This window comes from Sabethes cyaneus, chromosome 1 (assembly GCF_943734655.1).
Source record: "Sabethes cyaneus chromosome 1, idSabCyanKW18_F2, whole genome shotgun sequence".
Taxonomy (NCBI): domain Eukaryota; kingdom Metazoa; phylum Arthropoda; class Insecta; order Diptera; family Culicidae; genus Sabethes; species Sabethes cyaneus.
The window spans coordinates 50,596,910-50,668,998 of record NC_071353.1 but is presented as its reverse complement, the minus strand read 5'-3'; the positions used below and the strand labels follow the sequence as shown (position 1 = coordinate 50,668,998).

The following is a 72,089-nucleotide window of genomic DNA, read 5'->3' as shown; positions in this document are numbered from 1 at the left end:
TCGAATAAGACTTTAAATAAGATCTAGATTCTTCGAAGTAAGGTTTTGTTTACTTGCGAAAAAACTAAAGTGATATTGGTATAACTTATGAACTGGCTTTTCCACTCAGATAGACGGAATTGAGTTCGAAACACTATTACTAGTTAATATGTGTTTCTAAGTTATCTGCTATGAGCCTCAGTATGTTATTTAATTAAAAACAACCGTTTTTTTACACATTGTCCATTTCACCCCAGTGGGTGTCCATATCACCCCAAACAAAATTTTGCTGCCAAAAGACATTATTTTTATTTTATCCTATTTTAGCAAAACTAAGCTAGATACAATTGTTAAACTCCGCTGGTAAACAGAAAACAAGTAAATCTCAGTATACGATTCAACTTTTTTGAACCCCTTCATCCCGGTTTTTAAAGTACATGAGCGGTAGAGCTTATTGCTCCCGCTAAAATGGAAAACCTCAACGTCGCGATGTTCATCGACGTTGGAACGGATGAGGAGGAAATAGATGAGCTAGATATCTCACCGCTTAGTTCACCTCTTTTGAACTTACCGCTCAGTCCTCCAGTCCCGTCTGGTCCCCCAGCCCCGTCCGGCCTCCCAGCCTTGGACCTACAGATTGCTCAACAAATTAAGGCTTATCCGGATGACTCGAACGGGCCGTTTATTGTTTTCTTCCGGCCCAAAACGAAACCTTTGAACATTTTACAAATTGGCAAAGACCTGGCAAAACAGTTTTCGGACGTAACCGAGATAACAAAGGTGAGACCGAATAAACTGCGAGTTGCCGTGAAAAGCTTGAAGCAAGCAAACGCAATTGCTAGCTGCGAGCTTTTTACGAGGGAGTATCGCGTGTACCTCCCTGCCAAGGATGTAGAGATTGACGGTGTAGTTACCGATGGGAACCTCACCGTCGAATACATTTTGGAGCATGGCGATGGCTGTTTCAAGAACCCTATGCTGCAAAAGGTAAAGGTACTGGACTGCAAGCAATTGCATTCAGCATCGATCGAAAACGGGAAGAAAATATTCTACCCTTCGGAATCCTTTCGGGTAACTTTCGCCGGATTGGGTCATACAGCCTCCTACTGTTGCAAAAAGGCACGCTGTAGCAAATGTGGCGGCAATCATGTGGAGAACACTGGACACTGAGAAGTGTCCTTACTGCGAGGGATCTCCACATGATCTCGCGGCATGTCCCACGTACAAATAGCGCGAGGAAAAAATTAAACGCTCCCTTAGGGAACGTAGCAAGCGCTCTTTTGCAGAAATGCTCAAGAAAGCCGAGCCATTGACCGACGAAAATATCTATTCCTTTTTGCCAACCGATGAGGGTACTTCTGACGAACCCCTCGAAGGATGTTCTTATGCCATGCAAGAAAGCTCTAGGAAGAGGAAAACAATTAACTCTGCTCGACTTACTCGCAAAGGACTTAAGATATCCCCGAGCGGAATGGAAAATACATCAAACTCGAAGAAAAGCGGTGAAAAAAATCCGAAGCAGGTACCTCCAGGGTTGCAAAATTTGAGATCAAACCAAGAGTACCCACCGCTTTCTGGTGCACTAAAAATCCCTGGCACATCCAACTTTCATTCAGAGATCAAATCGGGAAAGGGAGTTTTGAAGTTCTCTGACATTGTGGATATTTGAAACCTTCAACATCTCGGATTCACTCAAAAGCTTTCTACTTGCCTTTCTTCCCACAGTTAAGACATTTTTGAAGCAACTAACAGCACAATGGCCTCTCCTCTCAGCCATCGTATCCTTCGATGACTAATACGTCGAACAATGCTGAGAACTCTATCGCTGTGTTACAGTGGAATTGCAGAAGTATCATCCCCAAATTCGACCTTTTCAAACAATTATTAAATATTTCTAACTGTGACGTATTCGCGCTCTGTGAAACTTTTCTCAATTTAAGTAATGATCTCAACTTCCACGATTTTAACGTCATCCGACGAGACCGAGGATCACATGGTGGAAAAGTACTTCTAGGGATCAAGAAGTGCTATTCGTTCTTCCGAATAGACCTCCCCTCGTTCTCGAATATTGAAGTCGTTGCCATTCATGCTAGATTAAAAGGAAAAGACCTTTGTATCGCTTCGATATATATCCCTCCATCGGTACGGATTGAGCAGAAGCAACTTTCTGATATTGCAGAAATGCTTCCCGCACCCTTACTAATTCTGGGAGATTTCAATTCCCATTGCACTCAATGGGGGTCGTTATACGACGACAACCGATCCTCCCTAATTAATAACCTGATTGACGACTTCGATATGGCACTTCTAAACAATGGGGAAGCGACACGTATACCTAATTCTCCAGCCCGCGCCAGCGTACTGGATCTATCTCTCTGTTCAACATCACTAGCGTTAGATTGCAAGTGGAAGGTAATCAATGATCCCCACGGTAGTGATCATCTGCCAATCCTTATATCAATTACTAATGGCTACCCGCCCGTGCATTCAATCAATGTTACATATGACCTCACACGCAATATCGATTGGAAACGCTACGCGGCCGTAATCTCAGAAAACATCGAATTGCGCGATGAACTTCCTCCGCAGGAAGTTATTACTGGCTTGATCCTCGACGACGCGACTCAAGCTCAGACGAAACCGATACCCGGGAAAACGTTCAACCGGCGGTCTTCAACCATTTGGTGGGATAAAGAGTGCTAGGAACTGTACGCGCAAAAGTCCTTGGCGTATAAGGACTTTCGAAAACACGGTTCGATAGATCTGCTTAGGAAGTACGAGGTACTTGAGAGACAGATGAAGAGCTTGATGAAAGGGAAAAACCGCGGATATTGGCACCGGTTCGTGAGCGGTTTGTCGAGAGAAACAGCGATGAGCACTCTTTGGAGCACCGCTCGACGCATGCGGAACCGTAACGTTACAAACGAAAGTGCGGAGTACTCTAACCGATGGATTCTCGACTTTGCCAAGAAGGTCTGTCCGGACTCTGTCCCGGCTCAGAGATCTTTTCGCGACGCGTCCCCTTCGATTGCAACGTTTACAATGGTAGAATTTTCTATAGCTCTTCTTTCTTGCGACAATACTGCTCCAGACAGAATCAAATTCAACTTGTTGAAGAATCTGCCTGACCCTGCCAAAAGACGCTTGTTGAACCTGTTCAATAAGTTTCTCGAGCTGAATATTGTTCCGCAATACTGGAGGTAGGTAAAAGTAATCGCCATTCAGAAACCCGGGAAACCAGCCTCCGATCATAATTCTTATAGGCCGATTGCGATGCTTTCCTGTATCCGAAAGTTAATGGAGAAAATGATCCTCCTTCGCCTAGATAAATGGGTCGAAGAGAATGGCTTACTTTCAAATACCCAATTTGGCTTCCGCAGGGGCAAAGGAACAAACGATTGCTTAGCGTTGCTGTCTACTGAGATTCAACTCGCCTACGCTCAGAAGGAGCAAATGGCATCCGTGTTTTTGGACATTAAAGGGGCCTTTGATTCTGTCTCCGTAGAAGTTTTGACCGAGAAACTTCACTTGCAGGGTCTCTCGCCGGTTTTGAATAATTTTTTGCTCAATCTGTTGTCGGAAAAACGCCTGAGTTTTACACATGATGATTGGACAACATCTCGAATTAGCTACATGGGTCTTCCCCAGGGCTCATGTCTAAGTCCACTTCTGTATAACTTTTATGTTAACGACATAGATGGTTGTCTCGAAGAGTCATGCACGTTAAAGCAACTTGCAGATGATAGCGTTGTTTCCATTACAGGATCCACGGCTAACGACTTGCAAGGACCCTTGCAAGATACTTTGGACAATTTGTCCGATTGGGCGTTAAAGCTGGGTATCGAATTCTCACCGGAAAAATCAGAGTTGGTCGTTTTTTCTAGGAAGCATGATCCAGCACAACTTCAGCTTCTACTTATGGGTAAAATGATCGCTCAGGTACTAGTTTACAAATATCTCGGTATCTGGTTCGATTCCAAATGCACTTGGGCATGCCACTTTAGGTATCTGGTTCAAAAATGCCAACAGAGGATAAACTTTCTTCGTACAATTACCGGAACTTGGTGGGGAGCGCACCCAGGAGACCTTACAAGGCTGTACCAAACCACGATATTATCTGTACTTGAATATGGGTGTTTCTGCTTCCGATCCGCACGCATATTATCAAGCTAGAAAGAATACAATATCGTTGTCTGCGTATAGCCTTAGGCTGCATGCAATCGACTCATACGATGAGTATTGAAGTGCTGGTGGGAATTCTACCGTTGAAGAATCGCTTTTGGGAATTGTCCTATCATCTACTCATTCGATGTGAGATTATGAATCCATTAGTAATTGGTAATTTCGCTAGTCGGACTTGAATTTCAGTCTAGATTTATGACCTTATATCTTGACTACATGGCTCAAGATATCAACCCTTCTCAGTACACTCCCATAAATGTCGCATCACTAGATACTCCTAAGTCTGCTCTATTTTTCGATACTGCCATGAAAGAAGAAACTTTCGGTATCCCGGATCAACTGCGATCGCAAGAGATTCCCAAAATTTTCTTCAATACATTTAAAAGTGTTAGTTGCGATAAGATGTTCTATACTGACGGATCCTACCTCGACGAGTCCACTGGCTTCGGTGTCTTCAACCAAAACTTTACTGTCTCCTACAAACTCGATGCTCCTGCTTCCGTGTATGTCGCAGAACTTGCTGCAATTCAATACTCCCTTGGGATCATCGAAACTATGCCCGCAGACCACTACTTCATCTTCACAGATAGCCTCAGTGCCATTGAGGCTCTGCGATCGATGAAGATGGTAAATTTCCTGGGGAAAATACGGGAGCTTTTGAATGCTTTAACTGATAAAAAAATTAAGGTTACCTTAACCTGGGTCCCTTCTCATTGCTCAATACCGGGCAATGAGAAGGCTGATTTTTTAGCTAAGGTGGGTGCAATTGATGGCATTATTTACGATAGACCAATTGCTTATAATGAATTTTATAGTGCCCTTCGTCAGAGGTCGCTCATTAGTTGGCAAACATCATGGAATATAGATGAGTTGGGACGATGGCTATATTCCATCATTCCTAAGGTATTGGTTCAAGGGATTGAATGTAAGTAGAGATTTCATTCGCGTGATGTCTAGACTTATGTCCAATCACTACACGTTAAACACGCATCTCTTTCGTATTGGGCTTGTAGAGAGTAACCATTTTTTTTGTGGCGATGGCTTCCACGGCATCGAGCATGTTGTTTGGTCGTGTGCCGAATTCTGTGATGCTAGGTCAAAGCTAACTGATTCCCTTCGGGCCCGATGAAGACAACCCAGCGTCCTTGTACGCGATATTCTGGCTAGCCGAGATCTTCAGTATATGAGCCTCATTACGAGTTCCTGAAAAATGCTAACATAATTATTTAAAAAGCTCTGTTTAATTCTCAGATCACTCGTCCCACACCCCACTGTAAAAATATCATGTACTGGTGAGAGCAGACATGGTCCGAAGGCAGTAAGATGCTATCCAGCACCAAAGAACAACAATATGACTGCTATAGGATACCACAGACTGCCAAGGTATCTGCACTATCGCCACTGATACAAATACAATGAAACCCTTATTCCACCTTTCCTAGCCCCCCTCTATATTAAAAAAACTGTAAATACCTGTTAACCCCAGTAAATCGGGTGTATCGATCATACCTCCTAACATAGATGTAAGGAGTGCTCCTCGTGTACTATTTTTATAAAAGCCATACGGCTCCTCTAAGCTACCGCAAACGAGCAAAATAAAATAAACGATATAAAAAAAAACAAGTTATAACTATTAAAAATAAATAATTTTTCAAGTTATTGCCAAACCAAAAATCTTCAGTACCAATTTGCAACCTACTGTCAGTTACCAAGATGTTCATATCATTTTGGTCAAGCCGATACCCAGTTTAGTCCGCTACTACGTCGAAGCAGTCCCGACGAGGCCATTCCCGCTGTAATCAGCAAGCAAAGCACAAGTCCAATTTTCAACCGATTTTGAGACTTATAAGTGCATCCAGCAGAATAAATATATATAGAACGCCAGCGTCGCTGTTGTTCTACAGGACTCATTGTGGTAAACATGATTCTAACAATATGTATCAAGTCTGTGAATCGGGAACTTCATTGTCAAAGTTGCTCATTGTTTTGCCTTTCTACTATATAAATATATAGTATAAAGGTATAGAAATCACTTGGAAAACCGAAAATGGAAAGAAGGTCCTGCGGGCCGAATGTTATATACCATTCGACTCAGTTTCGAAAACTGAGCATTTTCTGTGTGTGTGTATGTATGTGTGTGTGTGTGTGTGTGTGTGTGTGTGTGTGTGTGTGTGTGTGTGTGTGTGTGTGTGTGTGTGTGTGTGTGTGTGTGTGTGTGTGTGTGTGTGTGTGTGTGTGTGTGTGTGTGTGTGTGTGTGTGTGTGTGTGTGTGTGTGTGATCGGACTTTTAGTTCAAAAGTTATGTATAAAAATACGAAAAATATGGGACTTCATTATCTCATAGATCCCTTAACCGATTTGAACAAAATTGATTGCATATGAAAGAGGAGCCTTACAAACCCTTAACTTCCAAATTTCATGATGATTGGACTTGTAGTTTGAAAGTTACATAAAGAAATGTGAGAAAATAGTATTTTAAACATATTTTTGTAACATTTAAGAATTAATTCAATGAAAAACATCACACATTTTATTATTATTTGAAAATTACTGCTGAGATCTATCAAACGAAACCGAGTTATTTAAAATCGGACGGTTCATTCAAAAGTTATTCAAACTTTAACACTTAAGCACCGTATATTAAACCGTTAAAACGTGTGAAATCAAAACGTATCAATCCAATGTTGATTGTATTCAATGTGTACGATGTATGTATGTATGTATGTATGTATGTATGTATGTATGTATGTACACTCAAGTCTTTTTTTACACGGGGGATACGTGCCGTGTAAAAAAAAACCGTTTAAAAAAAAACCGCGTTAATTCAAAAATTGTTGTAAAAAAAAACCGTGTTAAATCGAAAATTGTTGTAAAAAAAACCGTGTTAATTCAAAAATTGTTGTAAAAAAAACCGTGTTAATTCCAAAATCGTCGTAAAAATGTAAAATCTTGTATCAGTACCATGAAGCATAAAATGTACGAATTCCTTTCGTTGTTTTCTACCACGAAACAGTTTCGTACAGTCTTAAATGAATTTACGTGTAATTAGATTCGAAGTTTTGTGTTCGTACTAGCAAAAAAGTGGTAGTAGGAACACAAAACTGTGTTATTTGTCACAGTTGCATAATGCATTATTCAATTATTGGTAGCAAATAACCCGCTACTACCCCAAGTCGCTGGTCGAACCACTGGGGACTTCCGGGGTGGATACTCACGATCTCTTTTCTCTTGGCTAGCTCGATCTAGAGGGAGAGAGACTCCTTTTCGAGTTCGGCTTTCTGACACCGATTAGGGACACACGGCAGCTTAGAAAGAACTTTCAATTTAGATGATGATTTTTATTTAACCTAACTTACAATGTGTGAGTATATCGGGGCCGGCCGGCTGCTGCTACTGGATCTGTGGAGGGGAAATCACTCGATCTACGAGCGGCTGCTACTGGAGCTGGCTGATGCTTTCGGGGAACGCTGGCTGCCTTCGGCGTTGGCTGCTTCGTTCGGCTTGAGCTACTGTTGGCGGGGAACGCTACCGCTCTCGGGGGAGCGACTGGTACTAGTCGAGCAGATATGCTATAGCTCATGTGCGCGTCGAGCTTTTCGGGTAGTAGGTTGCTTTTCCTTTCCGTAATCGACGAAAGGGCCCTGGTGGGACGCTTAACCGTGTGATTAAAATTGATAGTTTTTTGTTGATTGAACACTATTTTTTATTATTAATAATGTGAGTGTGTTTTAGGGGGTTCGTAATATCAGAGGTGGGCACCGCTAACCGAAATTTTAGCTTCGCTAACAGCTAATTCGCTAAATCAAAACGTTAGCTTCGATAACCGCTAACCGCTAAATCAATCAACAATTTAGCGGAAGCTAACGCTAACCGCTAACAGCTAAATTTGTAAGCACTGTAGAATCAACATTACTTAAGCGAAAAGCGCTGATTTCAGCAATAAAAGATAATTTTTGTTTTAAAGGTAGTAATAAAATTTCAAGTTTTTAGTAAAAATACAATGAAATCAGAATAAAGGGAATTAGCAGGTAGAAAATTTGTAAAAACATATTTTGTTGATAATAATTGTCCTTGGTTGTTGTGAAAACTTTATTGCGTTGATACTTGGCCCAACACTTATGAATTTATTAAACTAGTGATGTTCGAGAAAATTGAAAAATCTCCCTTGATGTTTTCAGTGAATGTAGGAGGCCTCGATTTTTTTTAAATATCGACTTATTTGAGCCCGCGTACAAAAGTAGTCCTCTACGGACTTGAGACAGCAACTTTGTTTACGGAAGTGCTCTTGCCGTATTTGAACGAAAGGTATTGCGAACTATTTTTTGCGGAGTACAAACGGATAGCGGAGAGTGGCATAGGCGTATGCACCATGAGTTGTAGTCACTATTTGGAAAAAGTTGGGAGACTACTGTGGGCCGGTCACATCGCAAGGATACCGAACGATTGTGCAGTAAAATCTGTTCTCTACAAGAGCCCCACTGGCACCAGGAATAGAGGGGCCAAACGAGTTAGATGGCTTGACCAGGTTGAAGCCGACTTGCATGTGCCGAGACGCGTAACGATTTGGAAACGAGTAGCCCAGGACCCAGGGGTGACATTGCGATTCTCGTTTCGAGTGATTTTGGTTCGTTTCGACCACGTTAAACGAATGGGCGAAACGAACCAAAATCACTCGAAACGAGAATCGCAATGTCACCCCAGAAGTACAATGGAGAGGAATTCTTGATACGGTAAGAGCCACCCCGGCTCTTGGCTGGTAAAGTACGTACAAAAGTTTGGAATTTGGAACCCTTCAACCGAAGCCTGTGTGATATTTCTCACAAATTTTCCTTCTGCCAAAAAAAAGTTAGCGGTTTATTTAGCGGTACATAAATTTAGCGGAAGCTAACAAAAACGCTAACGGTTATAAAAATTAGCGAAAACGCTAACCGCTAACCAAAATGTTAGCTGAGCTAATTAGCTGTTAGCGGATTAGCGGAATTGTGCCCACCTCTGCGTAATATCCATTCCCTCTGACCTACGTTGTTCTGCGCTATTCTATTCTGGGAATGTACGTATTAGACGTAGCATGTCTTGGTGCTTCATATACTGGCTTTTTTTAGAAAATTTCCGAACAATATACAAACTTTATAATTTAAAAACCATCGAAAAAATACTGTGTAAATTCAGAAAACATAAATATCGCGCTGAAAAACCGTGTTAATTCAAAAAATCGTTTAAAAAAACCGTGTTAATTCAAAAAACCGTTCAAAAAAAAACCGCGTTAATTCAAAAAATATCATAAAAAAAACCGTGTTAATTCAAAAATCGTAAAAAAAAACCGTGTAAAAAGAGACTTGAGTGTATGTATGTATGTATGTATGTATGAATGTATGTATGTATGTATGTATGTATGTATGTATGCATGTATGTATGTATGTATGTATGTATGTATCTATGTATGTATGTATGTATGTATGTATGTATGTATGTATGTATGTATGTATGTATGTATGTATAAATGTATGTATGTATGTATGTGTATGTGATGACAATTTGCAATGAAATTCAAGAAAAGTGAGAAACATGTCAATAGTCAGAAGTTTTTGAAGCCTCTTAGTGGAATACGAACTCTGAAATAAAAGAAAAAAAAAATTTTACCGACTAAATTCCACTATTTAATATTTATTCGCGAGAGATACGTATACGCTTTGAAATAAGACACTGATGAAGCCTGCACGTCGTAGGCGAACTACGTATCTGTCGCAAATAAATATTAAATAGCGGGATTCAATTGCAAAGTTTTTTCTGTTCTTTGATTTTAGATTTCAATTGTCATTTTCTTCACTTGCTGTTACTCACAATTGTACACGAAAAGCAAAAAGCGGAGAAAAGCAGTTAATTTAAGTATATAAGTATAGTGGTGTATAGGATCAAAATACTAGTGAGTTGATTTTCCCAAATAAATTTATACAAATTTCAAACAAATTTTGCGCATCAATATATGCTCTTTTCAATCCATAGATACTAGAGCTTAGAAATGTTATATGAAAAATAGGAAGTAAACGTTGCACGGTAGTAACTTTGTAAGATTTGTTTTCGTTAGTGACATTTTAAAGGACAGATGTCTTATGTCATGTATCATGTTTTAATAAATAAATCAAAAATAACAAGCACTGGAAATCATATCGATCATATTTCTCATTCTCTCATTCTCAAGCATGTTTATGGCTCAGTTTTTGCACTATTTTTCGACCTCATCTTGTTTTCCTAACCCTCTAACATTGTAAAAACGATACGATCAAGCTAATGACTATCTTTTCATAAAAGTACATTCAAAAGAAGCTCAAGCTTTGATTTCCATGCAAAAATAATTATCTGAAGGAGCGCCAGCTAAGAAAAAGTTCAATTTCTCTTTTTCATATCTAATGCTCTATTCAGTTATTTTTTCTGATTCAGATATATTGCACAATTGAAGCCAAGCAAACTAATAGTAAAATTTTGAGATTAATCATTTTGTTGTCGAAATCCTTTTTCTTCAAAAGTGAAGTATATAATAATTTTTCTGAACTCTTGTTTTTCAAAGATGCTAACTTTTGAACGCATGGTATTAATATCAAAATATCAAAAAAAAATCTACCCTTTGGGCTAAAACCACTCAAAAAAAAATATCAAAAAATCTACTATGAACATATATTTCATATTGTCAATTCAAAACAAGTTTCGTATGTGGCTCTGAAACCCAAAAGTTAAGGCCGACCGATTATAAAACTAAATAAGGTGTTCATCAAATAACATAAATGACGCTTACAAGTATTTACGCACCCAAGGAAAGAAAATATAATTATTCTACGCAATACGTTGTGAATTTTACTGGCAAATTAGGATTTTGAGGAATACGGAATGGATAATTAAAAATATAGTCAAGTTAATTATAGATGTTCCTGAGAAATTAAATAATGATTATTGTGGCAGTAGAAAGGCTAGGTCACGCCGCTAGGTGGATTAATTCGGGTTTTTTTATCTGTTCTTTATCTGTGCGCTGGTTGGTGCTGTCATCAGTGCGCTCATCGCTGTGTTGTCATGCCAGTAAAATGTTTTTAAACGTTCTTTTTCTTTTCGTTCTAGGGATGGGAACTATCGTTAAAAATCGTTACTGATAACTATCAGTAGTTTCAGTACGTTACTGATAACTATCAGTAGTTTCAGTACGTTACTGATAACTATCAGTAAATATCAGTAATTTTACCCATCACGGCATTGTAGCAAAAAAATAGGCAATTGTAATAACTGCATTATTCATTGTAATTTTACATTGTAATTTATCAGGTGGACTTCATGGGGGCTCGCGCAACTACCGACCAGATTTTTTCCATCCGACAGATCTTGCAGAAATGTTGAGGATACATCGTGTCCTCGGATCACATCTTTATTGATTTCAAAGCAACATACGATACAGCCCATCGCGACCGGCTATGGTACATAATGCACGAAACCGGTTTGCCGGATAAACTGACCCGACTACTTACTTTACTTTTTACTTTTTCGGCGACAATCCGCTTATCGAATCAATGCCGAATTCAGGAGCCGTCTCCACATTATTCGGTCTTGGGCTGCCACTCTCCAGTCGCCCCAAACACCCGCTGTTCTAGCATCCTCGTCAACAGCGCTCATCCAGCGGGTACGGGGTCTGCCTCGAAGTCGTCGGCCTCTGTCGGGTTCTCTGCTAAATATTGTTTTCGCTGGTCTCTCATCCGGCATCCTTGCTACGTGGCCAGCCCACTGTAGCCTGCCGTATTTTAGTCGCTTCACAATATCCGCATCTTTGTACACTTGGTATATTTCATGATTCATGCGCCTGCGCCACACTCCTTCGTCTAATATGCCGCCAAGAATTGATCGCAGGATCTTACGCTCGAAAACGCCAAGAGCTCGTCGGTCGCTCTCTTTCAACGTCCACGCTTCGTGGCCGTAGAGTACCACCGGGAGAATTAGCGTCTTATAGAGCGCGAGTTTTGTACGGAGTTGTAGGCTACGGGACCTCAGCTGGCTACGTAATCCGTAGAAGGCCCTGTTGGCAGCCGCTATTCGCCTTTTTACTTCACGGCTCACATCGTTGTCACATGTCACTAACGTACCAAGGTAAACAAATTCGTCGACCACTTCAAAAGTATCTCCATCTATCACCACCGCAGTTCCAACATCCGAAGGGCTACCACGCTCTCTACCAGCCACCATATACTTTGTTTTGGTAGAATTTATGATAAGCCCTATCCTCGCAGCTTCCTCTTTAAGATGCGTGTACGCTTCTTCCACAGCTCTACGGTTAACACCAATGATATCGATGTCGTCCACGAACCCTAGGAGCATATGAGATTTCGTGATGATGGTACCGCTTCTCTGCACGCCGGCCCTTCGAATAGCACCTTCCAATGCAATGTTGAACAGCAAGTTCGATAGTCCGTCACCTTGCTTCAAACCATCTAACGTCACAAACGAGTCCGAAGTCTCGCCCGCTATCCTGACGCTTGATTTTGAACCATCAAGGGTAGCACGTATCAGCCTAATCAGTTTTGTTGGAAAACCATGTTCAAGCATAATCTGCCACAGCTCGTTTCGTTTAACTGAATCGTACGCCGCCTTGAAGTCTATAAACAGATGATGAGTCTGCAAGTTGAATTCCCGGAATTTATCGAGGATCTGTCGCAAAGTGAACATTTGGTCCGTCGTGGAGCGTCCCTCTCGAAAACCGCACTGGTATTCGCCAACAAAGGTTTCCTGTAACGGCCTCAGTCTGAGAAACAGGATGCGGGAGAGAATTTTGTATGCAGAATTGAGGAGAGTAATTCCTCGATAATTGCTGCATTCGAGTCGATGGCCCTTTTTGTAAATTGGGCATATGAGACCTTCCAACCAGTCCGTAGGTAATTCCTCCTCAGTCCATACCTTTAGTATAACCTGATGGATTGCACAATACAGCCGTTCGCTCCCGACTTTCAAAAGTTCGGCGGGGATGCCGTCCTTTCCAGCTGCTTTGCCGTTTTTCAGCTCTCTCGCTGCTTTTCTAACCTCTTCCAAAGTTGGTGGATCCACAGCTTGTCCATCATCCTCAATCGTTATCCTGTTTCTGGTGACCGTTCCATCTTGTTCACCATTCAACAATGCATCGAAATATTGTTTCCACCGCCTAGCCACCTCCGATCTTTCGGTAATCAGGTTCCCCTCCTTGTCGTTGCACATAACAGGAGTTGGCACGGTCCGGTTCCTGATTCCGTTGATCGTATTAAAGAAGCTTCTTGTATCGTGCCTCTCGAAGCAATTCTCCGCCTCCGCAAGAACGCGATCCCAGTGCTGACGTTTCTTACGACGGTGAAGTCTCTTTTCGGTAGCTCTAGCATCTCGGTATCTCTCCCTGCTCTGGCGTGTCACAGTTGCAGCCAAAATGTGACTTCTGGCTCGATTCTTCTCATCAGTCGCTCGCTGGCACTCTGCGTCAAACCACTCACTGGAAGTGGCTGCAGCAGTAGTACCCAACACTTCCCGCGCTGTAGTACTGATCGCGTCGTGGATGTGTCTCCACTGTTCGTTCAGGTTCTCTCCGAGATGTTCACCGATCCGTTCATCAGTCTTCTGAGAGTACTCTGCAGCAACTCTCTCCGCTGATAACCGCCGGATGTTCAGTCGTATCTTCCTCGTTGGTTTCGATTTGAATACGTTGGACAACCGTGCGCGGATCTTGCTTACTACGAGATAGTGGTCCGAGTCAACGTTTGGTCCCCGGAAGGATCGCACGTCTGCGACCCGACTAATCAGAGCTATATTGGAATGAGCGGTGTGCTTCGCACGTCTCCGGGTCACACTCGAGTCCCTGCGAGACTCGTCGAGGGTTGGGACAAGGTGACAGCTTACCCAGTATGCTGTTCAACGTCACTCTTGAGGCGGTGTTCCGATCAGCGAGTATCGAAACGAGAGGCATGATTTTCATCAAGGGTAGAAGTATATGAATCACGACATACTTTCACTGCTTGAGAATCCCAGAGATCCCCATCTACATCTGACGAAAGTCGGTAGGCTACAGTGGGCTGGGCACGTCGTAAGGATGCCGAACGACAGAGCAACGACAACAGTTCTTTTCAACAACCCCACCGGCACCGGAAACACGAAGACTCAACATGCAAGATGGCTTGACCAAGCCGAAAGTGATTTATGACTTTTGAGACGACTGGGAAGCTTGCGACGAATGGCCCAAGATCGAGTTAAATAGAGACGACTGCTTGAAACAGCACGAGCCACCCCGGCTCTAAGCTGCTGACGACGATATATTGTGTCACTCTCGTCTATCGAACGCAACTACCTACCATTTATTTAATCCAACTGATTTTTCTAACGGGACGACATAACTGTATCAGTAAGCATCAATAACTGCGAAACCTTACTGATACTTAGTGATATTATTGGTTACTGATAACTATCAGTAATTAATGATAGTTTTCCCATCCCTATTTCGTTCGGATGAATTGAATCCCACAACTGCGTCCTTTTGCACCGATTTTTCAGAAATTTGGAGCAAGCGAAGTTTCCAATCGCATTACAAGCAAAAGCATCCAAATCTTCCTGAACAATCACGAATTTGTCAACTACTAGTAGTTTAGTCAGATTTTTCTAATAGAAAGTCCTGTATATCTGTTTATCACGCGCGATTTTCAAATCTTTGAAGACAACTCTTAAATTTAATTTAATTCTTTTTATTTAATTTGAAATTACGATATACATAGGACGTGCATAGTTTCAATTTATGGCGAATATTTTATGATGTACCAATGCTCCCGTCAGAGCTGAGAGACGTCAAAAGATCTCACCGGTTTGACAAAATACTTTGTTGCAATGCATGCATAAACATTTCCTTGCATTTTATGTCCTGGGCGCAAACTTTTGACATGCTACAGCCGGTTCAAGCCGTCGGAATGACTTCATTGTCCTTTCTCTGAATTAGCAATGTAAAACTACTTTCGATATTTGCTACAAGGAGGGAGCAAAACCTGCAAAACTTTAAACGCATTTTAAATGCCACCCAAATCAGATCAAACGGAATGCATCCGAATTGCTCGAATCGAGTTGACAAGCAAAGCGGTCACGTGGATTGCACCTGAACTTCGGGGAGCAGGTGACTGAAATTTGTGCTGGCTAAGGATCCACCACGATCAGCGATTTGCCGGGGACAAAAAGAAGCGGCAAAGATTACAATCTGTTGCCTACCTGACTATTTTCTGTGTTATGAGAGCACATTCAGGACATCCGATGAACATCCAACCGACCACCGCACCGACCGTCCGATTGTGTTCGCTCATGAAGGCAACAGTGGCGTTTCAAAACGAATGAGTGATACAGTCAGAAGAAACCGCTCAATGAACTGGGGTGAGAGAAGACTTGTTGTTGTTTATTGGTCTGTATTTCAGGATTATCCCACTGTTAGAAATAGTTTCAAGCTTTTATCTTCTTTCTTGAGAAAGGTTGTGCAGTCACCCCATTAGCGAAAGTAACTATTTTTCAATTCCTAAGTTACTAATTTGAGTAATGGTCGGTTTGGATATCCTGGGGTGACATTGCGCATCTCGTTTCGAGTGATTTTCGTTCGTTTCGACCACGTTAAACAAATGGGCGTCTCGAACGAAAATCACTCGAAACGAGAATCGCAATGTAACCCTTAACGCACTATTCAACACTGAACAGAAAAATAAAAAATCGAGAGGGTAAATGAGAGAAAATGGAACATTTACCTAGAATAGTTTCAATTCAGTTTCTGTAAATTATTGCGTTTTATAAGAAAAATTGTTTTCGATTTAGATCAAGAACTAGCCCGAACTAATAACTTTGCCCCCAGCAGGTGGAGGTGAAATCGGTGAATGCGAGAACGACAATGACAGTTTTCCGACAGCTTCCGCGGTTATATGTTTTGAGCGTACCATTGCGAGACATAGGGTCGAAAATTAAAAATACATGTCTGCAGTTTTTTCTTAATTGATTTAAAACAAAACTTTCCTGCAAGTTTCATCTTGTTATCTCTGCTGGAAAAGTACGGAGTTTAATGGGTTAAAAGAGAGCATAGAAATGAGCTGACCTCGATTTAATCATTTTTTATTCCACTTTTTCCATCATCTGCTGAATGCGCTGAATGAAATGTGTCAAATTGTTACTAATGAAATATGGTTTATAAAAGCTTTCCTGAACTATCAGATTTTTTTGGGGGTGCCTCTACCTTAAATTTCAATCAATTATTAAGAGATCAAAAGAAAAAATTATATGCATTTTACAATCAGAAAATGATGCTTTAACTGGGGGTCTATCCGACTGCTAACCACACTGCTCGGGACCACAGCAAATCACTTATAACTAACAAGCACTAGTAACTTAGTACAACAATGCAATAAACCTATTTGAGTAATCGTACACGTTTTAGTTTTATTTATTTTATCCTTTTTTATATATCCAAGTCAATTGCATAAAAGAAAGTGAAAACAACCATCAATCACATTCCAAACCCTTACGCAAGCGGTTCCTTGTTCTACGTAATCTCTCCGATGTGATCTTTTCAAGAAACTAGAAAGCCTATTGATCACTTTTATCGATTTATAATTTGTGCAGAGGATTGGACGCGACACGTATAAAACAAACAGAAAGATTTACTACTAGAGGTGAGTTATCGCCCTTCAGCGCTCTACGAAATTAGGCGCCAGTCCTTTTGTGGACAACCCTGCATAGAATTTATAATATCGAGATCGAATATTTTATTCGCTCGACCCGAGGATGTGAAAAAATTGGCGCTTATTGTTGGTTGTGACGAACAGATTCCAACGCCTGTCCCAACAAGTACCTACACTACTGTTGATAATATTTTCCTTTTGACCACAAGCTCGTAACAAACCATCAATTTAAAAACAATAAAAACACGTCGTCGATTCGACTTACAATAATAGTTGAAAAGTGTCATCACCTGTTATTGTTATATGTTCGTACAATAGGAAGGACAACAAAGTAAAGCAAAAGATCAGGTTTTATCGTTTGAGAAAATCTTCACTACTACCTACTTTAAAAAGCGGTAGGCCTCGAAGAGGTGCAAGCGAATCGGAAGCATCAAAAACATTCAGCTCCTTCTGGGGCGTGTCAAAGTGACAAAACCTGTGTCCTGACAGGCATTTATTTATATGCCCTCGCTTGTTCAGCGTTTGTCTAGAAGGTATCCTGGAACAATTTCGATCAGAATCACTTTTATTGACCTTGGACCTTGCCATGCTAACCGATGGGAAATCTCGTTTTCATTCATAATTTCAATTTTTATGGTTTCCGTCCCCTTGCGCTCCACTACAAACGGGAAAACAAGAAGTGGCAGGTCTGGCTTCCTGCGTGCGATCCTGCCCGCGGAAGCTGCTGCTGGTTCATGCATGTAAATCTCACGCGATCTTCGGGGGATCGGAATGGTGAGAACCGATCGACAACCGACTTCCCAGAAGCACGGCAGCCCTTCCTTTATGTGCGGAGAAGCGATCGATTAGCTTGATTAATTAGCTTGATCCCACATTCACGGTTTCGCTACTCGCAAATCCTCTCCCCAACGGTCTTTTTATGTTATTTTTTATAACGAACTCACTCCTACTGCATGAACAAAATGTGCAACTTTTGGAAATGCTTCTGCTATGCTTCCAACTCAAGCCATTTTTTGCTGAAGAAATGTTCTTTGTTAGCGGTGAGAGGATACGAAAAAGGGTCTTTGGCTAGCATAATATCTTCATCAGCAGATAATATATTACTCTCGAGTTCGCCAAAAATGACACCAAACAATCAATCTGCATGTAACAAACTAGCTTTGAAATCACAAGCGGCGAAATCAAAGCCAATAAGAATCAATAGGGATGCAATCGCATGTCGAACAACTTGTGTGAACTTACGCGTGATCGACATGTTTCGGCAGCGTGTTTGTTTATGCGCATCGATCCGTCAGTCAACTTGAAAATGCAAATTCTTGATTCAAATTAAGCGAAAGTGATTGCTCGCGTGCTCCTCGCCTCGCTAAGAACATACGGTATGGTTGATGTGGAGCAGGCAGGAGTGGGCCATAGCCATTGCTAAGATTATATCAAAACTGAATTAAAGTGCAGTTGATTGTACTGCTGGAGGGCATTGTTGAAATTCAATTTTCGGTAGTTAAAACCCGGGCTCCATCACGGGATGCAATTTTGTTTTCTCACCAAGGAAATTCCCCAATTTCGTTCCGAAGGTAAGCTTTAGTTCCTAAACTAAGTATGCAACCCTCCAAACATTCCTCTTCTTCTCTCTGCCTTCTCTTCGCGCTTCGCCCAAAAACCCGACAGTTCGCCGTAGAAACCTTACACTGCAGCTACAGATCTTTGGTGTAGTGATCTAACCCCTCTAAGGTCAACATCATTTTTAGCACCGTAAAATTCACTAAAATGGCCGTAACTTTTTTATCTTTCAATATTTTTTCTCCAAATTTGGGGGATTTTCCGAAAATCTTTTCTATTTTCATAATATCTATAGATAATTACTCTACAAACTCTACAAATGCTCTATATACTACTTTTTTCGAATTCTGTTTCGTTAAGACGCTGTAGTCAAATGAGGATCTACTGAGAAAAAAACTGAAAAAAAAATCTGAGCTTCAGTGCAATATTTTTTTCTGGAAAGCTCATTAAAATATTATTTGCCACGGCTCCTAGAGGGAAGGAGGCTTTCCCGTTAGCGTTACGGTATATAAAAATCTTAGAAAGGAGCATCCAAAGTAACTATTTAGATGGATGCTGCCTTACGTATCTGATACTAACATATTTTACCTATTCTGTGTATCTGTAACTGTAACTGCATACCACAGATGCCTTATAGTTAACTAGAAAACACATGGATTCAGATTTTAACCCCTCTAAGGTCTACGTCATTTTTTAGCACCGCAAAATTCACTAAAATGGCCGTAACTTTTTTATCTTTCAATATTTTTTCACCAAATTTGGGAGATTTCCCGAAAATCTTTTCTATTTTCATAATATCTATAGATAATTACTCTACAAACTCTACAAATGCTCTATATACTACTTTTTTCGTATTCTGTTTCGTTAAGACGCTGTAGTCAAATGAGGATGGTGGAGGTGAAATCGGTGAATGCGAGAACGACAATGACAGTTTTCCGACAGCTTCCGCGTTTATATGTTTTGAGCGTACCATTGCGAGACATAGGGTCGAAAATTAAAAATACATGTCTGCAGTTTTTTCTTAATTGATTTAAAACAAAACTTTCCTGCAAGTTTCATCTTGTTATCTCTGCTAGAAAAGTACGGAGTTTAATGGGTTAAAAGAGAGCATATAAATGGGCTGACCTCGATTTAATCATTTTTTATTCCACTTTTTCCATCATCTGCTGAATGAGCTGAAATGTGTCAAATTGTTACTAATGAAATATGGTTTATAAAAGCTTTCCTGAACTATCAGATTTTTTTTGGGGGTGCCTCTACCTTAAATTTCAATCAATTATTAAGAGATCAAAAGAAAAAAATATATGCATTCTACAATCAGAAAATGATGCTTTAACTGGGGATCTATCCGACTGCTAACCACACTGCTCGGGACCACAGCAAATCACTTATAACTAACAAGCACTAGTAACTTAGTACAACAATGCCATAAACCTATTTGAGTAATCGTACACGTTTTAGTTTTATTTATTTTATCCTTTTTTATATATCCAAGTCAATTGCATAAAAGAAAGTTACGAAAGTTAGTAGATAAAAAAGTTACGACCATTTTAGTGAATTTTGTGGTGCTAAAAAATGCTGTAGACCTTAGAGGGGTTAAAATCTGAACCCATGTGTTTTCTAGTTAACTATAAGGCATCTGTGGTAAGCAGTTACAGTTACAGATACACAGAATAGGTAAAATATGTTAGTATCAGATACGTAAGGCAGCATCCATCTAAATAGTTACTTTGGATGCTCCTTTCTGAGATTTTTATATACCGTAACGCTAACGGGAATGCCTCCTTCCCTCTAGGAGCCGTGGCAAAAAATATTTTAATGAGTTTTCCAGAAAAAATATTGAACTAAAGCTCAGATTTTTTTTCAGTTTTTTTTTCTCAGTAGATCCTCATTTGACTACAGCGTCTCAACGAAACAGAATTCGAAAAAAGTAGTATATAGAGCATTTGTAGAGTTAATTATTATCTACAATATTGTTAAAGAAAGTACAGTTTTATCTTTTGTATGTATGGCGTTATGGGGTTGCTACTCCGTTGGTTACAAAAAGACTGCTAATTTGGCTACCTACGGGTAGCAGCCCCATAGCGCCGTAAATACGAACGATAAAACTATACATTCTTCATCAATATTATGGATAATAATTAATTCAACCATTACCCTTTACATTACATTTTCAAATTCTGTTTTGCTGAGGCACTGTAGTCAAATGAGCATCTCCCCCAGACCAGACCTGAGCAAAAAACTGGAAATAAAGCCTGCATTTGAGAACTTTTGATATATTTTGCAAAAAAATTCTCAGTTTTCTATAGTATATAGAAGATAGGCCTTAGTTGTAAAGCACCCACCATCTTTGATGTGTTTATTAAACTAGCGCTATCAGGATACTACGAACCTCTCGTTTTATTTTATTCAAGCTTTTACGCAAACAACAATCACAATACATCTTATAGAAGGTTTTGTAAAAAATGTATTCGAAAAATAAATACCCGAAAAATTTTTTGAATGTCTTGGCCTTGATTTACTTGTGAATACAATAGAAAAAGGCAGTAAAAATGCATATGATCTTAGTTTTGGACCTCTATGTCATCACACAGACAAATTGTCTCAAAAAATATTATATTAATTGTTACAAACTGGCGTCCGCCCCGGTTGTGAAACATTTAAGTTCTTCGGGGATGGGAAATCCTGAAAATCAATTATACAATACTTCAATATATATACGCAAACTAGTGTGCTGAAATATGTACACAAACTAGTGTGCTCAGGCTGAGTCACGCTGGGCCACGTGCCCCACTTTCTCTAGTCGGATTTCGATGTCAAGTGAAAATTTAATTTTATTCCTATTTCAAGTTCAATTGCAATTCAACTTTAACCCATTTCCTCCCAGCGTTGCGAAAACGCAACGCACTTTCACTCGATTCTAGAGAAGGGCCGGTTTAAGATATGAACTTGGACCCTGAGAAACAAAGAAAGATTGGAAAAAAATCTAATCGACCTGTTTTTGCTCAAAAGTCAGATATTTCATGTAACATAATTACAGCTGTGACAGTTTTGCTATTTTTCAGGCAGTTAAGGAAAAAGGCTCATAAAACCAGATTTTATCTTTATTAACGCTTGACCTATTTAATCAGTTTTAGTAAGAATCGGTTGCTTGCCAAAAAAAAGTTTGTTTCATAATTTTGATTATTTTTGTAATTTTAAGATAGGTTTTAAGCTTTGCGTTGCGAAAACGCAACGCCGTTGTGAAAAGTTGTAAATCATTAAAGTAACTTTGGCTCCGGTATATCTGGAGGAATTGAGTTACAGCATCGACAGTTTCATGCACCCAAATTTAATGTTACAACCTTTCCGGAACGTTTTAGTAGGCATTTAATCATCTGCGATGACATGCATTTAGGATTCAAACTGCATACTATGCGTCTAGTGCACAGATGGTCTATAACCCAAATGTTTCGATATCTATCATAAAACATAACATTTAATACTCTTACTCGTTCATTTAATTTCTACTAATACTCAAAATCCCCAAAAAAAATCCCACGTTTGATTTAACGGTAAAGAAGTATGGAGTATTTATATGAACAATAATGTTAGGTATGCAAAAACGGTATACCCTTAACGCCCAGCGTTGCGTTTTCGCAACGTAGCGTGGCGGGACACTGGGTCAAAATTAAAAATACATGTCAGCGGTTTTTTCTTAGTTGACCTAAAGGAGAATTTCCCTGAAAATTTCAACTTTCTATCCCTGCGGTCAGTCCCGGCGTAGTGGTTAGCATTCACGCCTCTTACGTCGAGGACCCGGGTTCAAATCCCAACCCCGCAGAAGTCACGAATGACCCAAAACTGGTTAAAGTGACTATAATCTAAACAAAAAAAAACTTTCTATCCCTGCTGGGAAAAATGTGGGGCTTAATGGGTTAAGTTCAATTTGACTCCAATTTCCAGTAACGTTTCAAGTTCAATTTCAAGTGCAATTTTCAATCCAATTTCAAGTCAAATTTTACGTCCAATTCAAGTCTAGTTTAAAAAAAATTTCAAGCTCAATTTTAAGTCCTATTTCAGATCCAATTCCATGTCCCACTACAAATCTAATATTTGAAGTTCTATTTCAAGTCCAATTTCAAATAATTCCAAAAGCAATTGTAAGTTCAACTTCGAATTCAATTTTAAGTAAATCTTCAAAACCAAATTGGTCCAAACATAAGTCCAATTTCAAATTCAATTTGAGTCTACTATGAAAAAACCTGAATTAATCCACCTAGCGGTGTGATCTGGCCTTTCTACAATAACCATATTTTTTTAAATTTCTCTGGATGATTTCAACGTGGGACTACGTCTTTGATTTCTATTCTATCTATATGGGGGTGCACTTTAGGTAAACGAAAAGGGAACATGCAACGAAAAGTGGTTATAGTTTGCACGCCTATAACTCAGACATCCGTCAATAGATTCTAGAGATATTGATATTAATCGATTGGAAATTTTTCAAAAAATCCATTACAACACAGTAGATTACATGTTTCCCTAACAGGCGTTTAATAATTGAGAAAATTCATTAGTTTCAGTTTTTCGTCTTCCCGCAGACTTTTCTAGCACGGATGACAGAAATATGTAGGAGATGAGCTATGCGTTAAGCTCCCTTATGATTGTATTTTATTTACGCCCTATAGAATCCGTTCGAAAATTGTTGAGCTTCAGCTGTTGCTGCTTCCCCGGATAATGCAACGAAGACATCCAAATTCACCAAGCGAGACGCCAACGAACCGAAAAATCCATCGACTCATCCGCCAACGAATGATATGGTTTTGGCTGCTATGCCTTTTGCTGCGCATCGTCATTCGGTCAGCAGCTTTGGTAGGCGACACATCGGCAGGAAAGGTTTTATTTGAAACATTGCTTCTGCTTGCCTTTTGCTGCGCATCGTCATTCGGTCAGCGACTTTAGTAGATGACACATCGGCAGACAGCTTTCGAGTCACATCCGTGGCTTCATTCATTCCGTGGTTCAAAACCGTCCTTTTTAGGACGAACAAATTCATTTATGAAGAGATAAAAATTTTCTTTACGAATCGTAAAAAATTTTATAAATGTTGCTGTTTTGTTAAAACATGAAGAACTTTCTTCTGATTAGATCTTTGAAACGTTAAATGTGTGGCGGTGAACCCGTGTCCAAATAGAATTGCTACTAATTGTGTTACACGTCATGGATAACTTCAATATAATAAACTTTGAAAGTAGTCTAATTTCGACTTCTGTCTACCGTACTAAAACGTGTTAGACAAATTTACCTAAACGATCATAAACATAAAAGTCTATCTGGATTACAGATCCTACCAGCAGCGTTTGTCCGGTAAACAATATTCCTAATAGTGTGAATCATCACACCAATAACCCATCTAAAGGACGAGAGTTAACAATGGACATCACGGGTCAGAAATTTGAGAATTCAAGATTAACAAGCGGACCTTTTCAGGACCACAATTTAAGTTATCTGAAGAGCTGAAATTATAAATTTCTCACTTGTAAGTACACAATCCTTTAATGCGCAACTACGTCAAGCCTGCGCCCATGCCACTAGGCATGCACCCATGTATTTTTAATCAAATTAACTACATTTGTATTTATCAGTTATCAAAACCGTTATTTAACAGTAAAATACACAAAGTTGGTTCTCCCAGCGCTAGTCTTTTTCGATGGCCGACCGCTCGTCATATGCACTAAATTTGTTTGAATTTTGTACAAATTTATATGGCAAAATTAAAATTTCGCATTTTCAAATCTCCGATTTTCAATAACTTGGTTTCGTTTGACAGATCTAAACAGCAAATAATCAAATAATAATATATTGAAGAACATTTATCATGGCATTATTGTTAATATGTTGGAAAACTTTATGTAACTTTTAAACCTCATGCCCAATCATCGTGAAATTCAGAATATCGAAGGCCCGCTGTGCCTCCTTACGATATTTGATTTTCCGAGTGATTGCTATACCTTTGTATACTATATTTTCATATAGTAGAAAGGCAAAAATAACTTGTGTACGTAAGCATTTTCCATATCATCTCGTCCCATGCCATGGACAAGCGTGCACATATGCATGGCCCCTAAAGAGCATCTGACGAGTCGTCTCACTTGCTCAACGTTGCCCACGTCGACGGCAAATGCTGATCGTGGCGCACGAAAACCTGTAGACTACGAACAAGGAACTTGTACTTCGTCAAGTTCAATGCGAAGTGTTAAGGAAGTTCGTATCAATTCGATCATACATTCTTGTTAGCGGTATTTGGGTTACCAAACGTGCAACCAGTTAGGAATATTAAACACTTATCTTCTCAAAATTTTCTTTTTCCAGTAGTTGTTGAAGTTACAAATCTTACTTTCAATCGTTATTGCGAAACAGACTTGGCAACCGTCAGCATAGTTTACACTAAACAGTTTCAAAAAAATGCTCTCATACCTACTTTTTTCTCCAAAAGCAAACACCATCCATGTCGAATGAATAAATCAATCTTGTTTCGCTTTGCTTGGTTTCCATAATTATCAATCTCGTTATATCCTACTAGTGGTTCTAATTGTAAGTTCAAATGTTCATCTTCGTTCAGTGATGCGCCAGCTAACAAGCTGGCCGACTTTTGATGCTTATCTTTTTTTTCTCGCTAGAAATCAAATCCACGACTCATAACGGGATCTTCCATATTCATCTTTTGATTCGAGTAACTCCTATTTCCTTTGATGAGCCTTGATCGCATCCGCTGTGTACAGGGGCGGTTTGTTTGGAAACGGTACGATCCTCCCTCTGGTCGCCGATCGGGGATACAGGCAAAAAAAGTAATAATAAAGCGCGTAAAAAACGACTTTGCTCAGGATATACGGAACATCACCGGAAGCTTGGTTTCAATATAATTATGAAAGGGGAAAGACGATGAAACAGTTATCTTTTGGAAGAGGAAATTAAAATCGAAGTTTAGTTGCAAACCGGGAACCCAGAAAGGCTTCGCTGGAAATGGTAAAAAAATTATTAAAACTTTCGCCTGGACTGCCTACTTAAGCAGGATCAAATTTCCACAAGCGTTAAACGCTGTAAACGGTGTGTGGTAAGTGATGTGCTTTTTTCCCTAATTTCTGCTCGATCAAAGTTCATCTTGACAAAAAATGACCCTGACGAGCACCGATCGAAGGTTCATGTCTGTAGTTAGCCTTCGATGGTAAAATCAGCCACTGTTTTTGCAGAATTTTGTCTGGTTTTCCAGCCTTTCGCAACAAACTGCAAACTAATGGATATTTTCCATGCTTTAATGCAGGCGAGGGTCGCATGATGTCGAAATTTGATGTTGTCACAAATTATGGACAAAAAATCGAAATGCACCTTTTCAAGCGAAAAAATGTCTCCGGAACTGAACAACTGGAGCGGACTCAAAGAAACAAGGTTATAATTATTGGAAACAATATGATCACCAAGAGGAAAATTATTATTTTCAGTGCTATTGCTTTGTGACCCAACAAAACGCAGGTTTGACGAGAGGCGCCTGTTAGGTGTAATTAAATATCAATTTTACTCTTCAATAAACTAATTTTTGGTTGTCGTACAACGTTCCAACGATTTTGATTTCATCCTAGGAAAAAAAAACATAAACGTTTGCTTCCTATTGCTTTGTTCAAGTGCTCTCATTTCCTTCCGCTTTTGCGTTTTTCTAAGCTTCAAGCTCAACAGTTTCTATTTTATTTCAAAAAGGATACTTTTCCATCCCTAGCCCAACCACAAATTTGGATTAAAAACCAAAACCTACCTGTTTCTGGATTTTTTTGCTTCTTGTGGCCTACTACCTGTCGAAGGGCGTTCTTTTGAAGTGGTTTCCACGGCCGACTCCGGTGAGAAAAAAAGAAAAAAACAGCTTCCAATGAAACAGAACCTCAGCAAACAGCGGAATTACGTAACAACGTTTTGGCGTGGCAATTTTTCTTCTGTTCAAATTAGATGTTCTATTGTATTGCTATCCGTTCATGATTGAGTTTTTGGCTTTCGGAACAAGCTTGGAAACCATTAGGTAGTGCAAGATGCACGTTCGTGGGAAAACAATGGATTTGGTTTTGTTTGCTGTGGGAGTACTGAAGGAAAGTAGAACCTCACATTCTGAGTGAACTTATGCAATTTATCAACTTTGCGGCTGCTTATGATGCGCATCAAGTACACATGCTTAGGTGAAGTATCAGGAAGCAGCTAATTAGGCGTGAAATTATCGGAAAAGTATACCGAACAGTAGGTTTAAATCGAGAGCGAAAAATGTGGGTGTTTGTTTACGTTTGCTTACGGTATTTTTTGTTCACAGCGTATGACTGATCTTAGAGATAATGTTAACTTTTGAGGAGGGCCAAAATTACCTGACTAACTTATTTTGAATATCATTTAATATGTTTGAAATAAAACCCAAGTAGCACACGTTGTCACAATTAAGTCGCAGCGTCTGATATGCAACAAATTTAAATGTAAAATTTGGGTTACAGTGACTTAAAATATAACCTTCGTGTAGCCGAAATAGCGCAACTTATGTAACTAAATATGGTTACATTAACAGTTACTCAATAACCAATATGTAACATGTATAGTTACAAAATGGTTACTGTTGAAGTTACACGTTAACTATAAACTGATTTTCAATTGGTGGCAAATTAGTTATCTTGAATCTTTTATTGCATGGCTAAAACAATGCAGCAGGTTACAATATTGCTTGAATGCAAGAAGATTTATTTCAATCTATGGCTATCAACGTCAAGCAGTAAACTTAACTGATGAATATAGAAGAGTGTATTAATTTCGCTTGTTATATCAAGACAAATTTTAATGCAGTTTCAAATTTATGGTGAAACCTATGATTCTAGCCTTGGAAAATTCACGCGCTCTAATTTAATCTAACTTTTCATTACTTACTACTTTAATAAATTTATATTTTGTAAAACAAATTTTACAAAAATATTAAGATTTTAATTTTTTTCTCATTTTTAAAATTTATTCTTTGCCAGAAATCATTCAAAAATAAATTGAAATTCAACAAAAGTAACTTTTGAGTTTTCGCTATCACTAAGAAAAATTCATAGCCATTTTGCTTTTCGTTAATCATACAAGGTTACATTGCAGTTACATTCTACTTGTATGTAACCTAAACTTTACATCTGGTTACGCAATTGGTTACGGTAACCAATATCAAATCTGTTGTCACCTGGTAACTAAAATATTTCTTATATCGCCATTTTTAAGTTACACAGTAACCTATTTACATTGCCGGTTTCGTTTCAATGTAACTTGATCGTTTTGACATTTGAGGGTGAACTAAATTGATAACTTAATAACCGTGTCCCCGGAGAAGATTCCGTATATCAATCGAGCGAGCAAACGCATTCACAAGAGCATTTTGCAACCAGTGTACCAATTGCTTATCTTTACCATTAGCAAAATTTTTGAGATCCACGCGTTTACAAGGTACAGTGGACAAGTTGTTGCGAAAATGTTACTAGCGAACTTTTTTCGACTTCGTAACTGCTCGTAACGGAAAATTAACTGTTTTGCGACCACCAAGTTGACAGCTTGAAAAATGGTTTCATTTGTGTCATTTGGTAACTACGTGGTAACTTCTTGAGATTTCGGTCATCACAAAACTAAAAAGGAAGCATTTTTAATTTTAGGAGACCTAACTCGTTACAAGCATCATAATTCATTTGTTGTGCAATCTTTTTTTTGTTATTTGGTTATAGAAACTTATAAGTGCAACTTTGGAGGTGAGCCAAATTATTTTTTTGCTCAATCCGTTGTGTTTACAAGGAACAGTGAACGAATTGTTGCGAAAATGTTACTAGCTAACTTTTTTGCTTTTGTAACTGCTCGTAACTGAAAATTAACTGTTTTGCGACGACCAAGTTAATGACAGTTCATAAAAAAGGTTTCGATGTTGTCATTTGGTAACTACCTGGTAACTTTTTGACTTGAACTTTTGTTACCACCAAACTAAAAAGTAACTATTGTCAATTTTATGTAACCTAATTCGTTATAAGCGTCCTAAATGTAACTGTTGTGCAACCTTTTTCATTTTTTTATTTATATAATTAGTTACAAGTGCTACTTGGGAAATGCTTTTTTCCACCATTACTTTTGTGTATATTGTATGCAGCTACAGTTTTTGGCAGTATTTTTAATTTCTATCAGGTAGAGGTGTGGACGGCAGCAAAATTTTTCGCTGTCAAATTTTCTTACAGTTTGTGAAAAATTATTTAATAAAACGAATTGTCGGTCCCGTCCGATCGTTGGGAATAATCAAGCTACAGATTAGTTGTACCGTGATCGGCCAGCGGCAGCAGATATAGAATTAGCAAGTGCCTTGAAGGTAATATCAAACAAATTATGCAGATTGAGTTACTGGCGGCAACCGTTACTGGAATCGGTCCGAATTTACACTCGTGCATACCGTAGTGACTTTTGCGGTTTATGAAGTCCTGCCTACCCAAAACCTAGCCTTCGAAGAGGTCTTCAAACTGTCTTTCAAATTTAATTTAATGGAACGGACGAAGGAACAAATGCCGGTGAGGTCGTTTTATAACTTCACTTGTTTATTTATTTGATTTTCCTACATTCATATATTTTATTATTCCTAAATTTTATTCTTTTACTAAGTAATCAAAATGATTTCAATATTCAGTAGATAGGTAGACGGAATGTATCTATTTTTAGAGAGCGAAAAAAGGCGCTATAACCTTGGCCTATTGCAGCCTGACTTTGGTTAGTGTCATAAGTTCATCCCCGAGGGTCTGGAGTATCACTTAACCTTTATTAGCAAAGATACTCCCAACGAAACAAATTTACAGTTAATCAGAAACGGTTGGTACGAGACGTCCCTGTTTCTTCTTCCCCTTTTGATTTTGAAACCCATCTATGTATGAATAACTTATTCACACAGGATTTATTTCTTATAATCGTCTTTGCGGCAATACTTCACAGTTGGCCTGGCCGATTAAACATTTGCAATGTATCTCTGATATTTTGCAAATGTTAATACAGGCAAGAAAATAATTTGAAATATTTCTATGATTAGAAATAATTAAAATTATTTCCAGGAATCCTTTATTGTGGCTGTGTTGGTATTAATAAGAATAAGAATAACAATAAGTATTTTTAATTTCTATTAGATTTCTTTTCACAATAGTTTATGTGAGTATAATGTCTGTCAATACATAGTAATATTTTGAGTATAAATTGAACAAGTAGTTGAATGAAAGAAATATTGAAATTAGTTTCTCAATTAAATTCCACTATAAATTCTTATAATAATTATAAATTCTTATGTAATATGCTGTGGAATTTATTTGAATAAAAGAAATTAGTTTCGAATTTTCTCTTATTCATCCTGCGTATTTCACTAAGACGCTCAAAAACAAGCTTTTGCGAAACAAGTAGTTTTATTTAATTTGGTGGTGGGTATGTTATGTGCTTGACCCACCCTTCACCGGATCGTAACCAAAACCTAGAACTCTAAGTTACCTAGATAGAATAATTTTACAATTTAACATCAAGTATGAATATTGGGAAAACATATCAGCCAGAAACCAGTGAGAATTCCAGCAGAGATACGAATGCTCGATCACACACAGTCACGCAGCATCCAACTGCCTCTCCTTTATGTAACAATTTTGCTCTCTTACTCTCTTTTTCAGTTTTCCTTTATTATGTTGGATATAATGGGTCCCGATTGGTTGAATGGCACGTGTTTACCATACCAACAGTTTTGAACCGTTGTAAACAGAGAGCACAAAAAGGGGAATGATAGCTATGCTGGTTCGTTTTCATCTTGTTCCTATGCTCTCGCATAGGATGCCATCCATCCTCTCGATTGAGTATAAAAGGTCCCTTTGCTGAGCTATTCTGATTTAGTTTTGATTTGCGCTCAGTTTAGTGAAGGTTCCTGGCTATAGTAAAAAGTGATTACGAGTGACGCAAGAATGGCAGAAAACCTTATTTATCGGCAGTACTTTTACAACTACCACCAAACAATGGATCTTTCCTCGGCAGCCAGTTCTGAGTTCATTCCATCGACGTTGAACTACATTCCTCCATATGATACAACGCAGTGTGGCAGCGATTCCGAATGGATGACGGCCAGCCCTGGAAGCTACAGCTCTTCCAGCCCGGTATACTATCCGATTAGCCAGGAAGAGTTTACCAATCAAACAATCGTCGAACCAGTCAAATCGTCCACCACCAGTCGTCCACTGTCCAATTCGGCAAAGATTCTGAGTCAGATCGAGCAGCAATACGAAGATAGCAGTGCATCGGATAGTGATCTGCTGAACAATAGTGAAATTCCGACCAAGATCAAAATCAAACGAGGTACGGCAGTTCCTACGGTGATCAAACGAAAGCGCCGATTGGCAGCCAACGCACGTGAGCGGAAACGGATGAGGGGCCTGAATGAGGCTTTCGATAGACTGCGGGAACATTTGCCTTCACTGGGCAATGATCGGCAGTTCTCCAAGCACGAGACTCTACAGATGGCACAAAACTACATCACGGCGCTATGCGAACTTCTGGTGTAGTGACGTCGGAAACTGCCGCGAAGATCATAATGTAAATAGTTCAGTTAAGTTTTTTTTTCGGCCATACATAAAAACGAACGAGTCAACGAGTTTTAGATTATTACACCGAGTAAACCTAGTGAAATTTGCCAGTAAATAAACGAATAATTTAAGAGACCGGAATGTACATTATTATGAGTTAAAAGAATATTTAAACTAGCTTTAGAAAATACAATGCAATAAACTGTACTATTAAATGCGTTAAAAGGTTAAGTATTGATTTTGCAATCAACAAATTGATGACATTCGACCTTTGTAGAGGCTTTTTGGTTTTGTGTGATTAACTTACGAAAGAAATGAAAAAATATTTCTCTTTGATTGATGCTATACATTCACTTATGGACCGTAAGTCTTATATGGCACAGCAGCCACTACATTACCACCACCAATATAGTTTTTTCGTTCTCTACTAATATCGTGTTAGTACTTTATTTTTGACTTTGGTTTTGGCCAAATTTGGTAACATACCTAAGGCATGTGTCGCATGTTTGAGTCTCGACTGGGAGAAGCTGTAAAAGTCAATAGGAGCCCCGTAATTGTGCTGTACTCTTATAGCTGGTTACGAAATCTGTCGTATAAAAAAAAAGATCAAGTTTCTAAATCGGAATGTAGCAACCAGGTTTTTTATCTAATTTTTTGAGTCGTTGAATTTATGAAAAGGTAAATTGGGTAAAGGTAAGGTTTAATGTAAATCCATAGAAAAATCATCATATTGGTAAGTTTTTGTAGTGTGGTTTTAGCCCAGAGGGTTAGTTTTCAAGTGTAATGAAAATATTCTATTGTAGACACCTGGAGATGGATTATACACATTTAACCACAGAATTAAAACGAATATTTCAGAAAATTTGAGCTGATGACAGGAGGTTGCTGACAGGAAGGGGGAGTAACGCCCACATGACTGTAACAATTTATCCATACAACAGAAAAAATCAAAATACGATACACTAAACGGCAATGCTCCCAGCTGTAAATTTGTCAAGTGTAATTATGCGCCGAATCAAAGTGACCCGTATAAAAAGTGTTCGACCATTAGAGCTAAGTGTTGCTGGCCAACTCTATTTGAGTCACAGGGGCAATCATTCAAACAGTGTGGAGTTGATCTGAGAACACCATGTTTTTCCCATGGTCAACGTTATGTGGCATGTTCCAGAGTGGGCTCGGCCAATAATTTGTGCATACTTGCTCCTGGTGGTGAAACTAAAAACATTGTTTACAAAAATGTTTTGTCTTGAAGTGAGATGAATGGAATGTCAGGTTTTTTTGTATCCATGGAAGAAACACTGTTGCACCTTCTACTTTTTTTTGAAAACTACAATAACAAAACTATTCATTACCTATGGGTGGGGTGGCCATTGTTAGCGGAAGGTGCAAATAGGATAAATGTCTTTGTTTCTCTTTCTTCATAGGGTTTTATAGGGATTACCGTAAAGAAAACAGAGCGGCCACTTACATAAAGTGGCCGGGTAGACAAAAGAGGGGGAGCTGACAAATGGGGAGGAACGTCCAAAAGAGGAACAAGCGTTATATTTTTGCATTATAAGCATTTCGGTTACAATAACTGATGTACAAGTGGCTGTGAGATAAAGGCGCCCCGAGTAAGACCGGGCACTCAGCTAGTATTTTATAAAAATTAACGAAAACGCTAACCGCTAACCAAAATGTTAGCAAAGCTAATTAGCTGTTAGCAGTTTAGCGGAGTTCTACCTCCCAGCTAGCACCAAATCTTACATCAATGTACGAAAATTATCGTAAATAACTCTTAACGAATTCGAAATCGTGACTAAGCGAACACACAGCGAAGGCAATCCTGAACCCAAAAGGAAGAGGGGTGAATAATCCTATAGTTGGTAAGAGGGAGTCGGTTAATAAAAGGTTGGATCTTATTTGAGCCAACAATACCGGCAATGCAAATAGCCCAGACAAGAGAGGTAGAGCTACGAGTTCCTACAGCGATGTAGTTGAAACTATTAGGGTAGGTATAGTCCATAGAGACTACTCTAATATCGAATTCACTACGGCCAATTTGGAACTTATCGAAGAGTCCATTTTGGCGAAAGTTGTTGAGCAAAGACGGGAACCTATGAAGCCCAAATTTGCCAACTGTAGCCTAAAAAATGGTTTCATGGTTATTTCCTGCCAGCACGAATACACAGCGGACTGGTTGAAAAGCACAATCCCAAACTTACGGCTCTGGAACACAGCCGAAATAATAACTGTGGATGAAAATCGCATCTCAAAGCCGGAGGTGGTTGTTATATTCTTTCCAAAAAGTGCAGGAAATAACAACGAAACAATTCTGGCCTTGGTGGAAAGCCAGAACGATTTGAAAACTGATGGTTGGAGGATTCTGAAAAGAAAAAAAATCCATCAACATGCTCAGTAGGTGCTTTCAGTGGATGAAGGTTCCATGTGGAAAATCATCAATTGGAAGAGTACAGACTGAACTATAAGTTTGGGCTGGTCTACCCACGAAAGATTGGCCCAAACCATATGCTTAGGAAATCAGAGCCTGAGTCAGGGACGAAGAGCTACAGCACTGATCACAGTTGAACCAAAGCAAACCCCAATAGAACAGACTGACGAAAGCACAAGATCAGAACACGAAACTGTGGGATTGAAAAGAGCCCAACCTTCTCGTGATTCTCCGTTTAGGGAAGTTGAACTCATGAAGTACAATCTAGAGGATGCATGCAGCAGTAGACAGCTGCCAAAAAGGATTGAAAAGTCCTCAAATGTCCCTCCTGAAAGAAAGCAAAAATACAACAACGCAGATAAACAGACTACTCAGAGGGAACGTAAGAAGCCCCGAAAAAATATAAACCCCAAAAATGCGTAAAACTATTAAATTTATACAGGTGAATCTGCACAACGCGAGAGGAGCTACTGGAATCCTCTGCCGCAGATCCACAAAAGAAGATTTTAACGTGACTTTTATTCAAGAACCATGGGCGTACAATAATAGGATTTTAGGAGTAACATCCAGCACTGGAAAGCTTCTATTTGACGACTCGGATGCAACACCGCGCGCAGCTATTCTGATAAATACAGGCTTCAGTTATACTCTAATTACAGAATTCATTAAGATCAAATGGAAATACCGACAACAAGAGGAAAAACAAAAATTGTCATTGCCTCTGCCTATTTTCCCGGGGAACTAGAGGAAGCCCCACCCAAAGAAGTAATCGAACTTATGGAATACTGTAAAAGAAGAAACAAACAGTTTATTCTGGGATGTGATGCGAACGCCCACCATAAAATATGGGGAAGCAGTGATATCAACAGAAGAGGTGAGTGCTAGCAGACAGCAGACACTTTATATTATAAAACCAAATCGATATATGTAATCTGGGTAGCAGCCCCACTTTTGTAAATGCAATTGGTGAAGAAGTACTTGATCTAACAATGACTAGTACAAAACTTTTTGACAACGTAATAAACTGGCATGTCGTTGACGAAACTTCGCTTTCGGATCATAGATACATATGCTTGGAATATACAGCTGGAGAAATTCTGACAACAAGGTATAGAAATCCCAAAAGTACCAACTGGGATCTATACCTTTCTAATTTGCTAAATGAAACAGTATTCTTTGAAGCAAAAATCCAAACCAGGGCAGAGCTGGAACTTGCCTCAAAGAATACTATTTCTAAACTCTTAGAAGCATACAATGAAAGCTGCCCAATTAAATCGCAAACATCTAACAAAGAAGCGCCTTGGTGGAACAAGGCTCTTAAGGAACTTCGTAAGTCCTCGAGAAAACTATGCAACAAGGCAAAACAAGGGGGGGAAATTGGGATGAATATAAATGAACCGTATGTAAATATAACATAGAATATAGGAAATCACGTAGAAAGAGCTGGAGGATGATATGTGAACAGGTTGAAAGCACTCCTGCAGATGCTAGATTACAAAAAGCGCTTTCGAAAGACCATAATAATGAACTGGGTAGCTTAAAAAAAGAAGACGGTACCTTTACTAGTGATTCCAAAAAAACATTGAGCCTGATGATGGAAAAACACTTCCAGATCAGATCACAAAATCACAAAATCAGATGCTAAATCTAGACGAGTCAGGGCCAGGAACGAATGAAGCTGAACCAGAAGCTCATGAATTCGAGCATGTCTGGGTAAAATCACATTTAGCAGGAGAAACACATGTATTCGCCTCGGTGTATTTTCCTCCAGACCAAGCTCATAAAACAACTTACGAAGCATTTTTCCAAATTGCCGAACACATTCTATCACAACTGCCTCCCGAGGTTAAAGTTCACATTTATGGAGACTTCAATCAACGCCATGCTGACTTCATTCCAGACTCTGAAAATGAATGCATCTTACTCCCAATCGTTGGGGAGAATGAAACACTGCAGTTTATTTTCGAAAAAACTTCCAATTTGGGGCTGAACCAAATTAACCATATTAAAAACCAACAAAATTGCTATCTAGATTTTTTGCTTACGAACATTTATGAAGACTTCTGTGTGACTGAATCATTAAATCCACTATGGAAAAATGAGGCGTTTCACACAGCAATTGAATATTCTTTATTTATACACAAATACCATAGACCCAACGATTGCGAGTTCGAAGAAGTTTTTGAATACGAAAAGGCAAACTATGAAAACATTAGACGTAGATTAAACTGTGTTAATTGGCAACTTATTCTCAAGAATGAAGAAAATGTCGAAGTTGCTGTAGACACATTCTATAAAATTTTATTAGAAGTAATGATACAGAACATACCGTTAAAGAAAAGAAGACGTCACAAAAATACAAAAAGTCCAGTCTGGTATAACAGTAAGATTAAGAACTTGAAAAATCGCAAACAAAAGGCCCATAAAAATTATAAAAAACATGCCAGTACTGAAAATTTAGCAAGATATTTGGACGTATGCAACCAGCTAAATTTTGCAATCAGCAATGCGTTTGAAGAGTACAATTCAAAAATTGAACTTGAAATAAAGTCCAGTCCTAAAAACTTCTTTAATTACGTGAAAACTAAACTAAAATCTGACAATTTTCCATCCATAATGCATCTTGATGAAAATGTTGGGGATAGCTCGGAAAATATTTGTAAGCTTTTTGCAAAATTTTTTCAAGAAATCTATACAACATTTTCTGAAGAAGATCGCGATCGCGACTATTTTGCATTTTTTCCGGATTCTTCAATGGATATTGGCGTTAACCAACTTCAGGCTCAGGATATTTTGCAGGCTTTGAAAAATGTGTATGCCTCAAAAGGTCCTGGGCCTGACGGAATCCCTCCAGTATTCATAAAAAATCTTGCAATAGAGTTCACTGCTCCTCTGTTTTGGCTTTTTAACTTATCACTAAAATCCGGAATCTTTCCAAAAATATGGAAAAGCTCATTTCTGGTGCCCATCTTTAAATCGGGCCGGAAATCTGACGTACGTAATTATCGTGGTATTGCCATTATCTCTTGCATTCCAAAACTTTTTGAAGCTATTATCAATGAAAAACTATTCCTTCAAATTAAAAACAGAATTACAGAAATGCAACACGGTTTCTTCAAAGGACGTTCGACTACGACAAATTTACTGGAATTCATAGACCACTCACTGAATGCAATGGATAATGGAAACCATGTAGAAGCACTCTATACGGACTTTAGCAAGGCATTTGATCGCATTGACATACCAATGCTGCTTTTCAAATTGCAAAAAATTGGAATTGAGCCAGGGCTCCTGAAATGGCTTGAATCGTATTTAACTAATCGCCAACAAATAATTAAATTTAACGGAAAGACCTCGAATCCAATTCAAGTCACTTCTGGTGTTCCTCAAGGCTCTCATTTGGGACCTCTTCTTTTTATCTTGTATGTAAACGACATTTCCTTCATTCTCAAGGAACTTAAAGTGCTAATATATGCCGACGATATGAAGCTCTTTTTGGAAATAAGAAATGAAGAAGACATCAATGTATTCCAGAACGAAATACACATATTCTACATATGGTGTAAAAAAAGCTTATTAGAACTTAATGTAAAAAAGTGCAACCTTATATCATTTAGCAGAAAAAGAATTACACCGGAAATATCAATCATATTAGGAAATCAAATAGTAGAAAAATGTGAAAAAGTTAGGGATTTAGGAATTATCTTAGACTCCAAACTAACTTTCATCGACCATTATAACACAATAATACACAGAGCAAACAACATGCTAGGTTTTATTAAACGCTTTAGCTATAATTTTTCAGATCCATACACCATCAAAACACTATATATTGCTTATGTGAGGTCAATACTGGAATACTGCAGTATTGTATGGTCTCCTTTTTCAATCACGCACGAAGAAAGAATAGAATCAGTACAAAAACAATTTCTCTTATATGCTCTTCGTAAATTAGGTTGGACAGCATTTCCTCTTCCATCATACGAAGCACGCTGCATGCTTATAAATATACAATCATTAAAAGAGCGTCGTATTTATGCAATGGTCTCATTTGTAAACGATATCGTTTCGCACCGTATTGACTCAGCAACACTCTTATCAAAACTGAACTTTTATACACCTACCCGGCAACTTCGTAATCGAAATTTATTTGCCATAAGCCATTATCGTACTAATTATGCAAAATTCGGTCCACTAAATCGTATGATGGCAGCGTACAATCAATACTGCGAAACCATTGACTTTACAATGTCTCGGCATAGACTTAAACATCACTTTAATTCAATACGTAATCATAACGCGTAGATAACGAAACAAAGGAATAAGAACACTTTTTAATCACCATCTAATTATAAGACTTCTATATAAGAAACTGTATATGCATTATACTAGTCTACATCGGTTGACGAAATAAATAAATAAATAAATAAAATAAATTTGAATAGCCAAGACCATTTTTACTGAGTCCAAAATAGAATGGGCAATCGACTCCTTCGAACCGTTCAAAGCACCTGGTACTGATGGGATATTGTCAGTAATGCTGCAGAAGAGCAAGCAGTTAACTATCCCATTATTGAAAGAATTTTCTAGGGCCAGTTTTATATTGAATCATGTACCAACCGCTTGGAGACAAACAAGAGTAATATTCATACCGAAAGCTGGAAAGCGTGATAAAACACTTCCGAAAGCATTTAGGCCAACCAGTCTGACTTCCATATTCTTAAAAACTATGAAGAAAATGGTCGTCTATTACATTAAAGCAATATATTTAGAGAAAGCTCCATTGAGTAAATTTCAATTCGCATTTCAGAGCAGTAAATCTATAGTAGATGCATTAAACATGTTAGTTGGCAAGCTTGAGAATTCTATAGATACAAACGAAATCTCACTGGTAACCTTCCTTGATATAGAGGGAGCCTTTGACAACGCTTCTCATAGATCAATGCAAGAAGCTATGAGGAAACATGGGATTGACATCTACACAACAAAATGGATAAAGGCAATGCTAGTAAATCATGAAATTACTTCCTCGCTTGGGAATGCAACTAAATCGATGAAAGCAGCAAAAGGGTGTTCTCAAGGTGGAGTTCTTTCTCCTCTATTGTGGTCACAAGTTGAGGACGATTTACTGAAAACATTAACCGAAAAACGCTTTGAGGTAGTGGGATTCGCTAATGACATTGTGATTCTCGTGAGAGGTAAATACAACGATGTGATTTCAAATAGAATGCAATCAGCATTAAATCACACACTGGCGCACAGTGCGTTGAACGTATGGGACTGCGGAACAAAAATCAAAACTGCTAGTTTTAGACATTTTATCAAGCTAGTGTAATGAAAAAAGTTGTTTGTGATAATCGAAGCTAGTATTTGCTTAAATGTCTCAAAATATTTATATAATGGCAAAAATGTCCCAAACACCAAATTTTTACGCAAGCATTGCAAAAGTTTTAGTCTTTTGACCTTGGGTGTTGTGGGTTCAAATCCGGTTATAATCTCAGACTATAGCTTGGTTCGACCCATGCACCTTCCAGCATTGGACAAAAGGTAGGAGTCACAAAGACAACTTGTTAAGCGTAGCTACCTATTACCCCCCCCCTTCCTTTCCACTCTTTCCCTTCCATTCCCAAAAAATCCTTCTTCATTACTTTCCCTTACCGTCCCTTCATGAATTGTAGAACCATCGTTTCAAAAAAATATACTGAGTACTGACAACTGCTCAGATTACTGGTGGTATGTCAGACAGTGCACATAAATTAAGGATGGAGCATACCACAATAGATCTAGTGGTCTAGTATATACCTATAAAAAAGGATTTCTGTCTGTCTGTCCGTATGTTCCTTATAGAATCGAAAACTACTGAACCGATCGGCGTGAAAATTTGCATGTAGAGGTTTTTGGTGCTAGGGAAGGTTCTCTCGATGGCAAAAGACCACTCCCCCCACTAAGAGGGGGGGCTCCTATACAAATCTATGCCTATAAAAATGGATTTCTGTCTGTCTGCCCGTATGTTCCTTATAGAATCGAAAACTACTGAACCGATCGGCGTGAAAATTTGCATATAGGGGTTTTTGGGGCCAGGGAAGGTTCTTATGATGGTTAGAGACCCCTCTCCCTACTAAGAGAGGGGGCTCCCATACAAATCTATACCTATAAAAATGGATTTCTGTCTGTCTGCCCGTATGTTCCTTATAGAATCGAAAACTACTGAACCGATCGGCGTGAAAATTTGCATGTAGAGGTTTTTGGGGCTAGGGAAGGTTCTCTCGATGGCAAAAGACCCCTCCCATACAAATCTATACCTATAAAAATGGATTTCTGTCTGTCTGTCCGTATGTTCCTTATAGAGTCGAAAACTACTGAACCGATCGGCGTGAAAATTTGCATGTAGAGGTTTTTGGTGCTAGGGAAGGTTCTCTAGATGGCAAAAGACCCCTCCCTCCACTAAGAGGGGGGGCTCCCATACAAATCTATGCCTTTAAAAATAGATTTCTGTCTGCTCTGTTTCTTATAGAATCGAAAACTACTAAACCGATCGGAGTGAAAATTTGCATGTAGCGGTTTTTGGTACCAGGGAAGGTTCTTATGATGTCTGTCTGCCCGAATGTTCCTTATAGAATCGAAAACTACTGAACCGATCGGCGTGAAAATTTGCGTGTAGGGGATTTAGGGGCCAGGGAAGGTTCTTATGATGGTTAGAGACCCCTCCCCCACTAAGAGGGGGGGCTCCCATACAAATGAAACACAAATTTCTGCGTAACTCGAGAACTAATTAATAAAATGGAACCATATTTGGCGTGTGGGTGTTTTTAGAGGCATGTTTTTTTTCTATGATAAATTAGGACCCCTTACCTTTTTAGGAGGGGGCACTCCCATACAAAAGAAACATAAATTTCCTCATAACTCCAGAACTAATCAAGGGAATGGAACTAAATTTGGCATGTGGGTGTTTTTGTAGGCAAGTTTTTTTCTATGGTGAATTGAGATCCCTCCTCTCTATAGGAGCGGAATAATAACCCCTATCCCTTTTAAGAGGGGGGCTTCCACACAAATGAAATACAAATTTCCTCATAACTCGAGAACTAATCAAGCAAATGGAACAAAATTTTACATGTGGGTGTTTTTGGAGACAAGAATTTTTTCTATGGTGATAAGACCCCTCCCCACTTTAGGAGGGGGAGCTGCCATACAAATGAAATACAAATTTCCTCATAACTCCAGAACTAATCAAGGGAATGGAACCAAATTTGGCATGTGGGTGTTTTTGTAGGCAAGTTTTTTTTCTATGGTGAATTGAGATCCCTCCTCTCTATAGGAGCGGAATAATAACCCATATCCCTTTTAAGAGGGGGGCTTCCACACAAATGTAATACAAATTTCCTCATAACTCGAGAACTAATCAAGCAAATGGAACCAAATTGGACATGTGGGTGTTTTTGGAGACAAGAATGTTTTCTATGGTGAATTGAAACCTCTCCCTACTTTAGGAGGGGGGGAGCTGCTATACAAATCAAATGCAAATTTCCTCATAACTCTAGAAGTAATCAAGCAAATGGAACCAAATTTGGCATGTGTGGGGTTTTGGAGGCAGGAATTTTTTAATGATGGTTTGAGACCCCTCGCCCCTGTGGTAGTGGGATAAGGACTCTAATACAAATAAAACAGAAATTTTTGCGTAACTCAAAAACTAATCAAACTCGAGAAATTTTAGACTCATAAAATATTAATCAATAACAAGACCACCAAAAACAATCAATAGTAACATTAGATAATTCAGCGCGAGTCGGCCATAGGCCACGAGTATTGCCGACGACCTGCCGTCGGAAGCGCCGGCCCCTGCGGGGGGCAGCCCGCTGTAGAGATCACCTCTATCTAGGTTTATTTATTTTCCTAGATCTACTGACCTCTATTACTCTCCTTCAGTTGGGTCACCCCTGCGAAATGGTACTTTCTACGAAAAGATTTTCCGTGAAATGGTACATCCCGCGTAAGGTTTTTCGCGAAATGGTATTCTGCGATACTCTATATTCCGCGTCGGTTGACCATAACAGAGAATTGGTGTTCCGCAAAATGGTATTCGGCGAAATGGTTCGTAATGATGGCGAATATTTAAATGCTATCCGCTTTATTTTATCAGGCTGAGCGATGGGGGGAGTTGTTTTCTACTTTACTGTGAGGAAAATTTGTATATTAAAACACCCATGAACTCCTCAGAAACTTGCAAAACTCGAGATTGTGACAAAGGTCATCCCAGATTCACGATTTATGTACAACATAGTTTAATTTGTGGCAATACGAAGTTTGTCGGGTCAGCTAGTTTCCTATAAACAAAAAATAAAAAAAACAGACACACATACGACATTACCGATGTGCCTGGCCCAATAACCCTGCCTTCTTACTTCTACCAGCAGAGAGCCGGCGTGGCTCTTACCGTATCAAGAATTGCTCTCCACTGTACTCGGTTCGTTCTAACCGCCATTTCGTTGAATGTTTCTCGACGCACGCAAATCGGATTCAACCTGGTGGAGCCTTGTAGCATGTTGATCCCCTCTATTGTAACCGTTGTTTCAAATCGTCCCTAGTTTTTTTAAATGTGCATTTTTTAGCAACTATTGTATTTCTATGTTGGTAAGTAGTAGGATTAAGAAATGAAAATGTAAATATGTATGTTAATTTGTTAGTAGGTTACACGAACACAGAAATTGTTAGAATAAGAAAGGCAAAAATGGGGACATTAACCGCAGCTGCAAGAAAATGCAACCCTGAAGTAGGCGGGCATAGTTAAAGGTAAAAGGAGAAAAAATGGTGGGTGGCAAAAGAAAGGAGCAGAAAGGAGTAGAAAAACCGCCATGCGATCAGATATACCGCGATGTTCGTATGATAAGGGAGTGAGTGGATAGATAAGAAAGCAAAGTTTAGCCGAAGGAGCTTAAACAAAGGCATTATTGAGGACCTTTTTTCCATTGGAATGGATTTTATTGGATTTTGGAATCCATCGTCGATCCCTCACCTCACACGAGTCGGCCTAGGTGGTGCATTCTGCCTACATCTAACCGTCAAGGAGACCGGGCCCCGACGACCCGTAGAACCCTCGGGCAGCAGGCCCTAATTATAAAAGAGGACCCTTCTCGGTGACGCCAATACGGTATCGTCCGTGGCCCACCGATTGTGTCAAGTAAGGAAGACGCCGAAGACTCCATTTCCCGCAAAGCCAGCCATCACTCCACCATTGCATTTTGCTGGGACGCCAGCAAATTGCATCAGCCGAAGCTAGTCGGCATCAGTCAAGCGAGCAGCAGAACCAGCAACGAACCCCAGCGATCCGGTACGTACCGTAGTGAAGCCCCGTAAATTGCCCACAGAATACACCACACACCCACAACACCCGTTCTGTTCAATAAACCGACAAACTTGCTAAAATAGACTTTTTAAATTCCCAAAATTCGAACAGCCTAGGAATACCGCAGTTGTTGCACGATTTGTCCGCGTAGCCCCTCCGACTGCCTAGTGCAAGCCGACCCGGTGATCCAAGATCTACGGTCTCTTGCTCTGTGAGCTTTCTCGGGAGTACTGTCGTCCCAAACAGTAATACTATTCCTGGTACGGATTTCACTGCACAGTCGTCCGACATCCCTGCGACGTGGCCGGCCCACCGTCGTTTCCCAACGTTCACCAGGTGTACGATGAGAATCTCTCCAAATACTGTCTATAACTCGTAGCTCATACGCCTACGCCACTCTCCGCTTTCCGTTTGTACTCCGTTCAAATACGGCTAGTGCACGTATGTCTTCCGTCAGCACAGTTACTGCCTCAAGTACGTAGAGGACTACCGGTTTATTAGCGTTTTGGTTATTGTCAGCATTGTACGGCAGCGTATGCTCCTTGATTGAAGCGTCTTGGAAAGGGAAAAGTACACAGAACGAAAAAATGAATCTCACATTCGACGTAAACAAAAATCAGATATATTTTTCCATCAAATAAAATGTAAATAGCCTAATCCATTTTAAAGATATAATTTTACATTAAGCCAAATGTAATAAATAAGCCTTTAAGTGAAATAACCCGTAATATTATATGATTTGTGATGCTGCATTTAGGTGCTTGTCAAAAGACGTAAATTTACAAGATTTTTTCGAAGTGTGTAGGCTCGACTTCCAGCATGAACACGTCGTTGAATTTCCTTACTCGTGTCATTGTCGGCGGTGACCAGAGATCTCAACTAAACTCATGAACTCATGAAGCACTTCCAGTTCATCACCGTCAATAGTCACTGCCCGTGGGAGGCACACGTTGTTTTCTGTGGAGCCTCGTCCTATCATATATTAGGTTTTCGACGCATTGATTTGTAACCTTGCCCTCCTAGCCTCCGTTTTTAGTCTGGATTGTCGTAGATTGCCTCCGCCATCTCAATGCTTCTAGTAATGATGTCGAAGTCGTCTGCAAAGGCTAGGAGTTGGCTACTCTTGCTGAAGATCGTTCCTCACGTTTCGAAGCCCGCTCGCCGGATCACACCTTCAATAGCGATATTGAATAACATACAGGACAGTCCATCCCCTTGCCGCAAGCCTCTGTGCGATTCGAAAGGACTCAAGAGTATCCCCGAAACGCGCACGTAGCACATCACTCGCTCCAGAGTAGCTTTGATCAACCGTGTCAGCTTGTCCGGAAAACCGCACTCGTAAGTAAAAGTAAGAGTAAAAAATTGATCCGTAGCAGCACGGGCCCCATAAAGCCAGCCTGATACTGCCCTTTTTTAGATGCTACAAACCGCACCTACCATCCACTCCTCCGATAGTTTCGTTTCCTCCCTAAATACTTGAAATTATCCAGTGAAGTGCCGTTGCTAGCCGTTCTTGGCCATTTTTGTAAAGTTCTGCCGGAAGTCCGTCCTTTTCTTTTATTTTTCAGCAGACCGATTTCTCACCGGATGTTTTCGAGATCGGGAGCCGGCATGCTGTTGTTGTTGTCGTTTACAGGCGTTCCTAGGTTAACCTCCGTTGCGTCTTCTTCTGTTAAATCCCCGTTGAGATGCTCATTAAAGAACTGCTTCCACTTGTCGCCCACCTCGCAATCGTTGTAATTAGGTTTTCCTCCTCGTCGTTACACATATGAGGCTGCGGTGTGTATCCTTTACAAGTTTGGTTCAACTTCTCATAGAACTTACGCGTCTCAGTAGCCCAGAATAATTGTTCTACCTCTTCACGGTCTCTGTCCTCTTTCTAGCGTTTTTTCCTCCTCAGAATCGTGGTCAACTCATTCTGAACCTTATCCAGTGGCCGTTATCATTCGTGTCAGTGTGCAGGCTATGAGGCTCGATCGCCGGTCTATACATAGCTTCATTGCAAACCTGGGCGTTCACATCCCCGATGATGATTTTGATGTCCCATGGCGAGCAGCTGTTATACGTTGCCTCCAGCTGCGCATAGAACGCTTCTTTCTCTTCGTCGGATCTACCTTCGTGTGGACAACGCACGTCTATGATGGTGTAGTTGAAGAAACGGCCTTATCCTCAACATGAGCTTTGCCGCCAGGGGCCCTCCAAACCTTCGCGCCTTTGTAATAGATCTCCTGCAGAGCCACGATGTCGAACTTTCGGGGTTCTAACTGATCGAGTAGCACCCTGTCGCCACCCGCGAAATTTAGCGATCTGCAGTTCAAGGTATCAAGATTGCATTCCATGACCTTATTTCGTCGCCTTAGTCCAAGCCGAATGTTCCAAGCGGATTTTCTTGACTGTTTGTAGTGATCTAACACACTACGAACAGTCAAGAAAATCCGCTTGGAATATTCGGCATGGACAAAGGCGACGAAATAAGGACATGGAACCTTGAACTGCAGATCGTTAAATTTCGCGGGTGGCGACAGGGTGCTAATGCAGGTTGACTTACTAGGGCCACGCTACCGAGACTCGTGATGGGGCTGCCATCTTGTAGTGCCGAGACAACTTAGTGCCTCCTTCCCTGTTAGTATACGACCTTAGTTTCCACCAATTGTCACGAGGAGGTTAGGATAGGAGTTGCTGGACAAGTGGCTAACGACCACATTTCATTTCATTTCATTTTTATTTATTTATCCATCTGGCCAAGTAGGCCTCCATGAATTTACTTGGATGGGGAAAAGCCTTTTTGAAAAAATCTAACATAGACTCTCAAAAAGGCATAAAAACCCCATCTTCTTTTGAACGTTTACAAGAAGTGTTTACATATATCACAAGGTTCACAGACATTTCTAATATACAAATTCACAAAACTTATAAGCTAAATAATCTTAATCTATTTTTAAAACTAACACTGGTCATGGAAAAGTCAAAATATAAATAACATTTATTGAAAACTTCACACATCGCCCTTACGGGTTCGTTCTGTCCATATTCAGTGCGCTGGTATTGTAGTCTTAAAAATTCCCATGATCTCAGGTTTCTGGGCGGAATGTTAATGCCAATTTGTGCAAGGATAAAAGAGGAGTCGATCTCGCCTGTCAGTAATTTTCCCACAAAAACTGCTCTACATATGTCTCTTCGTTTAGCTAGGGTATCCATATCTAGCAAACGACAGCGTTCAACGTATGGCGGTAATTCTATTGGGTTTCGCCACGGTAAGCTTCTCAATGCATAACGCAGAAATCTTGATTGAATTGCTTCAATCCTGTTTGACCAAACAGCTGTGTATGGACTCCAAACAGCGGCTGACGCTTCCAGTATGGAACGAACAAGGGCAAAATACAGTGCTCGTAAACAATATGGGTCAGTAAATCCTTTGGCAACTCTAATAATAAAACCCAAGTTTCTATTCGCCTGACCAATTATATGAGAATAATGGTCTCTAAAGGTCATTTGAGTGTCTAAGAGTACGCCTAAGTCTCTAACTACCGTTACTCTGTTAACTGTCTCTTCAGAAATAGTGTAGTTCCATTGGATTGGATTTTTTCTACGTGAAAATGAGATCACTGCGCACTTAGCCACGCTCAGGATCAGCAGATTTTGAGCACACCAATCGTAGAAATCGTTGAGATGTTGCTGTAGTTCGATACAATCAGCCGTCGAGCGTACACCACAGTAAAGTTTAAGATCATCAGCATAAATAAGAAACCGACCTGATGGTATTACATAGCAGACGTCGTTAAAAAATAATGAAAATAGTAATGGCCCCAGATTACTCCCTTGTGGTACACCCGAGCGGTTGGTGAAACTTTGTGATTCATGGCTTCCAATTTTTACAGATAGGGTTCGACCAATAAGGTACGATTTTAACCATTGTACTATAGCGGGTGATGCACCAAGTCGCTCAATTTTTGCCAATAGAATAGAGTGGTCTACACTGTCAAATGCCGCTTTTATATCTGTGTACACGGTATCTACTTGAGCTCCTGTTTCCATGAACCTAATGCAATGCGATGTGAACTGTACTAAATTCGTTGTTGTCGATCTCCCTGAGTAAAATCCATGTTGGTTAGATGAGATGTACGCATTGGCCTCTCGAAACAGTACGTTGCAAACTAATATTTCGAAGAGCTTGGAACCCGCGCATAGGGAAGTAATTCCACGATAATTTGCTATATTTTGTTTATCACCTTTTTTATGGACGGGAAACATGATCGACTTTTTCCAACGCGTTGGAAATGTCGACTGCGACAGTGAGTGATTCAAAATTAGTTTCAGTGGAGCACATAAGGCTTCCGCACATCTTTTTAGCACAATAGACGGAATTCCATCAGGACCAGCAGATGTTGAAGACTTTAACTTCCGCAATGCAGCAAGAATATCTTCGTCTGAGAAGCTGAAATTACCTATGTTTAACACATTGCTGGGTATGCCACGGACAGCATTTTCAATTTGAGCCGGATTAGCTGCCACGGTTGAAAATACACTTGAAAAATGTTTGGCAAAAAGATTGCAGGTATCGCTCATCGTACTTGAAGAGTCTTCACCCAAAAACATACTGCAAGGGAGGCCGTTCTCTTTGCGCTTCTCATTTACAAAGGTCCAGAAACGTTTCGGATTTCGCTTTAAATTTGATTGGGTACGTAACACATGTCTGGAGAAAAGATATCGATTATAAGCCCTATAGTTATTACTGGCAAAAACAAACTCTCGCTTTGCCAGGGGGCCGCGCCGATTAGTATAATTGCGAAGCGCTGCTGCTCTCAGTCGCTTTAGTTCTCGCAAACGACTATTTGACCAAGGAGGTTTAGGTCGGGGACGAGGTGTGGGAACAAACATCCTAAATTGCTGGATTAGAATGTTCGAAAAGATGTCTACTGCTGCGTTTACGTCGGTTATATTGTTTAATAAATCGTTCCAGTCAACGGTTGAGAGAGACGCTTGAAGCCCAGAAAAATTCGTCTTGGAGAAATTGAACTCGGTAACATCCAAGATATCTTCAAAAGATATTTGCTGGAGACAGCTAAGCGATACTAGGAGCGGCGGGTGTTGTCTGTCGATATCAATTAGCGGCTCATGTGCTTCAGTACAGATACAGTGCGATGAAGCTTCGGCATTCACAAAAACAAGATCAAGCGTTCGATCACGACAATTCCTAACTGTGGACATCTGGGACATGTTTAGCAAAGCTATGCCATCCAGCAATGCTATGCTGGATCTGGGAAAGGCAGACTCAGAGGGATCGGGTACTGTGTGACCGAAAGGTGTACTCTTCCAAACAAGTCCAGGTTGGTTGTAATCGCCAAACAGTAAATGGACTGCGTTGTGATCTAAGGAGTTTGCAACCGTAAGCGCAGAATCGATATGTTTCTGAATTATTTCAACATCAGAAGAGGAGTCAGGAGGTATATATACAACTCCCACACAGATATTAGTATCACCATAACTAGTGTTAACCCACAACTGCTCAAGTTCTAAATTAAAGCCCGTTTTTTGTTTTGACGGTAACCTATTTGACACAGCGATGAGAACGCCTCCACCACGCGCCTTTCCTCTACTGGGGTCCCGATCTTTTCGGTAGACAGTATACATTGCGCCAAATAACTGAAGTGAAGTGATTTCCTCATTCAGCCAGGTTTCAGTTAGGATAACAACATCATGTTCTGCATGATGTCTATATTACGCATTATCCAGTCATTCACCAGGAAGGTTACGAATTCTAGAGGCCCTACCGGAACTTTTTTTCCAAGACAGATCAAGTTTTAAGGATATACCAGCCTAAGTAACCCGCAATTTAATGTAGTAATCTTTCATTTCATGTACATGCGGTGAAACATATGAGAATGCTGCAGAGGCAAATCTCAATTGTCTATAAATTTGGCAATTAACTAGCGCTGGGTTAGAAACTTATATATTTATGGATAAACGTAAGTGTAAATTCGATAATTCAAAAAATCTTAAACAAAATTGAAGAAAAGTGCGCAGAACTTGCAATTGTACATTCAAATGGTATTGTTATGATGATTCTACCTACCAAACATTTTTGTTTAAGAATAGCTTCTTCAACTATTGAACAGCTAATTCCCGTGATTGATAAGCTATCATACATCAAAAATGTTTCTTGGTAAGCATATTGCGGATATTTGTGAGTGGATGGTACTGTTACAATTTAGTATTTTAGCTTCATAAAAATTTTCTCACGTTTTGATATCATACCTTATCACTGTATCATCGCATGAAGACGTTTTTGTAAATTTGATGAATACAAAGGAAGTACTTTGATGAGTACAAAGGAAGTACTAAAAACATTTTGTTTGTCTTTACTAAAAATTGTGATAAAACGATGGCTTATAAGCAAACCATTTTTCTCTTTAGCTCGCGTAAGACAGTTGTATAGAATAATAGATATACAATGGTCATTGTACGATACATGTTTTATATGACAGCTGTCAAAAGCTCGGTCAAAATAAAGAGCTCTATCAGAAAGATAGAAGAGAGGGAGAGAATCTGTCAAACAGCGAATCATTTTATTTTTAATTTATATTAAATTTATCATCAAATTAACATAATTGAAATTAAAAAGGTACTGCTGTTTTCAGAAAATGGCAGGTTATCATGAGGTAGAAAATCACTTGTTTGGGAAAATTAAAACACCCAATTTTCATAGCGTTATCAAAACACCAGCTCTCAAACCAGAGTTAACCCAGAATAAAGAAACCCCCATTGAACATCATTTAGGATCATTTCAAAATCCATGATTCGTGCTGAGACACGCAACTTCTTTCCACGATCGAGCTTTTCCTGTTTTTTGCTGTAAATGCCTAATTTGGGCATCCAAAGCAGCTTTTTCTTGGACATTCACCAGATTATCAACAGGTTGATTGTGAGTATTTTATTTAACCAAGTCGGCTGAGTCAACTCCCTAAGCCAAAGTGTGGAAAATATGCAGGCGCGTGTCGGACGCGCTTATGGTCGGATGACCAACAGAAGAGGAAACCGCCAGGACCATTGCCGTCGCTATGAAGGATGAATAAATATACGAACAACAATTATCTCCTGCTGCCGTTTTTCCAGTATGCATTATAAACACAACCTCTTGGGCTGCTGCTGTTACCACAAGGCGCAAAAGGCAACGGCGCACACGTGTTAGAGCCAACATAGGCTTAACCTATGTGTGAGCATAATGCGTCGAGAAGCGAAACATAACATATGGAACGGAAGAAGCCCACAATTCAATGAGGACGAAATCAACCCCAATTTTTCTTGAAGTCATTTTCTGGAGCAGCAGTAACAAAAAAGAGCAAACTGTGTGAGCGAGCGAGGCAGCACTAGAGATCTTTGAAAAGGTAATACATACAAGACAGTTTTAGACAGCCGGGATGCCGATCGCTATAAGGTGAACTGGCGAGAAGAAAAACATAATTCCGATTTTTTGGAAGAATGACTGCCTAGGAAAAAAAATTAGGAACAAGTAGATATCAAGTAGATAATATTTAAAGGCGTAGAAATTCTTAACATTGAAGATGAGTTGACAAAGTGCTTGAACAAATTTAAGCTTAGGTTGACAAACTTTGCATATTTTACGCTAACGCGGCTAGTGCAAAATTTGGTAATGATTTTTTTTTACTGGGATTTGACCGCTGAACGGTCATTCGCCCAAATGGTAATAAATTTGATATTTTTAATAAATTGATAAAACTCAATAATGTCGTTGGATAGAGTAACATTAAACGTAATGAACAAGTAAAGTAGACAAAACGAAATATACACCGTAAAACAATCATGTTTGTACACTTTAAGGGCTTTTTGAGTAGTTTCACCAAAGTTTTAGCTAAATCTGACCTATTTATAGGTAGAATCATTTAAGAGTGTAGGGTTTAATTTCTACGTAAAGGGTGTTACGATCAAAATTTGATCCCACAACAGTGCGTTAAGATAAGGAACGAGCCAAACTGTCGACTTATAATATGGTAGTTAATAGTAACTCAAAACCGATACGAGGTTCGAATGCATAGTGATAGTCGATAAAACCTATATCAAAGGCAGACTTCAAACAACTTTTAGGGCAAGAGTTTTATACGGCAACCAGAAGGGGAAGGTGGCAGACATTTTCAAGCATATGAAACTATCGAAGTTTGCTAAGAAATATCTGATCTGATCAAGTAGTATGCTGTTAACAACGCGTAAATGATACTCCAGGACAACATACCTTCCTTTTACCAGAGCACCAACCAATCGAGAAACGCAATTTAATTATTAAATTTAATCAATACACATGCATTTTTGTATGATTGGATTTTGATCGTAATACAATTAATCTCTGCTACATACTCTAAGGATTACAAATGAAATCCTATTTTATGCTGAAGAGGTTTACTCTAAGTTCACCAACGCAGAAGGCTCTTGCATTCAAGCATAAATTTCTATCTAGCGTTTATAATAATTTCCCGTGATAAAGATAACAGCGACAGATACCTAGTGATATTTATACCAAACATACAGTTACCGTTTAAATTGCCTGAAATAAAGCAATCTGCCAACATCCAAATTAATCGATCGACGAACGTCATGACCTCATGGGAAAGTAGCCTGGCACGAAATTCGCACCGGAATCGCGAGGATGCATTCAGAGTTCATCAGTCCCGGGATGTGCAAGCACTCCCCGAATGCCTCCGTTTCGCCTTCCGGGAAAGGAAGTTGTGCATCTGAAATTTCCTTCCTCGCGTTGAATTTTTTTATCCATCCTCAGGATTTCTCCTAAAAAGCAAATTAAATTTAAACACACCGATCAAGATGACGCTTGCGTGGTGTTATTGTTATTATCCTCTCGTGTTTCGGTTCGGCGATTATTTCTTGCTGCCAAAGAAGCTCCAACTGCGGAACTGCAGTCGGTGGAATGAATGAGCACCAGATACCTACAGACTAAACACAACGTAGGCCAATTTGGCTATCCCCCTGTGTGATCGTAGCCATCCATGGTCAGTGGTTCGGGTTAAACGGCTTCGAAATATTCTGCTGAAGAAGTCCGAAACAATTTGGTTGCTTCATGTGCGTCGTGTTGCGATTTTGGCAGACGACTGCAATTTTCTCACGGCCAGCGTGATTGACGCGAACGGTGATCTTTTCGAAAATTGTACGATATTGTACGTTGCTTTTTTCAGCTGTCAAGTCCCAATGATCCTTACGGCAATTTTCAATTGGCAACGGGAGACTGAAATCATCCGATAGTGATGGAATCAGAAAAACGTTTGTTCATATCCTGAAAGTCGGCTAGTTTGGAACGAATGAATAGTAGAAAAGTTTATTTTGGATGAGCTGGCAGGATATAAACCAGTTAATCAATTCCCAATCAATCAAAGTTCAGTAGGTTAAAACCTTGCGACCGGATCGGAAGCACAAGTAATTTTCGATTCAGTTCACCGAGCCGCGCCATCAAAGCTGACGGACGGCGTGAAACTTCGCAGCAAATTCAACAGCTTTCGGTTTTTAGGGATCAGTTTTAAAGGTTTATTTGTTGCCCCGAGAAGTCTTCATTGCGATAAATGACTTATGATAACTTTATTAAATTTTTCTAGAGGGGAGGTGATTTTGAGCAAAAATCTCTGAATGAACGTAGCAAAACACCTCCGAAAAGTGGGATTTTATTCGCAGAAGGAGCACGATCGTAAACAAATAAACGATTTCCATTAAGTGGATCACCGCGGTGGATGCGGATGAACGGATTGATGATAGTGATTTGATGCACGGTTGATTGAAGCGTTCGTTCGGCCGAACGAAGCACTGGCGAAGGAAATTGCTGGGATTATCCACTATGTAACCGTGTTGGGTTTTATGAGGAGGTTGGTGCGTAATAAAGTAATTTTTTGTTGCAGTTTGAGCGAGCCTGAATCGAGGTGATTCTCCTAGCGCCAAATTATACACCTCGTTATGATATATGGGTATATTCTCGAAATTCAAGGAATGGAGGAGACCGATAAAGATTAAAGGTTGAATGTTTGCACAAGATTGATCAAATGTTTGACCAAGTAGTTTGGCAATTAATTAGATTTTGTTTACCCATCAAAGTATGGTGTATGTTTAAAAGCTTGAATTGGAGTTAAACAATTTACAAGAAAATGCACCTGAGGCGATTTGAAAGGGTGTTACGTGTTGTACACGCTACAGCCAGCGTCCAAATAACAAGCTTAAAAACTGCAGCGTTGCCATCAATCATTGCTGGGTTAGAATTCGCTCGCTCGATTTAATTCACTGAGATACGCGTGGCAGGCACGTTATAAAATCCCTGCGGCAATATGATGCAGTTTCGAATACCTCATGTCGACAAACGATGTTTTATAACTGGGCAAACAAAAGCAAACGGCCGGCATGAGTGCGTATTTTTCGATTTCATATATTTTCACCTATTTTTAAAATAGGTCTGGGGTACTTTGGAATCAATAAGCAAGTTACTTAATATCTTTTACCTTCAATTAATTATAGGCTTTCCAAAAGTTATGCATAGAACAGCAGAGTTAGTTTTTTTATAGAGACTTTGCCTATTTTGGCATACACGTCTGTGTGTAGAGTTAGTTATAATCTACAATATTGCCGACCCAAACAAACAATTGTTTTGTATAGTAGCTTGTACAACCATTGTGCAGGTAATTACCATGTAACAAGCGTTTGACAAGCTGTTATTCAACAAAAATGTTTGTTGAGGAACTAAGCATTGCTTTATCTCTCGGAGTTTCATACTACCCGGGTGCTATAAAGCTGTAATAGCGGTTGTAGTAAAAAGAGCGCTCTTTTTGCTACCAACGGTACCAGCAGTGTTATAAATTATAATAATTAATTCTAAGAGCGATTCATACATAACTTGTTGACATTATGATTGGCTGAGGCGGCACAGTCAAAAGTGCAAAATCGAATCACAACTGTGAGTACCATCCCTGGTGAAGGGTAGTAGCGAATTAAATATAACCAACAATAAGTCAGGCCTGGCAAAGGGTGAACATGTGCATTCCATAACCTCTGTTCAACAACTCAGCTCACTACCTCCACGTGTTGCCGGCTGGGGTACCAGGCAGGGGGGTATAGTGGCTCCAGCCCACCTTAAGATGGCAGCCCTGTTAGCGGGATAAGGAACTTAGGTTAACAGCCTACTGCACCAGAAAACAAAAAGTTAATGAAAATGAAACTAGAAATCTATTTGGATTATTGGCAACGACCTTTAGCATGAAAACACGGACACGAATCGGAGCATGGATTATACTGACCCTTGCCCAACAGAGCAAGCTGGCTCAAATTGCAAGGGAAGCTGACCACCTGAAGCTTGAAATCCTGGGGCTGAGCGAGGTCCGCTGGCTAGGTACTGGCGAACACAAGACATCATCCGGGCAAGTCTTGCTCTACTCTGGCATACGAGGTGAAAATGTAGGCGGGACAAGAGAGCATGGACTAACTCCCTAGTCGAACAAGGGGAAACCGCCGCCGCCAAAGGTGATATCCGTTTGTTGTACGTTATTTCTCGCCGCCTTTGTGGTGCCATGATGAATACAAATATGCCACTAAAGGACAGAGCTGGTCAGCTGGAACAGCTTAAGCGATGGACTGAACATTATGAACAACTCTTTCGAGTTTCAAATGTCAGAGACCAACAAAACCAGCAGCGTATGACGCCTACAGTTCGTCGAATTAATCGCATCAACTTGGAGGCGCTATCGCTGGATGAAATTGGAGCAGGTATCAAGAGTGAACCCATACCTACGTTTTCGCCGTGGATGTGTCGAAAATGTACCGGCAAATACTCATCGACCCCTCCCAGACTCGATACCAGAGAATCTTCTGGCGAAATCACCCGTCGGAAGCATTGAAGGTGTTAGAGTTGTTGAAAGTTACATACGGATCTTCAGCTGCTTCGTTTCTCGCGGTGAGATCGCTTATCCAGCTAGCGTGTGACGAGAGTAAGAATTATCCGGAAGCGGCCGAAGCGATCCTGAACGATTCCTGCATGGACGACATCCTGTCTAACTCGGATTCGATCGAATTAGCCAAGAAGTTACGCCGTGATCTGGAGATGCAGATGCTAAAGGGTGGATTCCCTATCCTAAATTGTTGTTTCAACTCGGAAGAAGTGTTTGATAGAATTCCTGAAGTGGATCGAGATATCCTGGTACCCATTCTGGACTCCAGTGCTAATGAAGTGATGAAGGCTTTGGGACTCCTGTGGAACCTGAAGAAAGACCTATTCCTGTTTCGCTACAAATCACCTGTTTCGACAAGGGTCGAAGACAAGGTGATAAAGCGGAGTGTCCTGTCCCAGTTGTGGCAGTTGGCGAAGTTGTTTGACCCCCTGGGACTCGCGACACCGGTGATCGTCAAAGCGAAGATCATTATGCAGTGCCTGTGTGCTTTCAACCTTGGAAGGGATGACCCTATGGAAGGCGACTTACTTCACCGGTGGACGGAGTTCCATACATCGTTGAACAAGCTTCACAACCCCGTGAACCCAAGATGGGTTGTAATTCCTGACACGGAAGCAATCGATATCCATGGTTTCGCCGATGCCTCGAAATACGCCTATGATGCGTGTGTGTACCTTCGCTGCATTGATAAAGGCGGGTCAGTAGTGTCTTATCTCCTATGCAGCAAATCCAAAGAAGCCTACACCGTGCTGACTCATGTTGAGTCAATCGTTAATTCCCGGCCATTGTATTCTTCGTCTGATATTCCGAATGAGCCGCAGCTTATATCTCCAGTCCTGATCTGATATTTGGCCGACCACTGGAGCCGATAACCAAACCATCCTATCCGGACGTTCCAGCCAATCGTTTGTCGAGATGGCAGTACCTCAATCAGCTGCGCGATCACTTGCGGAAATGGTGGTCTAGAGAATACCTATCCTGTTTGCAATCCAGAGCGAAATGGACCAAGAGACAACCCAACATCGACGTAGGCACAGTTTACCCAGGCAAGGACAGTGTTGTACGTGTTGTTGATGTACAGACATCGTCCGAAATCTATCGTCGAGCAGTAAGCAAGTTAGCCCCATTGCCCCTGCAAGATAAAGCAAAAACTTTCAGTCAAGTTTGGAATTGCATTCCAACGGGGGGCAGTATGTACGCGACGAGCGCATCCAGTAGTAAGCCTCCCAGAACGTTCGAGAAACATCTCCACATGGAGTTGCTGGATAAGAGGCTAAGGACCACTATGAGGTCTGTTTTACGCATTATCCAACCATGTACCAACCAAAAAATGATATGAGTATTTATTGTAACTCTGCGCAGCTAGAATTAGGAACAAAGTGCCCAAGCGTTTTTGGTCAACTTTTAATACCCATATTTATTTACCAGATATTATAGGCCGTAGCTCTACACGTTGCAGCTAGCAAGGTTGTTGATACAGCTCTAGAATATTTATAATAGTGTGACACCCATAAACATGTCTTAATTGCGTAGAATATGGTACCTTCACGGTATACAGTTGGAATTTTCGAAATTTTCTTTTTATTGCTCGGTAGGTATATTTAAATATATGTACACTACAACCAAGCAATACAAAGAAAATTGAATTTTCGAAAATTCCAACTGTATACCGTGAAAGTACCATACCATGCTTAAGCATACGCACAAAAAAATTCATGCCTATCCATCAAATAGGATAAAGTGGTGCAGAATGCACCGCTTAAGCAAAACATCATTTTGCAGAGCAACGGCGTGTTGATTCCACGTTTTTCAACTTCTAGAAGACTTTGGGATATTTCTCACACTTACTCCTGGTGAAATTTCCTAACAAAACCCAGTATTTTTTGTTATTTTTGACGATTTTTGGCAAGAGTCAAAATCATTATGTGGGGCAAAACGCCAAAGCCCGTGGACAAAACGCACCAAGTTTGCCCAGCTAGGCGTTAAACGCAACCAGCAAATTTACATATAATCACGTGTTGTATAAACTCCTAAAACTAGGCTGCCGAAATGGCGGAAGCGTTCGTTATAGCGTTTGTTACATACGCTTGTTTGCTGGGATATAATGGATTCATATCTCAACAATACATAATATTGCTACTTTTTTAATAAATAATCCGAAACAAAAGATATAGGGGAGAGTAGTCAACAGTGAGACAACAGGAACAGTGAGTCAACGGGAATAGCTACGTCATAAAACATTCAAGATCCATGATATTTTTATGCAAAGTCAAGTTTGTGAATCTATATTGCATAATGTAGTTTGAGAAAAATTTGTTGATTTTCTAACATATTTTTCAACAAAAATTAATTTTGGGGGGGTCAAAGTAAATTTTGTTGCAATCATTTTCAAGTGATTTTCAACAACAAAATACATATTAAATTAAAATTAAAATTACTGCATGGAATCACATACTAATAAAAGTAAATATTTGAAAAAATATGAAAATCGAATTGTTTGCTAACTCCGCTAGTTCACTATTTTTCATAAAACATTCCTATTAGCAACGGTGAGACACAGCGTCGTGGGTAACACTGAGACATAGCTTTTGCCATGCAAACTTAAAAAAAAAAATTTTGTGTTCAATTGCAAATCAATCCATAGGAATTGACTGTAAATGAATTCTGAAGTGTAAGTTAAAAGTCAGATGTACAGGATTTGTCCTCTATATGAGCATAAATGTATGTGTGAAAATAATCGGAATTTTCAATCATACTCATAATAATGTATATCTATAGACACAATAAACAACACGACACAATAAAAATGTTCTTTATTACCCAAAAATATGGTTTAAATCGATTTCAAATTGGTGTCTCAGTATGCAATACTCGTTGTCTCACTCTTCCCACCTATTGGTTAACAGTGAGACAAAAATACACCTCCACGTTTGTGGTTGTAACAAATTTAGCTTATAACCACAACGGCTGAAACTTTTTTTCTGGTAACTAGAAGGATATACCTTTCAAATAGATTGAAGAGCGCGTTGGTAGCTATCATCAAAAAAAATTAAAAATTTTTGGAAAAAAAGTGTCTCACTGTTGACGTCTCTCCCCTACTGCAAATTAAAAATATTTTATAACTGTTTGATCCCGCTGTGATGCATTCTACCCCTGTTTTGTATTTTGAAGTTTTTTGCAATATATATGAAAAACATGTCTAGTTAATGCCGTTTTTGTGATGAATCATCAAGTATGACAGTATATCAATTAGATAGACTGTATTTATTATGAAATTTGCATACCGAGTAGTGGTAAAAGCTTAAGAGAAAACCGTGATTTCTTACATGTGGAATGAGATCGCGGATAGTCGCTTGATTTTATTGGATGTGGCTATGTTTGATGCTTTTACATTCTACACAATTATGAATTAGCATGTTTTACAACAAAATAAAAAGCGCATTTATAATTTTACCAAATAGTTTCTGCGATTTTAAACAATTAATAGCATGGGCCATTCTACGCCCTCGGTGCGTTCTGGACAGTCTTCCCCTACTTACGTTACGCACACATTTGTTTCACAGTTGTTCAGCGTGTTTCTCAAAACTGTGTTTTCAAATTCGTTTGGTAGTAGTAGTAAAAGAATGGTAGTAGAATAAATGGTAACATTAACAATTTTTTTGTTTTCTGTCTTATCTTTTTAAAACAATATCGAATCCAAATTTACAACGATGAAATTGTTTTCTCGTAGAAGTTCAAAGTTTCATTCTCTAGTGTCTTAATTAAGTTGACAAGCAGCTACTACTGTCCAATGGCTTCTTCGGAAGTCGTTCGGATAGCGACGAGCTAACCTAGCAGGAAAAACGGCTCAACCACAAAGACTAAACTGCGCTCTGCACACCGAACCGGCTCACTCATCTGGAAAACGTCGAAAGCCACACACAAACTCGAAACGCCATATCTACGACAAAAAAGCGTCGTTCAATCCCAAGAAGTGCTTTGGATGGTAATTCGACCTCCACCAGGAGGCTCGATCATACGATCCTGTACACTAAATGCATGTGTAGTTCGCTCGTTGTCCACCGCCTCGGCTCTTTCTGCGAACTGATGGAGGTCAAGTTTGACACGTCGGATGGCGGAAGAGAGTTACGTAAAAAATTTAAAAAGAAGTGCCAAATTTCAATTCCTCTTGAGTTGCTCTGAACCACCGGAGTTGCCCTTCCGTTTTTCTATATATCATCGATACCTCTTGAGCACTAATCCTGTTCCATAACGGTACTTTTACACCTCTTCCCGCGAACCGTTAGAAAAATCAGTCCTGACCAAGTGAAGTTTTATCAGACGCATACCGTTAACCTTTACGTCCCCGACATCAAAAATGAAGGTACTTTCAGTTACACTTTTGGCTCTATCTCCACTAATTTTCAATCGATTTTTATGAAACTAATCTTAAAAGAACCACATTAGATTGGCCTTTAATGAAAATATATGCAGGTAAATTATGGTTCCATTTTCCCGGAGATATTCCAGATCGCGGTGGGATTTTTTTTGACGTCATAAGTAACAGATGAAATAAAATTAGAAATCTGTTTAATTGACAGCGCAAAAGTTATCCATTTTATTTGTAGTCACTGATAATGACTTGTACACTATCCTGTAGAGCGCTGGCTTACGCCTCACTCTCCGGAACATCCGTTGTCGGTTCTACCGGAACTCAAAAGTGGTCATTCAGTATTCTCTTCGAAAATATGGCAAATGGGGTATCAAATCACAGGATTTTTCAACACGAGCTCGTTAGTGGACATTTGGATGTATTTTGAGTCGATCTGGACATTTCGGACATCCGGCATCGGTTCTACCGGGCCTCAAAAGTGGCCATTTGGAATTCTCTTCGAAAATATGGCAAATGGGGTATCAGATAACAGGATTTTTCAACACGAGCTCTTTATTGCAAATTTTGATGTATTTTGAGTCGATCTGGACATTCCGGAATATCCAGCATCGGTTCTACCGGAACTCAAAAGTGGTCATTTGGAATTTTTGTCGAAAATTTGGCAAATGGGGTGTGAAAATGTCCAAATCGGCTCAAAATACATCCAAATGCCCACTAAAGTGGTCGAGTTGAAAAATCCTGTGATTTGATACCCCATTTGCCATATTTTCGAAGACAATTCCAAATGGCCACTTTTGAGGCCCGGTAGAACCGATGCCGGATGTCCGAAATGTCCAGATCTACTCAAAAAACATCCAAATGTCCACTAAAGAGCTCGCGTTGAAAAATCCTATGATTTGATATCCCATTTGCTATGTTTTCGAAGAGAATTCCAAATAGCCACTTTTGAGTTCCGGTAGAACCGATGCCGGATGTTCCGGAATGCCCAGATCGACTCAAAATACATTCAAATATGCACCCAAGAGTTCGTGTTGAAAAATCCTGTGATTTGAAACCCCATTTGCCATGTTTTCGAAGAGCATTACAAATGGCCATTTTTGAGTTCCGGTAGAACCAATGCCGAATGTTCCGGAATGTCCAGATCGACTCAAAATACATCCAAATGTCCACTAACGAGCTCGTGTTGAAAAATCCTGTGATTTGATACCCCATTTGCCATATTTTCGAAGAGAATACTGAATGACCACTTTTGAGTTCCGGTAGAACCGACAACGGATGTTCCGGAGAGTGAGGCGTAAGCCAGCGCTCTACAGGATAGTGTACAAGTCATTATCAGTGACTACAAATAAAATGGATAACTTTTGCGCTGTCAATTAAACAGATTTCTAATTTTATTTCATCTGTTACTTATGACGTCAAAAAAAATCCCACCGCGATCTGGAATATCTCCGGAAAAATGGAACCATAATTTACCTGCATATATTTTCATTAAAGGCCAATCTAATGTGGTTCTTTTAAGACTAGTTTCATAAAAATCGATTGAAAATTAGTGGAGATAGAGCCAAAAGTGTAACTGAAAGTACCTTCATTTTTGATGTCGGGGACGTAAAGGTTAAAAATATTGACCGCCAAGAAAGTTGCTCTTCTGAGAAACGATTGGGAATCAAGACATGTCATGCACCCATAGGGTACCTGTTTTTTGCGTCTAATCAAGTTTAACGTGTCGCTAGCCGTCAAAACAAAGCCGTTTTATTACTCTTTCCAATGCTGTGCTAATCAATTCGAACAGGCGGATGGTTCTTTCTAAACTTCGATGCAAACGTGGTGATTCGACATCATCGGATGGACGATTAATGATCGATTGGCGTTGATGCGTAGTGAAAGGTTAAGTTTCAAGTTTCAAATAGCACAGGGACAGAGCAATACTTTTTTGGAGCAGAATAGGATTGATTTGAAAAGAATACACCCTTGTTTTACGTAAATATGTTAAGATTTACGCTGTAACACTTTTACGCCCAGTTTTGACTTTGCAATTAAACATTAAAACTGCAAAATGAGTTATCCTTAATTGAACGAGGCGGCTAAAGCTTCAAAGATTAAGGACAGGACCTTTTTTGTTTTGAATGTTCGTTCTGTGGCTAACTTCCGTCTTTATACATCTAACAAAACTTGCAAACCTAAGAGGAACCATGAAACATCGTTCGGAGTTTCTAGGAATAACGGTTACAATACCTTCGTCAATTTATTTCACACGACAATGGTTCCGCAACCAATAAAAAACTGTCCGCCTTACATAATATTCGCTGGCAGGAAACCCTTTTCATCATCCCACATCTTTTCGCGCCAAGCCCAACGGTGCACCGTCGCGTCGGGAGGTGTTAAAACAAACAACTTGACGAAGCATGTTTCATTCGCCGAGAGCACTGCAGTCGCTGCATCATTTTCCTTTTTTTTGTTTTTTGCACCTCAACATACTAATTAGCTCAATATGCCGACTCGGTGAGTTATGAGTGGTTTTTTGACACTTATTCCGATCCTTTCTGACGATCGGCGCCGATTTCGGCTGTCTAATTAATGTCCGCTTGCGATGTCTTCATTTGCTAGAACGCAGGTTAAAGCACAGGCGAGTTCAGCGACCGTGTTAACCGGCCTGCACATTGCGTCTGGCCGAAACGGGGAGACCCCTGTCCAATTTACATAGACTTCAAACAATGGGTCCTAAACGATGATGGGCTCACTTGCGCTTACCTCTCTGTTCCTCGTGCATCCGCTATGTGGCTTCAAGGACCCGGTGCGCCACGTCATTTTTGTCAGATGGAGCCATAAAATCAGCTGAAATATTGCCTCGAACGGCGAGGTCCGCATCCCGTTCGGAACGGGGCGTCATACCGTGGCGCAGTTCGGTATGGGGGTAGAGATTCGAGAATAACCAAGCGAGTAAAGGTCGATTTTGTTTTTGCACATGGAAAGCTGCACATTTTGGGTTAAATTTATGGGTTCAAATTGTCAGTGAATTTGATGCATTCCGTCACGATGAAATATAGTTTTATTTTCTATTGATTGTATCTAGATAAATGCAGCGTACTGGCACCTTACGTTAGCTCACGTCTAAAGTAAATCAACAAACGTGTGAGGTCTAATGTTTTTGTAGTGTATTAAATTACCTGATTGTGGTCACTACTCGTGTGCCCACACTTTGAAACAAAATGGGTAACGAACCTTTACCGCAAGCAATCAAGGTAAAATCCAGATCAGGAGCAAACTTTGAAATCTGAAATGAACACTTCTGATTTTGATGAAACTTTACCTTGAACAGCTTGGAAATCCCACATTGAACCACATCCCAATAGATCAGAACTTTCAAGGAGCATCAAGCTACCAAGTGAAAGTAAGGCAGCGGTAAGAAACGCAGCGCCACAGATCCGGAGAATACCCGGATGGTAGTTACCCATTCAAGCGCAATCCAACTTTTCGATTCGGGATGTAGCAAAAAAAGACGAAACATTCAAATTTTTTTATGCAAAAACCAGTGGTAAATTCTGGACTACACGTGTATAAATTGCGGAGGGCACCGAACCGGATTGACAAACAGAACACGGTGGCAAAAACTCGCGCAAGGAAGCTGTACAGGAAGCGGCTCAGCGAGTCTTGAATCAAAATGGTGCCACAACCTGTAAAAGGTGAAACGTCTACCGTGTTCGACTATAACATCAGTAAATGCTCCTACAAACATAGAATTAAGGCCTTATGTTAGGGAACAATCTGTGCAACTAAATGTTGAAGAAATTTATCTATACCTTTAAAAATGGATCTCTGCCTGTCTGTCTGTCGGGATGTTCCTTATAGAATCGAAAACTACTGAACCAATCGGCGTGAAAATTTACATGTAGAGGTTTTTGGGGCCAGGAAAGGTTCTTATGATGGTTAGAGACCCCTCCTGCCACTAAGAGAGGGGGCTCCCATACAAATGAAACACAAATTTCTGCACAACTGTATAACTAATTAAGCAAATGGAACCAAATTTGGCCTGTGAGTGTTTTTGGAGACAAGAATTTTTTTCTATGGTGAATTAGAACCCCTTCCCACTTTAGGAGGGGGGCTCCTATACAAATGAAATACAAATTTCATCATAACTCCAGAACTAATCAAGCAAATGGAACCAAATTTAGCATGTGGGTGTTTTTGGAGATAAGATTTTTTTATGGTGAATTGACTTCCCTGTTTAGAAGGGGAATTATGACCCCTCTCCTTTTTAAAAGGGAGGCTTCCATGCAAATGAAATACAAATTTCCTCATAACTTGAGAACTAATCAATCAAATGGAACCATATTTGGCATGTGAAGGTTTATGGAGGCAAGTGATTTTTCTATGGTGAATTAAAACCTCTCCCCACTTTAGGAGGGGGGTTTCTATACAAATGAAATACAAATATCCTCATAACTCGAAAACTAATCAAGCAAATGGAACCAAATTTGGCATGTGGGGGTTTTGGAGGCCCGATTTTTTTTATTATGGTTTGAGACCCCTCACCCCTGTGGTAGGGGGTTAAGGACTCTCATGCAAATAAAACAGAAATTTTTGCGTAACTCAAAAACTAATCGTACTCGAGAAATTTTAGACTCCTTCATAGAACATTAGTCAATAATAAGACCACCAAAACTATCAATAGTAACGTTAGATGATTCAGGGCGAGACGGCCACAGGCCGCGAGTGTTGCCGGCAACTTGCCGTCGGAAGCGCCGGCCACTGCGGGGGGCAGCCCACCGTAGAGATCATCTCTACCTAGGTTTAGTTCCTAGATCTACTGACCTCTATTACTTTCCTTCAGTTGGGTCACCCCTACGAAATGGTACTTTCTACGAAAAGATTTACCGTGAAATGCTACATCCCGCGTAAGGTTTTTCGCAAAATGGTATTCTACGAAACTCTATTCGGCGTTATGGGCAACCGAGAGTTGGTGTTCCGCAAAATGGTACTCGGCGAAATGGTTTGTAATGATGGCGAATATTTAAATGCTATCCGCTTTATTTTATCAGGCTAAGCAATGGGGAGAGTTGTTTTCTGCTTTACTGTGAGGAAAATTTGTATATTAAAACACCCATGAACTCTTCAGAAACTTGAAAACTCGAGATTGTTGCAAAAGACATCCGAGATTCACGATTTACGTAAAACACAGTTTAATTTTTGGCAATACGAAGTTTGTCGGGACAGCTAGTAAGTAAATAAATAAATAAATCATCAAAATCAGATAGGATCAAAACTGGTCATGTATTTATTTCACGTGAAGCTGCTCATTTCTGTTAATCGTCCATTTAAAAATCGGAACATCCTTCATTTTGTAGACGTGTATGCAGAAAAATGAAACCTGAAAACCTCTCTAATATAGAATAATAATAATAATAAGCCGAAACGGCTTACCTTGGACGCCACAATGCAGTTACCAAGATTGTGCACCAGCAACTCGCCTTGAAGCATAACTTGGTAAACTGTTACGTACCCTACTATAAGTACCTGCCTAGCCCGGTTCTGGAAAATAACTGCAAGTTGTACTGGGATCGTGAGATTATTACGGACGTCCTTATACGTGCCAATCGTCCTGACGTTGCACAGTGGGGCAGATTGAGCCGGCGCTCGGACAAAACCTCATAACTTCTTTCATATGCTTCGTAGAGCTTTGTCTTCAGCAACATTATTTGTTATAAAATTTCGCATATTTTTGCAAATTTTAAGTAGTTGTATTTTTATTCCTATAGATGGCGTTGAAGTCTAACTTTTTAAATAAAGACTTTAGAAATATTGTGTCTTCAGAAAAGTTATTTATCCTGTAAAGTTACGTAAAGTTACTGAACATTGGTAGTCGCACGACCTCCTATACAAATTATCACAATCTGTATATCAAGAGTAATTTTGTAATATTATTCTGGTATAGGGTAAATCAACCATTTGTGGACCATTCTATAAATTATTTTGAACTCGTAACGCTAAACACCCAACCGATGGCACTTACAGTATTAGTAACTTTCGAATAAGCCTAAATCTAACAATTTATGCTGCAAATCTTTAAATTTTACATATTTTTTAAAACAGATTGAAATGTCCATTTTTCTTTTATGGACCCTTGTGGTTTACAATAGAATAGGATAACGCCCTGGCGGGTGTTGTGGGTTCGAATCCAGTTATAATCTCAGATTATAGCTTGGTTCGACTCATGCACCTTCCAGCATTGGACAAAAGGTAGGAGTCAAAATGACTACTTGTCAAGCGTAGCTACCAATATCTCCCCCCCTTTCCTTTCCGCTCTTCCCCTACTTCGCCAAAAAATTTTCATTTCTTTCCCCTACCATCGTTTCAAAAAATATTAATATATATGTATGACCGCATTTCAAGGTCAAGACTAAAAACTTGAGATTAGTCTAATAGAATAACGACCGAGTCCATTAAAGGAATTCTAGTGTACTTTGCATGGAGAGGGTCCGCTAATATAAGCCAATAAATACCGAAATTTTATCCGAGGGTCCATTACAGCTAGAGGGTTATATATAGGTTAACTTACCCTACTATCTAGTTTAGTGCATTCATGTGTTTTTGATGGATTAACAGTTCTAACCGATTTTAGAAGTCATTTCTCATTGCAAAGATAAAAATATTTCACATTTCTTTTACTCTGTTAGCATTTGTTTTGATTTTCAAAGGATAAATTACGGACATCTTTGCATATTTTATGGTATGCCTCTCGATCATTCGGTAGCTAGATGCTAAAAGATTAAACGATATTTATTTTTCCATTTTTCAAATTTTGTTTACACAGTGTTTCACCTTCTTTAATGCCTATTGAAAAAACACTTATTAAAACAATTTATGCAAATTTCTTATAGATTATATGTCTACTATACGTAGAATATTGAGTTTGACAGAATATCTCAAATAAAAATTTTGACGTTTCGTCCGAGCTTTTTCGGGTTCTGCCCCATAGTGCGTTGTGATCTACGACAAAAGGAGGAAACACGTTACCCTCATAGACATTGCTGTACCGCTTGATCCATCAATGTCCAGTCAACATTCTCGGCCAAAATAACGAAGTACCACGACTTGGCCGAGGAGTTAAAGCAGATGTGGCACCTTGAGGACGTACGTATAGTTCCGGTGGTCATCTTAGCCACCGGAGTAGTACCCTGTAGTCTACAACGTTCCCTGGAAGACCTGGAGCTGCAAAGAAATTTGAACAGTATCCAATAAGCGGTGGTTCTTGAAATCTGCAACATTGTGCGGAGGTTCCTGAACGGTTCCTCGACGGCGCTTAGCTGTAGGCGGCCGGGCGGGTAGTAGGTTACGGATAACTAACGGCCATTGGATATGATGGTTAGTTGCGAATTAAATAAGCAATCCCGGACAAGCAGCAGGGATGGTTTATGGGTGTGGTGGGGCTCAACAGTGGGCTGTGTTTAGTTTCCATGAAAAACCAAAATACCTGAACGCCAGGCCTGACAAAGCGAGCGGGTACTGCTATAAGTACCTTAGCCCAGGACCTCACTAACCGGTTAGGCTTCCGGATAGAAAAGTCAACCCAATATGAAGCACAAATTACGAAACAGAATTATCATGCGATTGCAGGGAGCCCCTACTGGAACTGGTCCTAGAACGGGGGACAGAGCAAGCGGCCAGCGGCTGGAGGATGATCAGGTGCAATAGCGACCTTCCAGTCAACGGGCCCAGCCTGTACACCGAACGCGAAATCGAAGAAGTAGCAACAGACATCACTAAGGCAATGCTGCACCTGCACCTGTAGGCCGCCAACGGCAGCGGATCATGTGGACGAGGGAGATGGACATGTATGTGATCCGCTGCTACTACGTTTGCACGAGATTGGACACGGATATGTCCGGCAGGCCTAGAATGCTGGACATGTTCAATGAGCGGTTCCCTCGATTTACCAACCAGCTTTTGACCGGAATAAGCTGTGTACTCGACGACGAGCAATATTGGCAAACAACATGCTCACTACCGCCGAGGTGAACAGCATCAAGCTGGAAGTGCAAAGGGGACTAAGGAGTACAGGAAACAGATCGAGCGATGTGTCGAGTAGGAGTTCTGTTGGGTACGTACGATGCAGCACGACGGGAATCGACTGCATCCATAAACATGTCAGTGGAGGAGCCATCATTGCGTGCTCCAGAATTAACAATGGACCAATATCGACAACAATTACTTGACGAACTAGCTTTCGAAATGAATGCAGCGGTTACACAATTTCGGGGAACAGACACCTTATCCTGACACTGGATACCAAAGCTGCAGTATTCCTTCTGGCTAACGAATACAGTAAGAATCCTTAACGAGGATATTTTGCCACTGTATTCTGAAACCGCCGAGAACTTTGAGGAACTGCAGTGTAGAGTGTATTCCGCAGTTGTTGCCGTTGTGAGAACTCTGGGTTTACGGACCTTCCCCCTAGATAATGGTGAGGTTCATGTACGTCCCCAAACACGGAAACCCGCACGGATGCTACGACTAGAATCCAAGAAACTATCGTTGAGGGTGAAGATAGGGCACAGTACAAGAGGGGAAACCGATCAGGAAGGCTGGTTCGTCAGATAAAAGAAATCGTCAACCCCGCGGAGCTCCGAGATCTCAGTGAACTCAACATCACGGAGATCCTCGACACCCATGTACTAAGGTGGAGTGCTCTTGCTAAACGGATGCAACGTTATGTTGAACGTTCCAAGCGGAAACAACAAAATCGAATGTTCAGCACTAATGAAAGGGAGTTCTATAACCATATCAGCAATAACAAAACCAATTACAGCGAGGTACTACCAGAGGTTGGCGAAATTACACAGTTTTGGGCCCATTTACGGGAGAACCCCGCTCAACACACCAATAATACGATGTGGTTGGTAGAAGAAGAAGAAGGCCGTGGTGAAATGTACGCATGTCCGCTGTAGTAGTGATCGCCCAGGATATCTGTGAGGCTACACGGTATACCAGGAATTGGACCGCACCAGGACCAGGCTTAGTGCACAATTTTTGGTATAAAAAATTCTCCGCAATCCATGGGTGAATGGTGGAATGCTTCAACATGGTACTAAGAAACCCCCATGAGCTACCAGAATTCATCACTAAAGGAGTACCATATCCTTTACCCAATGATCGAAACACGACTAATCCCGCGTAATACAGCCCAATAGCATGTCTTTCATTTGCATTGTCCACACAAAGGTAGACCCGACGACGAGAAGAAAGGGTTCCATGCGCAGGCAACGTACGACAGCTGCTCACCACGGGACATCAAGATCGTCATCGGGGATTTGAACGTCCAACGACTATTACGGGCTAATGACACCCGCAAGATTTACGAGAAGGTGAACCAAACTCGCAAGGCCCACACACCTAAACCTGACATGTGGTGGGACGAGGGAGGGGATCTAATCACAAACGAGTGCGAGGTGGTCGACAGGTGGAAGCAGTTCTTCGATGAGCACCTCAACGGCGATATAGCAGCAGGAGACGCAATGGAAGTTAACCTCGGAGTACCTACAAACTACAACAGCGTACCGGCTCCCGATCTCGAAGAGATCCGACGAGAAATCGGTCTGCTGAAGAATATTACAGCTGCCGGAAAGGACTGACTCTCGGCAGAACTCTACAAATGGCCAAGAACCGCTAGCATCGGCACTTCACCAGCTGATTTCAAGGATTTGGGAAGAAAGGAAACTACAGGAGGAGTGGATGGAAGGCGTAGCCTGTCCCATCTACAAAAAGGGCTAAACTGCTGTAATTACCGCGGCATTACGCTGGTCAACGCCGCTTTCAAGGGGCTCTCCGACAAATCCTTCAGAAATGTTAAGAGTACAACGTGCCCACGAATCATATTTTCGTGGATTTCAGAGCAACATAGGATACCGTTGAACGAGAACAGCTATGGCAGATAATGCACGAGTATGGTTTTCCGGACAAACGGATGCGGTTGATCAAAGCTACTCTGGAACAAGTGATGTGCTACGTGCGCGTTTCGGGGACACTCTCAAGTCCTTTCGAATCGCGCAGAGGGTTACGGCAAGGGGATGGACTGTCCTGTATGTTATTCAATATCGCTATTGTAGGTGTGATCCGGCGAGCGGGCATCGAAACGAGAGGAACGATCTTCAGCAAGAGTAGCCAACTCCTAGCCTTTGCACACGACCTCGACATCATTACTAGAAACCGTGGGACGGCGGAGGCAATCTACGCCAGACTAAAAATGGAGGCTAGAAGGATAGAGTTACAAATAATGCGTTGAAAACCAAATATATGGTAGGAAGAGGCTCCCGAGAAAGTAGCGTTTGCCTCCCACGGACAGTGACTATTGACGGCAATGAACTGGAAGATTGATGAGTTCGTATATTTGGGATCTCTGGTCACCGCCGACAATAATACGAGTAAGGATATCCAATGATGCATTCAAGCTGGAAATCGAGCCTACTTTTCCCTTCGCAAGACGTTTCGATCAAGGAGCATACGCCGCCGCACTAAGCTGACGATGTACAAAACGCTAATCAGACCGGTAGTCCTCTACGGACTTGAGACAGTAACTTTACTTACGGAAGACATACGTGCACTTGCCGTTTTTGAACGAAAGGTGTTGCGGACTATTTTTGGCGGAGTACAAACGGAAAGCGGAGAGTCACAGAGACGTATGAATCACGAGCTACAGGCACTGCTTGGAGAGATTCCCATCGTACACCTGGCGAAAGTTGGGAGACGACGGTGGGCCGGCCACGTCGCAAGGATGCCGGACGGCTGTGTAGTGAAATCCGTTCTCTTCAGGAACCCCACCGACACCAAGAATAGAGGGGTGCGACGTGCTAGATGGCTCGACCAGGTTGAAGTCGATTTGCGTGTGTCGAAACGCGCAACGAATTGGCGACGAGTAGCCCAGAACTGAGTACAATGGAGAAGAATTCTTGATACGGCAAGAGCCACCCCGGGTCTTGGTTGAATAAGTAAGTAAGTAACATGTCTTTCAAGCCTGTACAAGGTACTCTCGTCGGTAATCACCTAAAAGGTGCAATACCATTGGCAAATGCAGTGATGACTGAAGAACAAAAAGCGGATTCATTTAACCAGAAGCTTAGTTGAATATTTTCTTTAATAATAGAACTTGAAAAGAAAAAATAATTCAGTCTTTTAATAGAAAACTTAATCAATTTACACGCATTTTTGTTTGACCAAATGTTGATCGTAACACACTTCAATGCCATTAAATTATTGCTTGATCAGTAGCCCTAACGACAGTCGGATGAATCAGTCAGCTTGAATTAATCTGTATTCAAATTTACATCGCGTACTGTGATTTCCTAGAAGCTAGAATTTTTTTAAAGCATCGCGCACAATTGATATAGATCGCATCCGACAAGCCAGGCGCCCCAAAGCAGAAACTTTCAGTTGAAAAACGATTGACGCACGTGTCCTACCATATGTTTGATGATTTTTATTTGTTTTCAAAAAAGGCTCTCGCCTATAATTAAATACCTTCCACACACTACACCGTACGCTTGTTACCTTTTCATTGCGTTTTCTTTCGTCGGTTGGTCGGTGCGTTTAAAAAAGACAACCAGTGGTCACTGAATATAGGCCAACTAGCTTCCCTCAACACGTGTTGTAGGATCGACCCTCGCTCAAACTTATGGTTGATCCCTCGGCTTTTCGGTTTCAGATTCAAATATCCATTACCGCTGAAAACCTTGACCTGAAGAATGTACGGATTCGCAGAAAATATCACTTTCAACGTTTCCACTGCCGAAAGCACAAGTGTTAGGATCGAACACTTTTAATTCGACTACCGCTGATCGCAATAGGTAAGTTTGCCTGTTCGTGGTTTCAACTTCCTGACCCAAGAATCAAAGTGCCGCACATGTCGAGCCCTGAACAGTCAATCAATCTGAATTTCACTAGCTGCTGAGTATCCTGCGAGAATCGGATTGCGCCTATCTTTTTTCAACCATCATCATTTTGGGCGGTCGGCTCTTTGTGGAATTTGCTGATTTTCCGCTCTGATTGGCACCTATTCCCCCGTACTTTCTCGTTGTTCGCTCGATCCTACAGCCAAACTAAAATTAAAGCAAGCTCGCCTCATTAGTTAAAGTGATCCTTTGCCGAGATGATCCTTGTTCGATAACGCTAATCAGCTTGTGATTTCGTTCCAAACCAGTTAGGCTAAAGACGCTCCTAAAATGATTCGACGATTGAACTTGAGCACGCGAGGTCATGCCGCTTGTTGCTTGTTATGGTTCTGACTGGCTAGCACATGCCATGACCACTACGACAAGTTTGTTCCGGTTGGTGGGGCGTCGGATTGATTGATGGAATAATACTTATGAAGGGTGTAATTTTCCGAGTATAATTCGGACAAGACACGCCATTTTGACACAGCCAGTTAGCAGCGACAACCAGCGAGTCGAAAAAAAAATTAAAAGCCAATTTAGCGCTACACTCTTCTAACGTTGCACTCACATTTGCACGGATTCGAAACGATTAACTTGGAACCAGAATTGGAACTCAATTTTTGAACACCCCACATTTTGTAAGACGATGCATCGTCATTTTCGAAATGAAAGGAATTACTGCAGCAATTTTTGCTCGCACCTTGTTTTTTTTCGATAGCAAGTACCATCTCCGGCGAGCTAGAAATCGAGAAAAATTACAAACATTTCAAGAGGTTTTGCCCAGTGAAGAAAAATGGATGTTTCTCCATGCATAGTGGTATTCACGAAATGGTATGTATAGAATTTTCAATTTTCCTAATCAGTAAAATTTATTTTAACTAAATTCGAGTTACACGATCGTTTCTTGTGCACGAATTCTATCTAAATTATGTATTGATTCAATGTATAGTTATGCAACTGTTGGTTTTATTTCAAATAGTTTCTAATTTGCAATTTTACCCAACCAGATGGCGGTGTGCGTCGGATTCCTAAGACACAAAACAAATCGCCCGAATGAATTTCAATCCCGGAATTTATTTCTCTGGG

General features: G+C 40.2%; 2 protein-coding genes across 2 annotated transcripts; both read left to right on the top strand.

Moving 5' to 3' along the window:
• Positions 1-30,382: 30,382 nt before the first annotated feature.
• On the top strand, positions 30,383-30,976 carry LOC128745366 (protein atonal-like). Its single transcript, XM_053842425.1, has one exon. The coding sequence runs from the start codon at positions 30,383-30,385 to the stop codon at positions 30,974-30,976; it is 594 nt and encodes a 197-aa protein (XP_053698400.1).
• Positions 30,977-54,577: 23,601 nt separating this feature from the next.
• Positions 54,578-55,555, top strand: LOC128745667 (uncharacterized). The gene has a single exon (XM_053842747.1). It carries the CDS (start codon positions 54,578-54,580, stop codon positions 55,553-55,555), a length of 978 nt encoding a protein of 325 aa, XP_053698722.1.
• The last annotated feature ends 16,534 nt before the right edge of the window (positions 55,556-72,089 follow it).

Coding starts and splice junctions, on each gene's coding strand:
- LOC128745366 (XM_053842425.1), top strand. CDS start 30,383: ATGGCAGAAAACCTTATTTATCGGCAGTACTTTTACAACTACCACCAA.
- LOC128745667 (XM_053842747.1), top strand. CDS start 54,578: ATGTACCGGCAAATACTCATCGACCCCTCCCAGACTCGATACCAGAGA.